Source organism: Daphnia carinata, chromosome 10 (genome assembly GCF_022539665.2).
Source record: "Daphnia carinata strain CSIRO-1 chromosome 10, CSIRO_AGI_Dcar_HiC_V3, whole genome shotgun sequence".
In the NCBI taxonomy this organism is placed as follows: Eukaryota; Metazoa; Arthropoda; class Branchiopoda; order Diplostraca; family Daphniidae; genus Daphnia; species Daphnia carinata.
The window spans coordinates 5626702-5695609 of NC_081340.1; the positions used below are offsets into that span (position 1 = coordinate 5626702).

The following is a 68908-nucleotide window of genomic DNA, read 5'->3' on the forward strand; positions in this document are numbered from 1 at the left end:
AGCATTTAATGGTTTTGAAAATCGTGGTTTGCACTCCCTAAGGAGACATTCCTAAATCCCACCTGTCAAAAGATTTGAATGCAACAATTTTTATTCTGAACTGATGCCTACCAAATTCTTTTTCCATAAAGTGAGGTGATATGAGGTTATAATGGAAATTGTTGTCAAGACTGCCGAGACCAGGTACATTTATTACTTTAACGTTTAGTGATGAAAACAACCAACTTTGGAACCTTTCTGTTTTTTATGGCACATGGAACGTCCAATCGGAAAGCTCATGGAAGATCTCTGTGGCCAACTCGAAGAATTCTTCCAAACTTTCGTATTCAAGATTTGGCCATGGTGATCATTTGCAACTGCATAGCCTTTTAGCGGCTCCTGCCAGGCATCTACAGGAATATGGCAGATGATGAATTTATGTACCATGTAAGCTATATCAACAAGAATGTTTTATGCTTATCTATGTCTTATTTTCCTAATTTAGATTAATAGCAATAGTGAACCTGCGAAGGTTTCTGGTTGGGATGTTATGACGAAAAGTTATAATAATTTGAAGTACGGAATTGAATTTCCCTCCATCAGTCGCCTGTGTATTCCCGCGTATTATGGTATTAATTATTTAAAAATTGAAGTGCATATCTGGGCTCCCTTCCTTTCCGTAGCCCCGTTTCCCCTTGACTCATAATAAGCCCGTAGGGGGTCATGCCCCTACTGTACGGTATATATAAAAATAACATATACCGAGGTATTTTACCGAAATATTTTTACCGAAATATTTTTTGCAAAATATTTGTGTGTTCACACATATAGAACTTTTTTTTTTTTTTTTAGCTTGCTCAGTTCACCTTTATTGTTTTCTCCACTTTTGTTGGTAAGCATTGTTTCATTGGTTTATCGTTTAACTGTATTTATTCAATTATTATTTATTACACTCTTTGAATTCTTCAACTTAAATTCAAGAAACAACGTGTTCGTGCCTGGATATTTTCTGATGTAATTTTGTATTTGTACTTTATTTTACTCGTATGGGAACCGATCCCCAGACATTCAGCGTGCAACGCCGATGCTCTATCATTGAGCCACGAGATATATCTAAATTTTCTTATTATCCCATATACTATGTTATCGTCTAGGCTGTTTGTGCAGTCTTGCACAACTATATGTTTACCTGTCTATTGGATTCTTAAGGTCCATAGCTCTGTGGTAGAGCGTTCAGGTGCGACACATGTTATCCTGGGTTCAAACCTCAGTTGATGTAGAAAATTAAAGCAGAATAATTGTACATAAGAATATTACATTTCAATTTCATTCTAAGTGTAAATGTAAGTCCGTAAGTGACATGAAAAAAGCCAACATATCATCATAAGATTCATAGCTCATTGTTAGAGCATCGGCGCGGTGTGCCAAACATCCAGTGTTCAATTCCCTAATGAGTCAAAATTGAAAGCTCAATCGAAACAAATAAGGCTCTCAGGTATGTATCAATTACCAAGGATAATACATACATTGTGGCTACATGTGTGAAAAAAAAGCAAGGCAAAAAAACCACATAGTAAGAATAAAGTTAAAAACACAAGTTTTGCTATTTTTGTTTTAAAAAAAATAAATTGTATTGACATTACTCTGCACATTACAATAATTTTTGCAACTTTAAAAAGGCACAATAGCCCTTTCAAAAGTTGCCGTCAAAAGCGGACCCCCACGTCCCCTTTCCGGCCAGAGCCCTCCAAACCTCGGTATATGTTGTTTTTAAATATACCGTACAGTAGGGGCATGACCCCCTACGGGCTTATTATGAGTCAAGGGGAAACGGGGCTACGGAAAGGAAGGGAGCCCAGATATACACTTCAATTTTTTAAATATCAAATACCGTCTGGGGAATCCGAACGAAGTATAGAAATGTCATGTCATCGAACCAATCATTACAATTTATTCAGTGTCTTGCCCCAACCAAGAATCTTTTCAGATCCAATGTTACTATTAACCTATATTGAGAAAAGAAAAACAACACCATTAAGCATATCAATTGTTGCTCATGTAACTTACATGACTCGTAGATTCAACTTCTGGTGGAAGCTTGAGAAAGGACATACAAATTGCAGATTAACATCATTGTATAAGGCTCTTGAATGATAAACTAGCACCCATAGAATGTTGCATTGTTGATAGTTGTGTTCCCAGTACTTGAAAACCCTTTCCTATTGGATAAATATTTTTTTTGTAGATTAGACATGGTTGGCAAAGAGGAGGAGAAATGCTTCGTCATCAATTCAAAATTATTTGAAGAAAATTCCTTTCATACCTAAAGAGTCCATGTATGATGTTCATCACTGCAATGGCAGCAAAGTGAAAACATCTTTAGGGCCATTTAAGTACCCAGTTACACCAACACTCTGAATGTAAAGGACAAGTTGTTCTATAGCCAGAGAAGCAGAATTATTTGAGGCTTCTAGCTGTGACAGAACTATATAAAGGATTGCTGTTGTACTGAATTCATTAACACAAGATGATACTTCTCATTAGACAATTTGCATTACTCTATTACTTTACCTCATACCTTAACGGTAATGCACTCTCAGTGTTTTTTCAACTACAGGCAGACTCTTCATCCTGTAACACTTCCAGACTTGACTTGAACCCCGCCAAAATTCTGTGAATGCAAAATAATAGCATTAAAAATACTTTTTCGATAGACAAAAAACCGAGAAGTACCTAATCCATGTTTGATGTTGAACTCATGCCATATCTGGGTTTTCGTACCACACCCATTTTCGGCAGTCTTTATGGTAATATTAATCAAAGCCAGATGTACCACTTTGAAAGGGATGTTGAAAAGCAAATAAAAACCTGTTGAGATGGATGTCAGGAGCATCAGAATAGATCTCAATCAACTTCAGTTATTCTTTTCCCTATAGTACTTAATGACTAGCATAATAGATATACCGGCCTCAATTCAGAACCATAGACCAACGGAAAAGAACACAGAAATGTAGCTGTGAAAGCAGATCACTTTAGAACACAGGATCAGGTAGAGATCATCTAAGAGTAGACCTAAAATGCAAAGACAAAAATATTGAGCATAATTGCAGTTTACCAAACATAGTAGCAAAATAAAATAATTGTCAAAGAAAGACATATGCACACCTGGGTTGGCGAATGGGTAAGTCTGCTGCAATGTATGGCAATCCATGGCAAACCCCCCCCCCCCCCCCCCCCCACCAAAAAAGGCCTTACTTTCTGTTTTACTGCTACCCACCGTTAGATGGCGATAGTAGTGAAATAGAAAAAAAAGGCCGATATTTTTTTTTTTTTGGGGGGGGGGGGGGGGGGGTAAAACGGATTGCCATAAACTTAAAGTTTTGCTTTTAAAAACAGAGTCTAGTTGAAATGCTAATATGGCAATCCGTTTTACCCAAAATAAAAATAAAAAATATTGGCCTTTTTCTGTTTTACTGCTATTGCCATCTACAGGTCACATTTCTAGTTAATTTAGTTAACGAAAAATCATCATACTCGTTTTGGAAGAAACTAAAGGAAAGGAGCAAGAAATTAAAGTGTGTTTCCCCAAGTATTACGCTTTTTTTCTTTTTTTAAAAGTTAAATCTTGATTTGGATGATTACTTTGAACTTGTTTAAAAAGCATTTAATTTGTGGCGGATAAAATTTCTCGTAATGACCTTTGCGTCCACAAGAGGCGCCTTAAACCGTGGCTCATCAGGCAGTTTTTTTTCAGGCATATTTGTAGATTGGCTTAGCGCGTGCAGTCTACCTTCCTCGCTCGATTTTGCTTCTTGACCTCGTGGCTTTGGCGATTTTTGGCGTTTAATTTACTCATTTTTCAACGCTTTTCAAGGTACGCTAATAGATAATAATTAATAACTGATACTAATGTTTGAATAATTTTGAGTTGGACAAATTTTGTTGTCTTCGAAAGATTAGGTGGTGGAAGTCGTACTTGCCATGAGGTAAGAAAAATAAAAATACTATTCCGGTTAGTACATTCTAGTCTGTCTAATCCATAGTTATTAAACAGTTTGGAAAAGGACATTTTTTCATGTAATGCCCACAAGGAGGAGGTGGGAGTCGAGCATGTAGGTGTCATAAGGTGAATATGAGACTCATATCTAGTTTTATTTTACTAAAGTTTAGTGTTCATTTCCAACCAAGAAGTGGGACATGTAGCAAGGGATTTTCCTAAGGATTGGTCATTGGTGGCAGCAAGTGTTACAAGGTAAACATCAATTGTATCTTCACAAAAAATATTTTATGTTCCAGTGTTCATTGTCTAACCCCTAGTGTCATGAAGTTGGCCACACCTCGAAAGGCTGTACGAATCTATTCGTGAATTGACGGAAAACGGAAAGCCGCATGAACAATATATTCCGGAAGCTGTGACATGCGATGAAAATGAACTGTTTAAGTGGGATCGTCTGTGGGGAAAGCTTTAACAATTTTGATAAAGTTGTTCTTCATCGAATCCAGGTAAGGCATTTTTCGAAACAGTATTTATAATTTGAAAATATCTATTGGGTTTGCTTTAGGTTACAGGAAAAGATGTACCTCAATACATCACATCACTCGAAGAACCCGGCCTGCGCCCACTACTACTTCAAAACATTAAGAATTCAGAAAAAAATTATGGTAGTTGGAACGATTACCGAAGCTCTTCGGATTCGTTTATTTCACGCGTTATGGTATTTAAAGAAAATAAACGGGTACCTGGGTCCCTTTGTATCTGTGACCCGATTTCCTCTTCACTAGTGATAATTCTGCAGCGGGTCATGCAGATACTGTGATCAGCAGAGAAGGTTAGAAGTGCGCTGCCCGGAAAGCAAATTTGGGGTAAAAGAAAAAAACTTATTAGAACTAGTAAGCCATTTCCAAATTCAACCAACATAAAGGTACACAGTGAGATTTGCTTAACAATTATGTTTCTTTAATTGATTTTAAAATTAGGAAAAGGTTGAAGGGAAAACTTCGTTCTCTAGTAGTTTTTTTAGTTAAAATCCTTTTTGTGCAAATTCATGTTTGAAATTGTTTACTTCATTTTCGAATGGTTCCGTTCACATTTGTTATTCATTTGAGATGTTGTATTTACCAGTTACTGCATTATATTTACCACTATTGCAAGATGTTTGTTTATGAAATACTACTGTTTTGTTTATCTGGAATGTTGTGTGGGAGTCCATCAGGAATTGCTGGTCTGCAGTAAATTTGTCAGGTATATGTTAACTCTTCATCAGCAAAATTTTCCGCACTAATTGTGTTTGGTTTTCTTGGTATAGGCTAGGTGATGAACATTAATGAATCAGAAAATGTTTTGCATGGGTGGTGAATGTTCTGACAGTTTTAACAGTTGTGATGTGGTGTATTTTACTTCCACGCATCATGGTATTCTTATCAGTTGAATTGTATGGTTAATTTTCTGTTCGTTAACCTCATTTCCTCTTGACTCATCTAGTAGAAGTTGGTGACCTGATACAATGAACATGGAAAAATCACCTGCGCCTACGTTGACGATGATACCTGTACCGAAGTGCTGGAAACTAAAATTAAATTTTCTTTACAATTTGGTTTCAGGCTATCTTCATAATTTTTTAATAGTTTTGCATTTATTGATGAATCCGCAAGCTCATAGCTGATTTCCTCCTTTAGAAACCGCCCGTCGACGATTTGGCAGCCTCACACAATTAAAGAACGTATGCCAAAAAGTAATTGATTCAATCTAATGTATGCAATGTATACTAATTACACTATTCAAAACAATATTCCAGGCCAAAGTGAGCTCTTCCGAGCAGTAAAGTGACGGCGTATCCATTTAATTGAAAATAGGCACAAGATAGCGCACAATTGGCGAGCTTGTCTCAATGGAGAAATTTTGCCGTGGAACTTATAACCGAAATACCATTGCAGCTGTTCAAATAAAGAAGTGTATTACCATACAGGTGTTGACTAGCTAACAATCCAGAGATACGTCAACTTGCGAAATTTCTAGATGTGTGTGAAGCGCAATCAGCATCCTTGTTGAACTGTGAACCCAAATCATGTATTTTCCTAGAAATATCTAGGTTTTTGGATAAATAAATAAAAGACAGTGAAAAAATCGGGCTCAAAAACATGTTAAATCGCTATATTTTTAAAATGCCGTTCGTGGTTTCGGTCGCTGTATTTGTTAAAATTGAAATGGTAGTAGCCAATATGGGGGTGGGTGGGGATTCACGCTCTAAAAGTATGTTAAAAGAGTTCACATCAGTGCAGTTCCCGTCTCAAAAAAGCAATATTTTCAATTTTGATGAATTTTTCGGTTGTTAATTGGAAAACAAGATGACGCTGCTGTGCCACTATTTACTTGCTGACTATATGGGAGCGGTGAAAGCTGTGTTCGAAAGTTTCTGTTAAATATGTCATATTCCAATGGAAAACTCAAGAAAATCTAATGGTGCTTCTGTTCGTTTTCATCCCTGAGTGTGTTTTGGAAGTGAAGCCCACAGAATGCTTGGTGTTTATGGTACATATCTTGTATGCCAGCTGTCAAACCAAAAAACTATTAGCAACCTACTACGTTGCATACATCAAACTATACCAGTGCTCATTGAGAGGTATAAGACTAGTGTTTTGTTATCAGAATCTCATTGACGGATTTGCTTTTAAGGTTTAGCTCATGAAACTTCATTTGTAAAGAATACTTCCAGTTGAGGAACGTCACCAAAGATGCAAATCCTATGGGTAGGAATACCATAATATCGTTCTTATACTCTTTAACCACTCATGGTCTTCTGTCAATCGTGATCTGAGTGGTGCACCATATTCATCTTCGTTGCAGTGTCAACTGTAATGACAGTCATTTTGGCAGTTGTAATCTCTACTTAGCCTACCAACGGACACATACATGTACCTCAACACAATTTCTACTGATATTTTAAATTTCTCTTGTGCCTCATATAGTTTGCTTTTTTATTTAAATTGAATATTCAACCATAGAATTGCCAACTCTTGGCCGTCTGCTGCCTATTTGCTGGCCCTACAGTCTTTCTAGCCATCGGACAGCAGAAGTAAGTCAAATTGCCTTCAACGTTTGGTTACAACAACAATCTTATATTTCCCACTAACTAGTTCTTTTTCTTTACTTTTACGATTTAGAACAAAGCCTTCTTCGTCTTCGCCACGCCCGTCGTCACCTCGCCCGTCATCTCGTCTTCGCCTCGCCCGTCATCCCGTCTTCGCCTCGCCCGTCGTCCCAACTTCGCCTCGCCCGTCGTCCCGACTTCGCCTCGCCCGTCGTCGCGCCTCGCCCGTCGTCCCAACTTCTTCGTCCCGACTTCGCCTCGTCGTCCCGTCTTCGCCTCGTGGCCATGCCGTCTTCGCCTCCGTTATCGCCTCTTCGTCACCTCATGGTCGCCTCGTCTTTGTGGTATGGTTGTGTTTTGTTTTATGTTGTATTATGTCTTGCAAGTTAACCCGTTGGCTGCCACCCACCCACTTTGATCCCCTTTTTTTGTAGCTTGACAGGGACGGGCCGCGCTGTTCTGCTCCATGGTCTATCTGCCATGGGGTGGAGCAGCGCCACTGCCCAAGATTGGCCGAATGGCCCCAAAGGCAATGCACCACAGGGAATCCCTTGATCGAGACGGCGATGTAGACCTGGGATGTGCATTTCCGTAAAGGTCTCATCGCCGTCTCAGCCCGGCCCACCCGGCCCCTTGGTCGCTATCCCTTTGATAGCGACAGTAGCTATTGTAGATAGGTGGCGTGGCAGCCAACGGGTTAGTTTTAAGTGTATTTGTGTATGTATTGTATGTTGTGTACTGTGTTATGAAATGTATGTAAAAGTGGTGGATATGTGGGTGGAAGGAGGGACAATAAAAACGATTTTACATTATATACGTTTGTATTTATTATTTAGCTATACATTAGCTTACATGGGCATTGAACCCTAGTATTCTAGCGTGACAACCACACGCTATACCATTATTCCAACCATGAACTTATAAACTACTAATGTGCAATCAATAATAAGCTAATGTGAATTGCATATCTATATAGGTATCACAATACTAAATGATATTAACAAGAGCAGATATGGCATGACAGTAGCATGCTGGATTGCGACGCAAGAAGTCTGTGGTTCAATCCCTGTGTCAGATAATGTATAGCTAAGTTATAATTACAAAAGTAAATAGTGTAAGATCGTTTTTATTGTCCCTCCTTCCAGAGACTTACATATACACTTGGAATGAAATTGAAATGCAATGCTGCAATAATCTTTTCTACATTTATTCTTCTCCACTTACATACATCTGCTGTGGTTTGAACCTAGCGTAACAGGTATCGCAGCTATAGGCTCTACCACAGAGCTATGGACCTTATGGAAACTATAGAAAGATAAACAAAGTTATGCAAGACTGCGCAAACAGCCTAGACGATAACATAGTATATGGGATAATACGAAAATTTATATATATATCGTGGCTCAATGTTAGAGCATCGGCGTTGCACGCTGAATGTCTGGGGATCGGTTCCCATACGAGTAAAATTAAATACAAATACAAAATTACTTCAGAAAATATCCAGGTGTTAGACGTTGTTCCTTGAATCTAAGTTGAAGAATTCAAAGAGTGCAATAAATAATAATTGAATACTTACAAATAAACGATAAACCAATGGAAACAATGCTAACCATCAAAGGTGGCAAAAACGTGGTTGCAAAGCTGAATTGAGCAAACTAAATAAAAAAAAAATTGATAAAAGTGAACACAGCGAAGACAGACAATGAAATAAACAAATTTTGCAAAAAATATTTTATAAAAAAAATTTTATTGACAATTCTCTGCACATCAGAATTATTTTTGCAACTTTAAAAAGACACAATAGCCCTTTCAAAAGTTGCCGTCAACCCAGGCAGGGGGAGACACTGCCTTGTTGACCCACCGGGGAGATTACCCGGTGATTGGCTAAGAGAAGCCGGAAGAAGAGCCGAAGATATGGAACATTTTTACAGGAGCGATTAACCTTTAGTTCGGATTTGCGGGTAGCCACGTCGCCCTCCGTGAACACATCATCGGACTAAGCGGACCCCCACGTCCCCTTTCCGGCCAGAGCCCTCCAAACCTCGGTATATGTTGTTTTTAAATATACCGTACAGTAGGGGCATGACCCCCTACGGGCTTATTACGAGTCAAGGGGAAACGGGGCTACGGAAAGGAAGGGAGCCCAGATATGCACTTCAATTTTTGAATTTTAAATACCGTTTGGGGAATATGAATTAAGTGTAGGAATTCCATGTTGTCCATCCAATCATCACAACTTATTCAACGTCTTGCCCCAAACCAAGAACATTTACAGAGCCAGCGTTACTTCTCACCTTTATTAAAAAAACAAAAACAACATTAACTATTGAACAGAAAATTATGTAGGTTAGATATAGTTAGCAAAAAAGCAGAAAATGCTTCTTGTTTACTTACAAGTCCCTTTCTACGAAGATGAGTTCAGGCTTTGAAAGGTTATTTCAAACTGCAACTTCAGGAAACCATCCGACTCTATTACCAAATAAATCCAAGTTTCCCTGTGCCCTAGAAAATTTCTCGTGTTTAATTAGGATGTTAATGCAATTCTAGACAAATCTCCTACCACATTGGAAATGACTTTTTCCCATCAAGCTGGTGCCAACATCAGTTCTTTAAATATAGCATATCAAACAAAATCTGTAAACAAAGCAGGAAGTAACCAGAACTTTTCAGTAAGCTATTAATGGCGTGGAATGCTGCACAACAAGTTTTCACCAACAACTTGTGCTTTTGCCTTTTAGAATTCAACTGCACATTGGTAACCATCCTAAGGAGAAAAAAGATTATGACAATATGGCACACTTGGCGATATCCTGGGATTCGGCAAAGCATTTCCAATTCGCGAGGCAACCATTATTATGGCAACCAAACTCGATATAGCCCCCTGACAACGAACAAATTGACAGTTCAGTAGAGTACTCAGTAACAAGCAATTCCTCCGTTAGATGTCTTCTAAATATAGGTACTTAAAAAAATTCACAATTTTTGGTTTCATAGTCACAAAAAATACTCGTTGCAAATATGTTCGTTTTTGTTTCTGCAAGTGTAAATGGAGTCAATGTCAAGTGTTCCATGGCTATAAGGATAGGAGGTATTCAAAGTCCTAAAATAAATGTTTTATAGCATTAACCTAGAGAAAAAAGTTCACAATAGAATGGGCAACATTACCAACCAATCACCAGAGAAGGAAAAAAATTCTTCCAAGCAACTACAAAGCTACATGGCTGCCAATATGTACTGCTCCTATTTGTGATAACAATGTATGAAAGGTAGTATCAGCAAATGGTTTTATTGTTGTTTTTTCTAACCTAACCTTAAAATGCAAATCTCCCTTTTTTTTTTTATTAGTGATGAAGATGGAATTATCTGTCCTACTTGTTTCTGTCATAGACTGTGGGGTCCACCGTTACAAAACTCTACATCAGCAACAATTGTTTCTCACTGCTCAGAAGCTGCAAATCTCGTGAATTAAAAAATTTTAATTAAAAAATTTAAAATAGTTGTAACACCAAGCATTATTAAACGACTTGCCTAACTAAGGAAACCGCTGGAACTACAATGTTTGTCTCCACAATCCTGAAATGATTGAAATGACAAGCTTTCTTTTATTTCATTAATTCTAATTTTTTTAAAAGTACAAAGCCTAACTGCATGGTTGAGCAGTTTGGCTTGATGAACACGTTATTCCTTGAATCTAAGTTGAAGAATTCAAAGAGTGAAAAAATAATAATTGAATACTTACAGATAAACACTAAACCAATGGAAACAATGCTTACCATCAAAGGTGGAAAAAAAATAAAGGTGAACTGAGCAAGCTAAATAAAAAAAAAAGTTGATAAATGTAATGTGTGAATACAGCGAAGACAGACAATGAAATAAACAAATTTTGCAAAAATATTTTATTAAAAAAAATTTTATTGACAATTCTCTGCACATTAGAAATATTTTTTGCAACTTTAAAAAGGCACAATAGCCCTTTCAAAAGTTGCTGTCAACCCAGGCAGAGGGAGACACTGCCTAGTTGACCCACCGGGGAGATTACCCGGTGATTGGCAAAGAGAAGCCGGAAGAAGAGCCGAAGATATGGAACATTTTTACAGGAGCGATTAACCTTTAGTTCGGATTTGCGGGTAGCCACGTCGCCCTCCGTGAACACATCATCGGACTAAGCGGACCCCCACGTCCCCTTTCCGGCCAGAGCCCTCCAAACCTCGGTATATGTTATTTTTATATATACCGTACAGTAGGGGCATGACCCCCTACGGGCTTATTATGAGTCAAGGGGTAACGGGGCTACGGAAAGGAAGGGAGCCCAGATATGCACTTCAATTTTTTAAAAGTTAAATACCGTAGCAGAACGTGAGCAAAGTTTAGATATTCCATGTCGTGCATCCAGTTATTATTATTTATTTGGTGTCTTGCTCAATAAGCATCCTTTTTCATATTCCGTATTACTAATAATCTATATTCAGAAAAAAACGTCGTTAAAAATAACATTCTTGTCAAGGTGACTTACATGACTCTTAGATTTATTCTTTGGCAGATTTATATCACGTTTGTGGTAGGAGCTTCTGAAAGGACAAATAAAAACGAAATAAATTTCAATATCATTTGAACAAAAATTCTTTCCATACCTCGAAACTCCAGATTATGTTCATACCATGATCATGATGATACCATGTCATCGAAGTGAGAAGTCTTAGGCGTCATTTGAGCACTCTACGGGATACAGTTATATTCGATCCGATTTGATCATGCTGATACTTTACTTCCCTTCACAGAATTCCACTAATTGACTAATGTTAATGACCTCGAAGTGTTTTTTTTTTTATGTAAACAGCAGTTGACCTTCCATTCTGTAACGCTCAAGTATCTTCCGAATTCATTTGATTTGATCCACCTTAAAAATCCTGTAAATGCCAAACAACAGCATTAAAAATATTGACAGCAAAAAGCAGCGCATTACTTAAATTTACGTTTAGCGTAAACGACAAAAAGGGATCCTCTACATAATTCCTGATTCTGTGAATTCCATAAATTCCTACTACGTTACTATACTATATAAAAAAAAACAAATAAGATAAATAAAACATAGATAAGGAATAACATTTTTGCTCATTTTACTTACTTGATACAGAAATTTATCATTTAGCATACACCTGCAATATTCTGGCAGGAGCTCCAGAAAGGCCAATCTAATTGAAAATGTAAACATTAGATAACGTTTCTGACAGAAAAAATAATCCTGTTATAACTTCCCTTTCTAATAGATGCATTCCCAGTATGATCATGATCCTTCCCTATTGAATAAAAATGTGTTACATAGATTAGACATGGTTAGAAGTCTTCACTTTAACAAGTCCATTTGTAAAAAGATGAATTTGGTTTTAAAAGGTTAATGCATAAACCTTGAGACAATCCTGAAATAGTGATAATTATTTTTGGCGCCATTGAGCTACACGATTCTCATTTCAACATTGAGTTATGGTAAACGACAATGCATCTGAGCTATAGCACCTAAATATTGCGTGCCATTACAAAGAAGCTTCAAAATTTTTTAAGAAAGCAATTTAGAAAAGGGGGAAAACCAAACCCCCCCCCCCCCCAAAAAAAAAACAAAAAAAAAAACATATATATACCAACAAGGATAGATTTTTATAACCAGTTGTTACATTGGTGGCTTAATCAGATGCGACTCCTGTACTAAGAACACAAAGTTTAATTCAAAATTCAACAGTTCCTCGTTTAACATAATACTGAGATTCCGTGATTATTAACTTCAGAGTTTATACCCTTGGTACGTGATATTCTGGTACATCAAAAATAAGTGACCTTGGTTTTGGCGGAATAGTATTCCCCGTTTTATGCAGTAACTTGAAAGCCCCTGTTCCAATCGACATTGGTATTCCCATAATAATGCACTCGCTTACGCCAGTGATTTCGTCCTCTTGGCCATAATAAGATGCATCGAATAAATGATCGGAAGTTCTCTCAAACTAGAGTAAAACCACGGTAAAAAAAATTAAAATCTGAACTCTGAAAAAGCGTATTGCAAGCTTTTACCGACGCCAGCATCAAAACGGACTCCTTCATTTTAGCCAAACCATTCCTGGTGATGCCCAAGATTTCACCACGACAACTCATTAGATCGGATAACAAGGCAACATGTCGGCGATCGACACTCATGCCATGACTTTCCATTGTATACTGAATTTCTTTGGCAATTGTTGCCCTAAGTTATTTTTTAAATAGTTAATAAACTTATGATTATTAAGGAAGAAAAACTGTCTTACTTGGCAGCTTCAATACCCAAGGTGCTGAAAACTTCCAAGATATTGTTAGAAGTAGTTGACGTTCCTTGGACGCCGTAGGTCGCCATCACTTCGCGCATATTGTCACCCTCTACAAGCAAATAATACCTGGGCGGTTTCCTTGTATCGTCGATATTGATGACAGCTCGGCTAACAGTTGGTAAACCCTGAAGCAGGGTGCAAGTTAAAAGGCAGTTTTGGTTACCAAAATTGTAACATACCTTTATAACGACCTTAGGCAATTGTTCCTTGAGGAACTGCATGACATGATACATTGACGATTTTACAGATGGAGCGGGCTTAACAATGACTATTGTTTCACTGATGACTTTGATGAAAGCTGGTTTTATTTTCAGTTTACAAGTACAGAGGCTGAAAATTGAAGAAAAAAAAAAAAAAAGAAAATAAATAAAAATTTTTTAAACCAAAATGAGTTCAAATTTTGTACATCGGAAAATTATTAATTTACCTCCACTGGATAGAATTTGCATCCACCTCAAGTTTCAGCAAGCGAATTCGATTCATGTCTAATTTAATCAACATGAAACAGTCATCAGGCAGATATACTTCTTCGAAATATTCCGTCACCTTAAAACGATAAAAGTGAAAAACTAACGGAAAAACATTTTTCTAAATTTACTTCTCCGAGCATGGTTTTTTCTATCCTTCCTTTTACTCGTCGCGCATATTCTGGGTCGTTATCAATTAGGAGTTGGGTGGAGATAACTGGTGTACTAATGGCCTTTGAGGCGTTAATGATTTCCTTAATCCTGAAGATTGCCGGGAAACAAAGAAAGTATCATTAATATGATATCTTAAAAAAAAAAAAAAAATCCTTTCTTACCTAGGAACTCCCTGTGTGATGTTCATGGATGCCACACCAGCGAAGTGAAAAGTCTTTAATGTCATTTGAGTACCCGGTTCGCCAATGCTCTGCGCGCAAAGGGCTCCGACAGCCGTGCCTATGTATGCCAAGAACAATTATTTGGGCATCTATTTACGACAGAACTCTAAACGTATGCTACTGTACCCGGTTCGATTTTTGCACCATGATACTTCTCTTTGCAAAATTCACAGAACTCTACTAGTTGACCAACGGTTATGCGCTCCAAGTGTTTTTCTACAGTTAATAGTGGCCGACCTTCCATCTTATAACGCTCCCGTACCTTACGGATACGTCTGACTTGATCCTCCACAAAAATTCTGGGAATATGAAATAATAGCATGAAAATGTTTTGTTGATTTGTAAACGCACTGGGTTACCTAAGTTCATGTTTGAAGTCGACCCCAAGTGATTTGAAGGCATCCGTCTCCATAATAGTATTAAAAGCTTGTTGTAATTCAATGTGATCTGACGGATCTTCATCGGCATAAGGGGACGCTGCTTTGATGTGAACAAGAGCTCTTTGAAAATCCACAGGGCGATCTTTGGCTTCCATGTAGGTGGGGTCCAAACCATCGCCTCCATAAACAAACTGAATGATCTCACCGGTAGAATTTCTTACGGTCGAATCGTATTGGCAACACAGATCTTCCAACGACTTAACAAGTCTTCGTTGCATGTACCTTTGAAGAAAAGTCATAAAGGTAACTGTTTTGGGCACTAAACGTTAATGTCAAAAGTTTACCCAGTCTCGGCAGTTTTTACGGCAGTATCTACTAGACCCTCACGTCCACCCATTGTGTGGAAAAAGAATTCTGTAGGCGTCAGCCCCGAATAGAAACTGTTTGAGACAAATCCTTTAGCAGCGGGAATCTTGGAATGCCGCTTAAAGTGTGGCAAACTACGATCTTCAAAACCATTAGGAACTCGTTTGCCATTCAACGCTTGCTGGCCGACACAGGCAATCATTTGGGATATATTAATGTACGATCCTTTGGACCCGCTTTTGGACATGACTAACGGGCTATTACTTGGATGCAACTCTTTTTTACAAACCTCTCCGGCCTGGTCACGAATTCCAGAAAGTTCTACTCAAGGATTGGCACTTTTAAGAGATGTCTTAATAGGAACGGATAATATAATAATACCTTTTAATATTTTCGATTCTAATGACTCTTCTTCATTGCAACCAGGAAGGCAAGGCAGTTGACCTATGGTGAGAAGACGAATGTATTCGTCGCACTTCGCGTAACCATTGTCCAAAAGTATTTGCTTCTCTTTCAGCAATGCTTTGCCTGACATGACAAATGAATGATTAAAATTAGAAAACAAAACAAACGTTATGAAAAACCATTACCAGGTGTAACATCTCCAATGCCGATGGAAAATCCTCGGTTCATCATGTAATAAGAAGCTACACGACAGAGTTTCCACATAGCCTGGATGGCGAAATCCACTCCGTAGTCACGTAGTAACACGTAAAATATGTTGATTTTTGAACCGGAGCCAATTGTAGATTTATCGACGCAACCGGCTAGCACCTCGGAATTCCGAACCAAAAGAAATCCGTCGTTGATGCAAAACTCCTCATTTTTTTTCGAGTACTCTTTTCCTTTGGTTCTCAAATTGACCTTAACGCGATTTCCGGGGTTGGGTCGAAGAATAAGACTAAAAATCTGTTTTCCTGACCAAAGAGCCAGGTTTTTGAATGCAAGGAGGAGGAAGCTTGATGACCATATTCACCTCATGAGCTGCAAGGAAAATATTAACGAAATCTACCAAATGTATAGGATTAAGTACAATAAGTACCCGTAAGCATTGATGCAACCATTTGACAGGTTTTGGCTCGATCAAAGAATGCATCCTTTAAAGTCAGTAGATACGCCCCGGTGATGAAATCCTATTAATATTTACATGAATGACATAGTACCACGTTCTGAATAAAATTGTGAAATCATTACCTGAATTGCTGCTATCAACAATTCGCCATTGCGTGGTGATACTAAATTGGACTTATTTCCCATAAGTATCAAAGCTTCAGCTCGGGCTTCTTCTGTTTGGGGAAGATGGAGATTCATTTCATCTCCATCAAAATCTGCATTGTAGGGCGTACAGACGCATTCATTAAAGCGGAAAGTACGATGAGGTAAAACCTTTGCCCTGTGGCACATAATAGATAGCTTGTGCAAAGATGGTTGGCGATTGAAAAGGACTATATCTTCATCCATCATATGCCTTTCAATCAAATCACCTAACTAAGAAAAAAAAAAAATAAATGGTTCATTTAAATTTATTTTAAAGTTTTCTTATACATTCGGCAAATTTTAGCATATGGTTTACCTTCAGATTGCGGGCTATACTATCGCGGTTTCCATATTTCAAGAACTTTTTGAAATCTGAGTCTTTCTCTTGAAGATAATTGGCGCCGGGATAGACGTCTGCTCCATTTTTGACTAACTTCCTCATGAGCTCAATGTTTGCTTCGTTCACACGAGTAGGGAAAGTCAAAATTTTGGCAACCAATTCTGGAACTCCCACTTGATCGATCCGCAAATTTGGATCGGGTGAAATGACCGTTCTACCCGAGAAATCGACACGCTTTCCTGAAAGATTTCCACGAAACCTTCCTTGTTTGCCTTTAAGACGTTGAACTAGACCACGGGAGGGTTTTTTAGGTTGCATGTTTAGGGGAATGCCAGATAGTTCACTATTGATGTATAGAGCACATTGTAACTGCAAAAAGTCCCAATCTTCCATAATCATCTGACTTTTAGCACCCATGAGACGGTGCTTAACTATCACGTCGTTCAAGAAAATAATTTCTGTAAGTTTCATAGTCAAGTCATCTTCATTTGTTCCTGCCTTTAAATCTGACACTACAGAAGGTCGGATGCAAACTGGCGGGACGGGCACGCGGGTCAGGATCATATCCTTGGGATGACCATGTTCCGGGTTCATCAAGAGAAATTGAATGTCTTCATCAGGAATTCGTTCAAACAAATGAAGAATGTCCAGTGGACTGAGCATGTTGATGAGACCACATGAAATCATTGGTTCTATTTCTTTGTTGAACTGTACAGCATTTTCATATGCTACCAGCTGTTCATTCAGAATGGCATTATCTTTCTTGACACTTCTAAATTTTTCATGTGAAATCTTCAACATGCCACACTTTTTTACCATACCATTGAGATCATTGCAGTGAGGGCAGCGAGTTACTTTTTTGCACCCTTCTTGAATTTGCTTCCTCAATGCTTTCTTAGTCAGATAAGGAATCTTTGTGTTCCTTAATTTTCCTCTATAAATTTTCCTCATCTTGTCATTAAGCAGAACAAATGAGCATGTCTTGCAAATTGTTTGCAGTACAGTTATTACTGCTTTGAAATAACCAACGTGAAAAACTGGAAGTTCCAAATCTATGTAACCAAAATGTCCTACACATTCTGTCAGGCCTTTACCACAGGTCTCACATTTGGCATCTTTAACACTCATCCCCTAGGAAAAAAAGTGATGTAAAATATGATACGTGATTTGAATTTATGGGGTATTAATGTACCATTCGCCTATCGAGCATTCCATATTGCACAGGTGTTCGGGAAGAATCACGATTGTACAAATTTTGTGCTACAACTTGCATATGGGCTTGCTGTTGTATTTGCTGAGGGCTCTCAATTCCAAAGCTTACTTTGGCTCTACAGTTGTAAGCACAAGTTAGATACATATTAAGTTTTTTCTGATCTCAGATACAACTTCTAGTTTAAAATTTTATGGAAACTAAAGGTGGTTGAAAATTTTTAACTTACATCTTCCTGATAACATCAGTTTCACGATACTGTTCTTTAACCATAATGTAGCTTTATTCCTTAATGATCGTTCCTATTCAAAATTTCTTTGGCTAGAAAAAGCACGTGGTCCATCAAAACGCATGAAACATAAGGTGAGTGCAGCTAACGAGCTGAAAAGTTTTCACTGATCTTCAGTGGTATCCGGCGTTGCCAGTAAATTACTTTAAACAAAAAATAAATAAATAAATAAATAAAAAATTAAACATGATTTGCTAATGGCTGTTAAAACATTCGAATATTTCACTCATAATTATTGTATTATTTTTTATTTCTTTTGCTATCGTGAATATATCTTGTTGAATAGAACTGCAAACTGCATCCTTTATGCATAGTAAATAGACGTGTATTTTCTCTTTTCATCACGACGGCATCAAAGGAAAAAAAACGATTGAACAATAACCAAACGGAGAAGATGTATTCATATAGCGAGCTGCACTTTCTTGTATAACCATCAAATAATATATATATACTATATATATATATATATATTTATTTATGTATATGCGTGGGGTGCACTGGCGGCGGCGAAGGGAAGTTTATCAAATGTATGGCAGCAGCCCACGGCAGCCGCAGAATTATATACGCAAAGGCACGTGATTATCATCGACATAAATCATCATACACATAAACCAAGGCACACGGTCATAATGCACATGCAATAAATTAAAGAAACATGAAGGACGACACGGTGTAATTATTTCAAAACAATAAACGTGTTGTTTTCGCTTTTCTTCGTTCTTCCTTCAGTCGGCCGTTATTTCCGTTTTTAGGTCGGAACTTGACAGTTCCAGTCGAACCATTGCTTAAAAAAAAAGAAAGACAACAGCAAAATAACCGAGAACACGTGATGCAGAAGAAACAATCAAATTTTCACTGGTGCGCTGCGGGAAGTGTGTTTGTTATAGAGATAAGAGCTGCCTGAATGATAATCAATCATTTGGCACGTTCGAAACAAGTGAAAGACACCCGAACTCGGTGTAGCACTCGCCAAAGGTATTTTTCAAAAAAAAAAATAAAAAAAAAAAAAAAAAAATACCGACTGCTCTATCCCCTCCCCCCCCCCCTCTCCAAGACGAAGTACAAAATGATACAATTCACTGTGTCACTATAACCGAGTGTTTACGCATTCACTTGTTGATCAATGTTTTCATTTTGGTGACGCATCGATCAACGAATTTGGCGGATCCGGTAGGTGTCGTAGCTTCTGGGGATTCATCGTCGGCCGTTGTCGATTGTGATCGTCGAGGAGTTTTTCGCGCTCCAGCCGCCTGGTTGATGGCCGCTACAATGGTCTGAGCCGCTTTGGACTTGGTTCTGACCACTTGTGCACGATCCCTGCGGCTGGGACGCTCAGTCGTCGGACTGGGTTGCTGGACAACGACTACGGGCGGAGATGGCGACTTCATAAACAACGTATTGGGTCGAACGGGTGGCTCGGTTCGTACGGGCGGCGATTCAATCACATCGTCGTGCTCTTCAGAGTCACTAGTATCAGGAATGACGACCTCGTTGATTTGCGGCGGATGATTGGGGCTGTGATCCAACTGGGCATCATGGCACAGACCAGTGTCCAGGCTGCGGGACCTCGGAACGCCCGCTGGTAGGGACCCAATGGGCGTCACCCATCCGTTGCGAGCGTGATTGAAGAAAGGCGCCGGCAAATGTTGTCCCGCCGAGATTCGACGCTGAACAAGTGGACTAATGGGAATGGGACGAGGAGAAATGGAACGAGATGGACTGGCCGCGCGCTCCCCGGCCGAGCCCCTCAATAATAGACGCTTCTGCCATTGACCAGGACCGTGTTGCTGTTGTTGTTGTTGAAGAGGTGATCGACTCGGACTGGGACTACGTTGAGCACAACTAGGAGAAACAGCTCGAAGATGGCTTCTGTGTAAGACAAAAACAAATGCACGAAACAAAACATTAAATAACACATTTCCACTCAAACTAGATTAATTGAATCCTCTCTAAGCCTAAAAAAATTCAATAATTAATGAATTAAATAAAAGCAAAAGATGTCCCCAGAAAAGTAAACAGAAATTGAATCGTCAGTTCAAACACAAGTACGCTGCGACAAAGAATGACAAGGACCCCAATAGAAATTGCGAGTGGATTAAAACCCGAAAGACGTGTGAACCGTAAGTGAACCAAACGAAAAACAGCGAGAAAAAAAAAAGGAGAAAAAAAAAACAAAAAAAAAAAACAAAAAAAAAAAAACAAAAAAAGACAAATAAAAAGGGGTGTCGTGTAAAAATACTGAAAAAGCCAGAAATAAAACAAAAGTCAAAAGAATGGACGAAGACCAGAGAAAGAGAAGCCGTGACGCACATGATAGATACCTGTGAAGAGCTACCGGGTTAGCTACCGAGATAGCTCCTCCTCCCCCTCCGCCACCGACCCCATTGCAGAATCCGTTACTTCCGATGCCGCCCATTTCTTTGTCGGACGAGTAGCTGCCTTTGCCGCTCTCGTTGCTTCCTTGCCTTTGGTAGGGCACCGGCTGACCGCCGTTCCCATTATTGCAGTTGCGACTCATTAAGCCGGCGCCCGGCTGCAGAATCGACGCCGATCCAGGTGTGTACGATGGTGTCAACATTCCATCTGGGAGTCGTCGGCCGTGGATGTGGTCTCCTCCTTTGCCGAAGGTATCTCCTCGCATGAATTTATCCAGTTTGTCCACGCAAGCATCCTATTTTTGCGCGTCAATCAAGACATGAAATCCATCGTCATTGAATCATTAAAATGCATAATTTTTTTTTTTTTTTTTTTTTTTTTTTTAACACACCTGATAGTCATGGACCCATCTGACGCCGTTAAAGTAACACACAGCCCGCATGTCTTCGGGGAGATCTTCAGGCAATGGCCATTGAAAGTTGTCAATAATTGGGATGATTTTGCAGTTGGATTCGAGGGCGGCAACAATCTCTCGATGGACCCAATCCTTGCGTTCGTCATCGCCCAGGCAACGATCAAGCGCGTTAGGTGTCAGTACCAACAAGAAGTACTTGGCTTGGCTGATGGACTGTAAGAGATTGTTGTCGAATTTGCCCGCTTCTAGGCGCTCGACATCGATGAAGACAGTAAAATTCCTCAACTGAAGGTGAACTGAAAATATACATTTTTTTTTTTTTTACAGACGTTAAATCAAAAAGTTCTGATTAAATTATTCACCAACAAGATGATACCTTTAAGTAAACTGGCCAATTGGGATCCGGTGGATCGCCGGTAACTGATGAAAGCGTCGAGCGGCTTATTGTCAAGGTAGTCGTAGATGCCGTTCTCACAGCGGATGGCGTCAAAGATGCGCTGTCGGTGGATCGAATTGATTATGCCACATTCCGTTAGCAACTGTTCTTCAGACAAGAGGCGCAGGCTCTTCTTGTCCACTCCGGCGTTGAGCATCGAGTAAGTATACGCACAAAATGCAGGATCAAGTGACTGCAGGAAATCGTTGAGACTCGATTTGTCGCAGCTGCTGTAATCCGCCTAAAAAATAGATCAACGATTTCAAATTGAAATAAAGCGGACAAATTGTTAAAAAAAACAAAAAAAAACAAAAAAATAACAATAGAAATGTGTATACCATCTTTTTGAGAATGGCCAACTCCCGCATGAAACGCTTCCGCAGTATGGCATTTCGCATTCCAATGTCGTCGCGGAGCATCTCTTCGTTGAGCTGGAGTAAAAGATCTCCGTCTACTTTACAGACGTCGGCGAAGCTTTCGCAGTGGTCAGGAAAGCCGATCTGGCGTACCCACTCGCGAACGTCCTCGGCGGACCAGAGAGGCACCTGTTGGCTCAGTTTGTGTGGCACCTCCTCGCCGATCAAGCGGAGCGTCTGAGCCGCGTACTTGGATGCGATGGCGTTAGGCGACGAGGCTACCGACTTGAGCGGTTCAATGGCACCGATTTCGCAGAAAATGTCCGTGCTGCCTTGGCTCTTTTGGATGATTCCAGCTTCCATGCAAAAGTGGAAGGCGGCCAGGTTTCGGGCTTCTTCTCTCTTCGAGTTCAAAACGGGCACCAATCGCCTGAGCCAGTTTTTGGACTGGCCAAGTCCACGACGGGCGTGATGTTGCCATGTAGCTGCCACCGTATTGGCGAACTCGTAGGGATTGTGGGTCGAGACGAATGGTTCGACCAAATTCAAAGTCACCGACTGGAGTACGGCAGCTTCGATTTCCTTGTTGGCTACTAGGACGGCAATGGCGAGACAGGCGTAGTACTTGATGTTGTCGTCCGTGTGGAAGGCCAGCGGGAAGAGCCACATGGGCACTTGCCGCTTAATCATGGCTTCCTGGTTCTCGGCCCCTCCGTACAGGGACAAATTGGCCAGGGCGCCGGCGCAGTGGCGCAGGATTTCCACGTCCGATCGGCGACATTCTCGCACGACGGCGTCTAAACCGCCCAGCTTCACCACTTCGCTGCACGTCACGTCGTTGTGCTGAAACAGGTGCTCCAGTAAGCCCGTGCCGACTCTCGATTGGTCCACCTGGGCCGACGACTCCGTACAGCCGCACGCCACCGACACTACCTGTTCACAAATTAACATAATGTAATTCGTCATTCTTTCAAGGTCTCCATCGCCCTCGAGAAAAACAAATAAACTAGAGGGAAAAAAAGAGAAGAGACCAAGGACTTCCGTCCAAAGGCCGTCGGACGACTATGTCCAAGATCAACAACAACAACAACAACAACAAATAGAAAAGAAAAACATGGCTAGGGATGTCAATACCTTATCGAGACCGCACTCGACGACGTACTCGCGGTTCTCTTGCGTCAGGCATTGTTCTAGAAGACGGGCGCTCGACAGTTGAATATTGCTGTCGTTGGACACGCAGTTGTTGATGAGAACATCCAGGCCGCCGTTGTCACGCAGGACGTCGCAGAGGGAAGAAGCCAGGGATTGTCCGTGTGGCGCCGGAACAGCCCAGGCCTTTCCGACCATTTGACTGACTCTGTCGAGATAGATGGGCATCATGTGGCTCTGTTTCTTCTGCAACGCCATCTCTTTGAGCCGCTCTACACAACTCGACATGGCGCCCGTGTATTTGGCTTTGGCTTGTTCCACATCAGCTGGGTCGGACGACGAGTCCAAGATGTCCAAGTCGTCTAGGGAAGGCAAGGATGACATCAGATCGGCATCCTCTAACGAGACCAGTGTTCCGTTCATCTAATGAAAAAATAAAAATAAAAAGGAAGACAATGAATGACGTCATTGATTACGTATCACTATTCTATCGAAGCGATAAGGAAAGCTAAACGCACCTGAGATGACGATACGACGGACAATTCTTTACGGACGGATTTGGCGTTAATGGTTAATTTAGATTGAGATGAAGCCGCAGCGTGGCGTTCTTGATTGAAGCGGCCGGATGATGTAACAGTTTGCTTCTGCTGCTGGGTGGCCATGGCAACCTTTAAAAATATATTTATTAACATGGCGATGAGAACAATTGCAACTAGACAAACAATAAATAATGGGTGAAAAGAAGAGAAAATAAAAATGCGAACCTTTTCGGCACTGAAATTGTCTGTTGTGAGTTTCATGCTGGCAGCTGCTGTCGTCCTACTTTCTTGTTGCGACACGTCGCCGGCCTTTAACGATCTCTGTTCCTGTTACAACCAGACAGCACAAAAAAAGAAAAAGATATGAGACTCCATGGAAAGGGACGAAAATCCGTTTTGACACAACGATTATCGTGTCAGTCGTGAACGTGTGCTTGATTTGTTCTAAGGGCAATTATGAATTTTGTGTACCGCCGGCCGGAAGAAGATGACCTTGCCCTCATATTCCAACAGACATAGAAATTTCAATGCTTTAGCTTTTGCTCGCCGTTCGTGACAGCGCGGGCATTGTCCATAGCTGGCCACCACCATGTTCTTTACTCACTAGGTGGACAGGCACAACACTTCAATCTCTTTTCTTTTCTTGATTTTCCCTTCGCGAAAGGAGATCCGGGTAAAAACCCAACCGGCATCCAAAATAATAATAACAATAGGTTTAAAGCAAAAAAAAAAAAAAAAAAAAAAGAAAAAAAACCAGACACAGATAGGCAAACGAGGGTCTTTCCCCTAGGCCACTAACACGGCAATAGGGGGGGGGGGGAGCAATTTCTTTTTTTCTTTTTACGACAGGTATATCGAACACAGCAAATTTCACGTTGCCGATGACTCACTACGCACGCAACGAAAAACAAGATTAGCCACAATCGAGTCATAGGCGACTGCAACGTCTGACTGCCGAGATTTGAATGAAGATTTTTTTCTATAGTAGAACCCGGTAGTAATGTAGTATACACACACACACACACACACTTTCACACGGATTTCCCCTGGGCCCCCCGACGGCACACACACACACACACGCACAACATATCGCGTCTAACTCTATACGAGTTTCGTCATGGCTACTACAACTGAATGACTATAGAAAACCGTGTCCGGACATGCGGCTACGAACGAGCGTTTAAAGCATTCGCGTCAAGGTGAAAGTGTTCCAAAAGTAAAACACATTTTTTCTTGTTTTCAATGTTCCATCCTTTTCTCTCTCTTTCTCTGCCTGCTACTCCCATTTTTTTTTTTTTTTTTTTTTTTTTTTACTATTAAGCCCTGCGGGTAGTTCGCTGTCTCTTTAACCGCCCACCATTTACTGAGAAAAAAAGAAAACAAAATGCGAGAGATGAGTGTCCGATCTTGAGAGGATTGTCCGGAATTAAGCGGATTTTTTTGTTGTTCTTCTTCAAGTAGATAAACATTCCGGGTAAATGAACTTTGACCGTCTGGATATCATTGATATCAGTTTAATTTTTTTTTCTTTCGATATTTGAACAACACGGGGGACGGGCAGAGAACGGAGGGGAGCGCGGAGTTGAACATCCAACGTTTCCAGCAATTCGACTGCGAGTGTGAATAAATGCAAATTTTTTTTTTTTTCCCCAACGGTGGCCCGTGACCTCGAGCGTGCTATTCTTTTTTATCTCTATCTTTATCTTTCTTTTCACTCTCTATCTTTTCCTTACAACTAGCAAAATGATTTCTATTTTTAAAATGCGAAACATCACGACGCCTCCTACCTTGCAAAAACGAAAAGCTATAAATATCCAACAAATATTCCAGAAAAAAACAAAAATGAGTACCCTTCCCCCTCCCTTTACATTCCCACCTAATCCACAGTCACGTATCTATTAGAAAGAATTTTTTTTTTTTTTTAAATGAAAACTCTACAGGTATATATTTTCTGTGCGATTACTTATGGGCGAATGAAGAGGTTTTTTGGTGCGCCTGTGTGTGTGTGTGTGTGTGTGTGTGTGTGTGTGCAGCGATTTGATGATCTTGGCCGTCCTTCAAGGGCTTTGGAAGCCGGGCGAAAGAGATGAAAAGAATCGGCCTAGACCTGATTGGCACCAAAACACACACACACACACCACACCGGTCTGCCACGCTCTCCTATATCTGAATGCGTAGCGAAGCTCGGCACAACAACAGCTGGAGCGTGGAATCCGTGTTAAACAGACCCTCCCCCCCTTCCCTCTCTTCCACCAAACTATATTGCCCCATCTATTTCTATCGTTGTTTGACCTCGGATAAGACAACAGCGATAACGGGTAGACACCGCCAATTATTCTCGACTCTTGCATTTCCCGCCCCCCCCCCCCTTTTTTTTCTTTTGATTTCCTGGAAATGATTTTTTAAGTGTAGGGTATCATAGATTAAGTCTAAATATAATATCCGGAATTCTTACGTAGCCTCATGGTATCTTTGGTAATAAAAAAAAAAAAAAAAAATTTTGATTCGATAACATGCTAGACGACCGTACGCGGTTAGAATATTTTTGAAAAATATGAAGCAAGCGAACCTGTTTAACTGCGGCGGCTTTCTCGGCTGTGACACCATCCATTTCGAGGCGCGCTTTCATAGCGGCCGCTTGGCCCGACTCTTCGTAATGAAGGCCGTCGGCTTGCAAGCGTCGGCTGTGCGAGGCGTTGGCCGTAGCTTCTTCGCTGCTGTAGCCGTCGCCGTGCGTGATCTTGGTCGACGTGGCCGACGCAACTCGCGTCTGTTCGAATTTCATTTCGGATGATTTGCCGCCATTGCCGGCGCAATTCGCACTGTTGATGTTGTTGTTGTTGAGGGTGGCCAAACAGCCGGCCGGATTGGCTACCACACCAAAGTCGTGATCCACATCGACGATGGCTAAATCTGTTCCATCGGCATTCACCATGTTCAATCCTTCCAGTGACCCTGGAAATACAAATTTTCGCATTTAGATTTCAGTAAAAGAGAGGGTCATATTAAAAAAAAACAAAATGAGGGATGTTCGTACCTTGAAGGAGTCCGGCCGATGGGAATTTAGCAGACGATTGAGCGGCGGCGTTGGCAGCGGCCACCAGGTGCGAGGACAGACTGGACTTCATTTCGGACATACTGGACTTGAGTTCAGATAAATTAGAAGTGAGCTCTTGTGTGCTCATCTTGCTGGACGTGCTGCTGTGCTTGTTGCTGGATGAAATCTCGCTCGAAGACATCGAATGATGCATCACCTGTTTGATCACAATCCAAATCAGACTCGGCCAAACAACCTGAGCACTATTTAACATGTCACGACGGTGGCCATGACTGGATAAATGGGTCCGTCACCAACCGGCTCAACCACCAGAGAAGGGCGGAAAAATAACAAATGCGCTCTCAACTCGATCTTTTGTTACACTAAACAACGACCACCAACTCGCACCACCTTTATAAACCTCTGGCTCGCTCGCTCGCTCGTCGTGGGCCTTCAGTGCGCGCGCCCGGCAACGGGCCAAGCGCATCAGATCAGCACATGCAAACACACAATGGTGGCAGAGAAGGTTGACGCATCCTGCGTGGGAAGTTTATTTCAGTCGACAATGAGCGTAGTCAGCCCATGGAAAACAAAAAAAAAAAAAAAAAAAAAAAAAAAAAAAAAAAAAAAAAAATGCTAACACAAGTGGTGCCCCCTCGAATGGCCCAGCCTCTTGATGGATGAAGCCAACTGGACGTCTTGTCGATTTGTCTTCGTTGAGAAACAAAACAAGAAAACGGCACCCCCACCCAGCCAGAAAAAACCAAAAGACGTCGGCTGATTCATTTCCGTGTCCAGGAAAAAGAATATAAAAGAAAATACAAATCCTGGAAACGATTGGTCCCTCCGTGGCGCAATCGGCCGTATTCATAATGCCCTTCTTTTACACAGAAAAACGAGCGAGCCAAAAGGGGAGAAGCAAAAAACCCTCCCCCCCAAAAAAAAATTATAACGGGCAAACTAATTCCGCTGGCTCGATGACAATATTTTATGGCAAAAAAAAACAAAACAAACAAACAAAAGGGCAAGATATTGCACAGTATGTGGCAATCGCTAAGTAAGAAATGAATGTCGCAATACTAACCTGAGAAGAGCGTTTGACACGTGAACTACTGGTGGATGACGATGTGGAGGACACGACTTGCTGTTGCGTCGGGTTCGTGTTGCCAATGAGGAGGGTCGTGCCCGGCGAGCCGGAGGTGACAACCATCGATGCGGTGGCACCCGTGCCGGGCACTGTAATGTTGCTGCTCTGGTGATGATTGATGCGGTTCAGCATCGACGCTGTGCTGTGGCTACTAGCGCCACTCTTCTTGTGCTGGAAATTCTCGATCATGGCCGCCACGTCGCCTTGCGGCGGCTGCTGCTGTGACGCGGCCGAACTGCGCCCACTGGCTGTCGTCGTGCTGCTTCCGCCCGAACTCATTCCGTTCACCAGCGCGCCGTCCGCTGTGGCCGTCATGTCGGAACCGATGCCGCTCATCGTTTGACTTTCACCCGGAAATTCGGACATCTTTTGTTTTTTTTGTTTTTTTTCCCAGGAACGGAAAGGTAAGAGAAAAAGAAATGCGAGGTTAAGATAAGATAAAAGCTGCATTTTTACGGCATGATACATTAACTGCATCATAAACAGACAAATAGATGCGTCGTGTTTATCGTATTTCTTTTTTTTTTTTTTATGATGGCCAATCGTCTTCCATCTTTTCCTCTCTGAATAATCCTAAAAAACACCGATGCAAAAGTCACGTGACACACGACTACGATTCACGTTTAACAACCAGCTTAATAGGAAAAACAGCATTTTTTGTGTTCTTCTTTTCTTTTCTTTTTTGCAAGCCGCGACTAGAGGATATCCTGACAACGGTCACATCACCAGGATGTCAATTTTTCCTATTTGAATTTCACACAGAGAGCAGCCCGCCTTTCCCACAAACACAAACGCATTATACGACTTGTTATGCTAATCTGCAAAAAAAAAAAACGTTTTGTTTGTCCAAGGAAAAAAAGAAAAGAAAAAAAAATACTGTGGCCCGTATAAATAAATGTTTCTGCGTTGTGCTGAATTTGTAATCGACATCCGCACAATCGAGTTCTTTCCTGAAAGGGGCGACAAACAAGGAAACAACGTTGGCTTATAAAAAAAACAATAGGCCAGTTTTGCCTTTTTTTCTGAAGAAATCATTGAATGCAGGTCGATTCCACCAGGCGGCTTAGAGGTTGTAGTGTACCAGTTTGTGGCACATATTTGATTACCCCACCTCGCCATTTCTCGGAACTACCGCGTGTGTCTTATTAGCATTTGAAATTTTCTTCTTTGAAAAACAAAAAACAAAAAACGAAACTTGGCAAAGGATTCGTCAAATAAAACAAAACGCAAAACGTTAGTTTCAACCGGCATAGTAACAAGTCTTTTGGCCAGAATACGAGACGTTAATCAAACAGGTGATTCGTTACGTGTGTGTATATATGCAAAACATACACGCTGTTGCAGCAAACATGTGCCAAGATATTCAAACGTGTTTCGTTTCTCTGTCTTGCATTAAAACAAATCTGACAGGAGTGCGGCAGAAAAAACCAACACATTCCCGTTCCACACAGTTTGATGGCGGTGCGCACGGCAAACACCAAACAGAACATTTATATTTTTTTGGCTGTTACTCGCTTCTGTATTTGTCCTGTGCAATGTCAATAATGAAAAGAAGAAAACGAAAGAAAAACAAAAAAAACAAAAAAAAAAAAACAAAACATGAATGATTAATCTACACTCTCGTATAGCAAAACTGACCCTGATACGGAATAAAGGTGAACCGGCCCGATCCATCATGTCCCACAGCATGATTTCGGCGCTATCATTTGATTGTGAAACCTCTCTACTTTTCCTTGACAAAGATAGGCCTTTTTTTTTTGTTTTTTTTTTATTTAATTTCTTTAACCTTTTTCGAGGTTGACACGACGCACAAATGCACACACTAATCAAGCCGAAATGTTTTTAAGGGAGAATCTCCTCGATTCGAATTGCCACGGCAGACGGAACTTTCTCGATTCAAAATGAGACACACACACGCAAGGCCAACTCTCTTCAATTCTAGTCACGAAAGAAAAGAAAAAACCGAACGCGCGCACACACACACACACACACACGGGGTGAAACACAAATTAGTAAGGAAAAAAAAAAAAATAAATAAAAGGGTTTGCGATGATTTTTTTTTTTTTCTCCTTTTAAAGCTTTACTGAAAACATATAGTCAATCGATTTTTAACGAGCCTTGTAATTTGGCTGTTAACCAATGTTTTTTGTTTTTTTTTCTCCTTGGCAGATAGGTTCGAAATAATAATTGCGAGGCAACAACGAAGGGGTCTGGAAATGGAACACGAAGCGCATTACGATCAAGCCGGTTCGAAAGCGGCTCGAAGACTGTGCCTTGGCACGACGGGACTTGACTTGTATATACTCGTGTTACTCGCTTCAAACGGAATAAAGTTTAGGAAAACACACTGCGTGCATACACCTAAATAAAAGAGAAGAAAAAAAAAAAAAAGTGGGCCGGGCTTGGGTATTTTTTTTTCCTTTCTTTTATGACGTGGCAAATGAGGAGAGAATGAAAGAATCATACCGAAAAGGGAGGGTCCCAAGTTTGAATAGAAAAACAAAAAGGAATTGAAACAGACAGAACGAGAAGTGATGACGTCACGTTACGTAGGTGGACACGTCATTGCGGGCATCTGCCCCAAACTCTGAAAATTCCTCCCGTTTTCTTTTCTTTTTATTTCACGTTTCAAAAACACCTTATGATAACTGTTTGCATTTCCGATTGGACTCTAGCTAATCAACATCTAAAAAAGGACGTGATCAAATGTAAATATTTTGACGATTTCATCACTCGAAAAAAAAAAAAAAAGGAAATAAGAACAGTCGGACAATACCGGATTTGGTCAATAGATAATCAAGGTAATCAAGACGACATTCTCTCACGGAACAAAACGAAATCGGACGTTGAGGGGGCTACATTCTTCTAGCGATGATGAATGACGTCATTAGCAAGCCTCAAAAAAAAAAAAGAAAAAATCGTTTGTGGTTTGTTGATTTTATTTGGCTACACCCATAATGTGTGGTCGACTTTTGCCGGGCGGAAACTATGAGTCTGTCGTTTGCGGTTTGACGTGAATGACGTCACGGCAGCTGTGGCCTATGTCTCAGTGAATTCCAGGTAAGGAATGAACGTTTTTAGAAATCCCCACATCATCATAAAAATAAAAAAGAAGATGAAATAATAAAAAAAAAAAAAAAAAAAAGGGAATCAGATATTCCAAAACGTCATCAACAGGTTACGAGGTGAAAGAAAAAAAAAATTCATTCCCTTTTACGATCATTCATTGCAATTCTCAGGCGGAAGGAGGAGGCGCAAGTATTGCTCCCCCCCCCATACCGGTGCGTGGTTAGCACACGTGTGGCGGCTCCTCTTTTCAATTAATTAATCACGACGTACGGTTACTTCCGGCGACGGGGATCAGCACGCAAGCGCCAATCAATCATTCACATTTTATTTTATTTTTTACCTCCACGCATTTTTTTCAAAATGGAATTATCTACACCTGACTCAACCTATCAAATTGTTTATTGGTGTTAAGAAAGCAAAAAAGAAAAAAAAAGGATGTTCCAGGGGCTCTAAAACAACATTTGGCGTTGGCCTTTTTTTTAAAATATCAGGACTAAGACAAGGCTACGAGACACACAGATACCCACCCGAAGTTCACGCCAGATTTTTATGATTCAGATAAGACGAGAAACACAAGCGTACGAGCGTGGGATTGCAACGCAAGGGCGGGATGTGTATGTCCATAACGGCGTGCGTTCTAAATAGTTTCTAATTTTCGAAACCCCCTTTTGGAAAACACACGGGGCATAAATATACAAATGAATAAAGGCAATTCTTTTCTTATTATTATTATTATTATTATTTGACTGTTTAGAGATCGGCCGTCAAATCAAAATTCCCGCGTGAGAATGGCAAACGAACACCAGCCGTGATTTTGCCATTATTTTTCACGTTTTGAAAGGAATTGATTCGACATCCCGTCGTGCTTACGCTGCTGATCTAAGTCGATATTCAAAAAAAAAAAAAAAAAAAAAAAAAAAAAAAAAGAACAATCCCCCATCCATTCGAGAGGAACATCGCAACAATAAAAAACCAAATACTTTAAGGCATCGAACAATGAAAAGAAAGGTGCTTTACCTTACGACTTCGAAACATTTTCCAATGGAAGAAAGAAACGACGGAAACAAAAAAATCACGACGAGATTGTCATCAAATGTCAAGGCTTTCAATCTCTGCACGATTTTTTTTTTTATGTCAATTTAAATAGCACGACACAATGGCGTTGTAAATCCCCTCTCTCAAAAAAAAAAAGGAACGTTGGAAGAGAGAGAAGATAATAACTGTGTCTGACTATGAACGACACGAAGAGAGAACTGACGGTGCGTGATGTTTTTCGGACTTCTTGGACTGGAATTCACAAGACGGTCAGGCCAACAAGTTTGCCCGGCTTGACTGAGGCAACATCAGCGTTCACAATTGGTTGCAAGCGAAAACGTGTGTTTTTTCCCTCCTTTTTTTTTTTTTTTTTTCTTTTGACTTCTTTTGAGTTTTTTCTTTTATCTGTTGGATCACCTTTATCAATTCGGGTTGCGAGATAAACAAAACAAATGACTTGACGTCCCGCCCTATTCGCTCATTCCAAATTGGTTTCGATAAAAGGAAAATTTGCTTTATAGCCGCAGAAACAAATATTTGGGATTCCCCATCGAATGAATACACAAAACGGATGACACGAATAGTCATCGCTTTTCTTTTCTTTTTTTTTTTGGAAAAAAAAAAAGTCCTTTCTCCAATGAACTTTGTCTAGTCTAACAATGTGCGATGTAACGTGAGTGGCGCGCAAGGCGGTACCGGGCGGCGGGATTAAAAAAAAAATCAAATTCCAAACCCGGATGTGTCTAGTCCAGAACGTTCATACACAAAGGGCGTATTTTCTTTATACTACTACGTGTATATTTTTTTTTTGTTATTTTTATTTTTTTTTTTTTTTTTTTGTTTCATCCTGTTTTATCCCTCCCAATATCTCGAATGGAATGCCCAGCGTTTTATTTTTTTTTTAACACGCGAAAAAAAGACTAACACAATTGCGTTTACCGCTAGATGGCGTTGACGACCAAGCGGAGCCCTCCCGATCCGCATGCATTATAACTGACCACCTACTACTATTCTATGTCTGGCACGGTGATGAGTCCCTCCCACTTCGTGACATCAAAACAACAGGCGGAGGAAGGTCGTTCAGTTAGCGTCCACATTTTTTTGTACGAGGTGGCGACAACAGGTGAGTCAATGCCACGTATCACAGAGTTGATGACGTAACATTATCGAATTTTCTATTGGCATTCCAACGCTCTATCGTCCACCCTTGCCCAACGTAAAGAAATTCCCCCTTTTTTTTTTGTTGATTTTCTCTGCGTCCAGGCAGAAAAAAAAAGGAATGAGCTAAACAACAGTAAAAACAGAAGCCAGTTTCCCTGGAATCGCTGGCTAAAAATGGAATAGACGTTTAAATCTAAACACGTTCCATTCGGTGACGGACAATTGATGGACATTCAAAGAATGCAACTTTCGCAACTGATAAATTAGTTGAAAACATCAATTTTTGTTACGAGTCGTGCACAAAGGAAGCAATCGAAAAAAAAAAAAAAAAATTCTTTAAGCACAATCGTCAAAAATTCATACTGTTTTTATTACATTTCAAACAAAGTGGAAATGATCCATCATTTTCTTTTTCCCTACATGATTCCATCTTGATTGATCGTCTTCAATTCCACCATCGTTTCTAATGATCGTTTGCAGCCATTTAAAAATCATTCGTCTTCAACCATTTGTTTGCAACACAATCCTCAGACTGTTCTTCGGGATTTCCCCTCTCCTGAATCAACACCCTACCCCCTCCCAAAAAAAAAAAAAAAAATTCAGTGCAATACTCTTAACTGTACCTCTCGTGCTATTCGTTTTTGCGTACACACGTACGAAAATAGACGTGTGGTTTCACTCGCACTATTATGATGCAGGCACATGATGATGCACTTGCACTTCGGATGTGGTTTTCTTTTTTTTTTTTTTCTTCTTTACGGATTTTTGTTTCTGGCCCAGTGACTCAAACATTAGGGTACAGCGGTTGATTCTTCGGTCTATTTCGGACTGTACGGCAAACGGCCATTCGGGATGGCAGGGGGACTCGGGCAAACAAACCTACACGCAGAGAGGTATATAACACACACGTACACACATAGTGTAACTGTTTTTACAGGGGCATCGACTCTGCGTCAGTTGGAAGGCCTTCTTTTATTTTCAAGAAACTAAACTTAAAAAAAAAAAAAAAAAAAAAATGGCGATAGAAGTTTGGCAAAGGCTGACAGAAGCCAAATCGTTCTCTAAAGTCAACAAACACGATCTTGGCAACAAAACAAAAATGTTCAGATTTTTTTGTTTAAATTCTCTACTCGTGGATGCGTACGACTCATCAATTTGTCGTAACTTGACACACGCCATGTCATGCGCATGATTGCATAGAAAAAAAAAATCAAAATCAAATGTGTCCAAGCATTCAAATAGTGTCCATTGTTGCATATTTGGCGCTATCTGGTGTCTGACCACTGCGTCAAATTTTGCGCTTCAACAACATGTCGTTCCGATAAGCTCGAGGAAAAAAAAAAAAAAAAAAAAAAAAAAAAAAAGCTTAATCAAAATGACCGAAAATGGGGTAGCGAGTTCAAAGGGAACATCTCTCGATTGCAATAGACCGTTCTCTTTTGCTTCCTCAAAATTTTAATAAAAATAAAAAAAAAAAAAAAAAAAGAAAAAAAGAAAAGAGCCGCCGAAAAAGGAGAAGCCACTACTCGGCAACAGCTGTGCAACACGCCATATATATAAAGAAGTAATCCATTAAATGTGTCTGCGTGAGCACAACCTTGAAGCTTGTCTCGGAATCGACCGTTGTACGCCAACCAAGTGGGAAACAAAAGCGAAACAAACGTCCAGCACAGAAACCAATAAAACTCGAATTTGCATTCAAAAGTTGACTGCAAACCCATTTTTGCAACGAAGAAAAAGCCGTTGACTAAAATTTTCTTTTTCCTTTCTGAAGTTTTGAAAGGGAAAACCCAACAGCCGCAATGCGAACTAAGTGATGTAATTTGATGACATAGCCACCAGTTTAACACAGTTGAATAATTAAAAAAATGGCCAAACATTTCCGAATAATTAAACGCGAATCACGTTTCGTGTACCCGCAAAACGTTTCAAAACACACAAACGGTACGTGCCTTTTTTTTTTTATTCCTTTCAACATGTTCAAACTGAAAAGTGTCAACCTACACCTACTCCAACGGTCTCAAAAATCTTTTCCTCAAACCATATCTCTTATTTTTTTTTTTTAAGGACAAGTCTATTTATGCTAATGGGGTAAAAAGGAAAAAAAAAATAATATAGTCGCGGATGTCTCATAGCACGTTCCACAATGGCATCACGTTCAACACGTCGTGGCGTAACAATATTCAACGTCCTTGTAAGGCCGGTCATCCGGCCCGAATAGACCCGAACAAACCCAGGCAAGTAAAAAAAAAAAAGAAAAAAAGAAAAGGAGACCGGAGCGTCTGGACGACGCCGGGTATTGCGCAATCACGACGCCAAAATTCGTGAAAATGAAACAACAACAAAAAAATATACATGTAGTGGGTTCATTTCGATAAGAGAGGGCGCGACAGACCCCCATGTATAAATCTACATATTTGGACTTCTTTTTTTTTTTTAAACAAATGTGTATGAAAATTGCGGTGGGAAAAAGAACGACGCCAAGATTTTCCGACATGAGTAAGACGGGCGGTGTGTGTGTGTGTGTGTGTTTGAGGTTATGCGACCTCTCCCGTCTGGAAAAGTCGACTGATGTGCTGTTGGCGTTTAGATGTTTCCCTAGCAAACACGGCGCCTCGGGTAAATTGGTGGCCGACGCCCTTTTAGTTCTCTTTTCTCCACTCAGTCAAAATTTTGTTCTTTTTCACTGCACACACACACACACAAAATGAGAAACACATTTCCCTATTTTTTTTTTTATTATTATTATTATTCTCGCTCTCGTGTTAGTGTTTGGTAGCAAGCGGAACGAGGGGGGAGGGGAATGGACAGACACGCAATGCAATTTTTCAAGCGCGAGAATAACGATTCATTTACACTTTGGTCGATGAATCAACAAAAAATTAAATTATAAAAAACAAAAAAATCGGGATTTTCTTCATTTTTCAAATATGCAAATTTCGTTTTTAATAAATCAAGGAGGGAAAAAAAATTGAGAGGCGTTGTCGTTTTCTTGGTTGCTATAATATTTCTTATTTTGGCTTTCTTTTTCATGCGCATAAATTTTGTTGGTAGATTTTTTTTTTTTTTCACATCAGCTGATTGAATGACAGATGAATTTCTTTTTAAGTTTTAACGACTCATATTTTTTTAGGACATTCCTAGTGGATACCATAAGGTGGCGACAGCAGATTTGTGACTAATAGCAAATAGATGGGACAACCCATTTCCCTGCCCGACGACCGTCTGGAATGCCTTATTTGTTTTATTCATATCTCAGGTAAATAACCTTAAAACAAAATGACAACTCATCGAGGAAAGTGGCAAAAAATGTCGAAAAAAGTGTCCCAATTTTATTTTTTATTTTTTTTTTTGTGGAATTTCCCCTTTTATTATTCGCAATAAAAGACACGGCCGAGGCGAATGTAAGTAGCGACCTTCAACACGTGAGTTATGTTGCCGTGTCTTTGGAATATGCAAGAATAGCCGAACGTTGTGTTTCAACTTCCACGAAATCCAATCATCGCATTTATTTATTTGCATTTTTTTTTTCTTTTTTTTCTTTCTAATTTTATATTCTTTGTGGGGAAACATTTCTACATTCGTGTACACGGAATGGATCGATTACGTCGGCACATATGATGTCTCGCGTAAAAGGATTGAGGACTTTATCAACTTGTTTGAATTGATATTCAAAGTACGAGAAGAAGAAAAAAAAAACACTCCTAACAGTTGCAACTTGCAAATGATGAGCCACTGTTTAGATTTGCCTCTTTTTTGCTTCATTTTCAATTTTATAGCGCACTTTATTGCTTTCTCTTATCTCGAATGATGGATACTAGTCTATTACAAACTAATCCTTTCTTTTTATTTATTTCAATTTTGAGTGCCCGATAAAAATGAAATAAAATCTTTTTTTAAGGCGGCCCATTCAAGGCGGCCAAACATTCATCATCACTACTTTCCCATCCGCTATTGTGATATTGAATATAAAAAAAAAAAAGGAATAAAACGCAATTTTTTTTTTTTACGGGAGGAGGAATTCATTTGAACTTTCTGGAGAAGAAACACGTTGCGGGACACCTGTCAACACAAAGCTGTTGACTGGTGCGGCAAGGCATCATTATTTAACCATTCACGTTATCTTTATTTATTCCTCTTTATTGGTGAACAGGCAAAAATCAACAAAGGCTATTTGAAATTTCCAATTCAAATTGATTCATCGCAACACAATCAAATAATTAAGAGGAATAATTTAAAAAAAAAAGAAAAAGAAAAAGGAAAAGAAATAAAAACGGATCCAGTCGGCATCTAGCGTGCGATTAAAACTAACGCCCTGGTTGCCGTTTGATTTATTCAAGAGTAAAAAAAACAAACAAAAAAACAACAAATATTGCTATCACACAGCAATAGCAAAATCTCAAGCAAAAAAAAAACGAACTTTGTCGTTACACGAGTTGCCCTTATATTCGTGTCTACGTGTTGATTGAATCCCAAACGAAAGAAGTGGCGCATTTCCTTCTTTCAAAAAAGGCTATCTGACATCCATTTTTCTTCCACCCGTCTGTTTTGTGGTATTAATGAAACGTGTATACAGTCATAATCGAAAGCGATCAAGAAAATCGGGAGTTGGTTGACATTTTCGAATAAAGTCCCTCCCGTCTTGTGACAGTTTTTCTCGTTTCTTTTTTTTAAAGACAGCCGAAGAAATAGGAGCTTGATAAGTACGAAAGTCCCCCTTTAGCTGTCTGCCCGTGATAATAATGTTACCAAGTCAAACAGTTTCAATCGTCTTCTGTTGCGATGAGATATGACAAGAAACGTAAAAACAACAAAAAAAAAGAGCCAAAACAAAAATACGCCCTGTTTTTTTCTCTTGATTTTTCGTGTTGACAATTTTCAGGCTGTCCCTAAAAAAGTAGCCAACACCCATTTAACATGTCAAACAAGTCCCTTCATTTCCAAAGAGTTCCCTGGCTATAAAAACGAAAAGAAACCAGACATTCGATGCCATCGTTTGTTATGGCCGAAAAAAAAAAAGAAAAAAAAAAAGAAAAAAAACGTGTCTGAAAGAGAAAGACCAAATAAAAACAGCTCACCCTTCGCCGGAATGCGCCACGACGTTCGGATCTGACTGGTACGGGCGGCCCGGGCCATTCGGGCTGATGGAGGGACTGATGCGATGGTGGTCCCGTATCGGATGCGCTGTTCCGATCCACGACCGATTGACTCCGCTGATAGAATTTCGGGACTATATTACCAGCCCTATTCGTGACTGAATGCTGCTGGAATTGATCCATCTTTTGATTTCGGTCTGAACGGGACGCAAAACGAACGCGAAAAAGAACAAAACAAAAGGAAACAAAGGAAAAAAGAAAAAAAAACCGTTGAACGCAAAAGTGTTTTGGGGGCCCTTACCAAGGGCGAAACATTCCTCTTTGTCCTTGAGAGTTGACTTTGAATTCTCTTTCTCTCTTCTCTCTACCACTTTGGGAAGCAAAAAAAAAAAAAAAAAAACACGTACGACGCAACTGTGTGCACTAACGGCCAAATCTCCGAATGGGTGTCCGGCCAAAAACGAACGAACTCGAGCACGGGTACACAAACAACACAACCGCAAACTGTTAACCCGAAAGAGAATTTTCTTCAAAACAACAACAACAAAAAAAAAACGTCCTAGTGCGACATCTGTCTCCCTAAAGAAGAAGAACCCATCGTCACCTACACTCAGCGAACGAACGCAGAAAAAAAAAAAAAAAAAAAAACTGTTTCGACACCCAACAAGTTTATATTTGGCGGGGGGAGGAGGAGGAGGAGAAAGAAAAGACGTAATAACAAGAACCCCCCCCCCTCACAAAAAAAATTTTTACGTTAACTTTTTTTTTTCTTTGGCTAAGAATCAAAAATACGCGCAGAATTCACTGGGAATTTGTTTGAAAAGATTCTCCTTTATGCTGATTTATTCGACGACATTTTTCAATGAGGCGGGAGAAGAACGGTCTAACTAATAGCTTCCCATTCTGCTTCCCCGTTCAAATACGAACGTTTTGTTTGTTCTCACTTTCCATGACACACGAAAAGAAAAAGAAAAATCCCTTTTTGATTTTTCTTTCTTCTTCTTTTTCCTTTTTTTTTTTTCAAGGTTCCAAAAGAAGACAACGATGGCCCGCTAACTGGTTACTTTGAAATTCAAGAAGACAGACACACACACGCACACACACACACACACACACACATAGAAAAGAAGGGGATATCTCAAGTGAGTGAATGAGAGAACTCGACAACGTCGTGACTGACCGGTCGGCACCACCTGAGTCAACTGAGAGAACCATTCACGCTGCTGCTGCTGCTGTCTACACACACACACACCACTGTGTGGAAGGAACCGGGCAGAAAAGGGAGGAATGGGAATGTGTCTAGAAAAGCTGCCAGATGGGTCCAGACTCCACACACACACACACACACACACACACACCACTCGAACTTGCAACGAAAACTTGAAAGAAAAAGAAAACTGAAAAATCTCTCACATTTATATATATATACACTAGCGCTGTTTTGGCTCAATGCCAAACTTTTTTAGCAGTTTAGCGGTTGTTGTGGAAACGGGGACGGACGCCACGTCAATCGAGTTAGGGGGAAAAAAAAAAATGGGGGGATCTTTAGATACCTAAAATCTGCTTTAACTGATAAAAAAACAAATTCCCTCGTCATCATTCATGTGTTTCGAAAATGTTTTATGACGGCCATGGTCAGTCGCTTCCTTTCTGTCCGTTTTGATTTTTTTCTTTTTATTGAACATCGAAGAAGAAACTGAGGGCGGATGGCCATCCAAATGTGGGCCTGTCTATGTGCAGCACGTCTATCTGCATACATTGGCAATGGGATAGGATTGGAAACGGAGATAATTTACGACACTAAACGGGGATAGAAAAAGAAAAAGGGGGGCACTTTTCTTTAGATCCTTTATATATTTTTTTTGTTCGGTTTTATGTGAGCAAAAAGGAACACAACGAGGCGCTGAAAATCGTAGTCGAAAAACAACCCGGCAGAAGGCGTTGTCCTTATAACGCCCGCGATTACACATTCAAATAAGGAGACGAAAAAAAAAAAAAAAAAATTTTAGAAAAGAAGAAGAAAAAAAAAACCGTCTAAAATTTTCTTCTTCTTCAAAAAACAAAAAAAAAAAAAAAAAAAAAAATCAGAAAAAGGAGGAAAAAAAAAAAACGGACATGTGGCACACGCACGAATGCAAGGCCTTCTTATATATTGGGTGGAGTGCACACGCCGACAGAGGACGAAAAGAAAATGGCTCCCAACAAGTTTTGATTTGAAATTTGTTGAACAAAAAAGAAGAAGAAGAAAAGTCAATTCTTTTCCTTTCCATTCGGGATTCCTTTATTGTTATGCCGATGAATCACCTAAGGGCTTTTCTGTATTACTCTTCTTCAAAATGATCCAGGAAAACCCTGAATCTACCGAATCCCGAAAACAGAAAAAAAAAAAAAGAAAAACAGAAAACCTATTCCTTTGAGAGAGGTCACGACGCTCGGGCAACTGGTCGTCTGGAACTTTCTGTACAGTTCTCGACCCTTTGAGTCGTGAATTCTCACATGTTCCCATCATTTACAACGTGTAATCTGACTGAACATTACCAAAAAAACCAACATAAACAGTTGAAGAGTTATAAAATTGTACTTTGAACTTTTCGGTTTTCTTTGTAAGATAAAAAGAAAAAGAGTGATTAATTCTACTGATGTTATTGGTTTTTATTTCATTTTTATCGGACATTTTGAATGCTGATTCGCCACTTTATTTTTTCCCTTTTTTTTTTTTAATGATCTGCAGAGAGAACCGAAAAGCATATTTCAGATTATCAAAAGGTTCCGGTTCGCTTTGATACCGTGTTTCGGACGATAACGCTCTTCGTCCACGATATCTAGTAACTAATGACTAAGAGAAAACACACACACACACACACGCATGGTACAGGGTTGTACTTTTCAAAAAAAAAATATTTATATATAAATAAATAAAATAAAGAACTTTAAATGCCTGAGGCCTCGAAACATCCCACGATTTATTAAGTATACCTATATTCGCCTTCCAAACAAAAGAAATCGTGATCAACGGGCGATGAGAATGGACCGCACCTTTCGGCACTTCCGACGATGATTCATGCCAACCGTCATTAACTCAACAATGTGATTGTACAACAACAACAAGCGAACGGAAAGCTGATTATTCTCGCAAACCATAACTTCAAAAAGGAAAATTAAGAAGAGTAGAGAGAGAAAAAAAAAAACAAAAAAACAGGAAGATGATAAATGCGGGAATACTCAAACCGACAAAAAAAATCCTTTCATTTTGTTGGACGAATTAAAATGCGGTTGACTACCCGCACGTCCGTGAATGATCGTCTTAAATTATTGAATTAATGTAGCTCGATTTCTCAATTTAATATTTTTTTGTGTGTGTTAGTCTGTGATTCGTTGCAATGACTACAAAATGTCGATCCCAAACAAACGGAGATTTATCACAATTATCGCAAAGTACAAAAAAAAACCTTGGGCTAACTTCCAGTTCAAAAACGAAGAGGAAACTTTTTCTTTCTTGTTTTTTTCTTTGAGTTTTTAAAAACGATGAAAGGAAAATACATTGGCAATTCATCACAATCAAATGTTCCCAATTGTGTTTGCCGCTTGTCAAGAAAATGAATGTACCGCCTATAGTTTCGTGTTAGACCTCTCACACCCTGCTGTCTAGCAAAAGGGCCATTTTTTTTTCGAAAACAAAAAATAAATAAATAAATTCTTGTACTTTAAATCTATTCTGAACCCCCCTGCGAACTGTGCCACCCACCCTTTCAGGCCAAATCATCGGAGAAAAACGCATTTCTTTCCTTCTTTGTCAAGGTCTTCATTTGAATTTTCATTTCGTTTTGTATTATTTAATAATGGGTATTACCAACAGTAGGTTACGTGAGGAATTTGGATTCTTCTACCTTGACTTGTTGCTTTCCAATGTCGGGGCTATCGCTGGGTTGCGATGATGGACGGTTCGTCGGTCGGGGTAAAGGAGCGCAGCAAACAGTTCCCATATCGACTGCTAGATGGCGTTGTGGTCAATAACAACAAACGAATACCCAAGATGTTCCGTGCCCCCCTTTTTTTTTTGCCCGTTCGCCCAAAAACGGTGAAAAATCACAAAGCAACCCGTTGAACTCTCCAGTCTTGTTTTTCTTTTTCTTCTTTCCGTTGTGGGAGTTGCAGTTTTTATGCAACTGAATGTTCTTAGCATGGTATTATCAAAAGGGAAAAGGCACACACACACACACACACACGCGTGACATGCACCTTTTACGGGACACCGAGGCCAAGGACGGAGAGACACACTCGGCACGCAACACAGGACGGCAACAGTCGAAACGAGCCAATAACCGAAATGAAAATCCCCCCCCTTCTTTTTTCTCCTTTTTTTCCTTGCCTGCGCTAAATAAAAAAAAAAAAATTCTCGAATACAACAGCTGATCGACCTCTTCCCTCGCACGCCCAAAGAGTTTTCCACGAAAACAATTTCTAGTACAATTCAATTGATTTTTTTTTAAGAGCACTAGCGTCTAATCACAACGCTACTTGTTCGTCCAGTTGATGTAGAACAGAACATTTGCATACGTTCAATTTTCAAGGAAAACACAGAAAAAAAAAGTAGCGTTTTGTGATTGTTCTCAAAATTCTATTGGCACTTGCACACACAGATCACTGAAAAAGCAAATTTAAAAAAGGGGGGAGGGGGATAACACTAGGCAAGAAAGAGTCGATTGTGTTTGTTATTGTTTTGCCTCTTTCTCTCTCACTGCCTTTCTTGCATTGTCCACTTTTGTGTCTATCGTCACGTGCACAACTGCCGGACGACTAAACAAGCTGCAAAGAAACGGCTCTCCTTTTTGCTTGTTTTCAACGAACGCTGAACGAGAGAGCGGCGACGGGCTGCGTCGCCGCTCACAACACGCGGCCAGAAGAGAAAAAAAAAAAACGGATTTTCTTCTCGGTTTTTTTTTTTGTGTGTTATTCATTTTATTTCCCTTTTGGCTTGTCCTTTTCTTCTTGTCTTTTTTCTCTCTTTCGCACCAAAGCACGACCCACGCAAAAAAAAACAAAGATGGGTTCAGCTCTTCACTATAAACTGCTAAAGGGCCAAGCCTTTAAAACGGACGGGCCGACTTATGTTGAGGCGAAATTTACTGTGTACCATCGCGTACCACGATAGGCGCATTCTTCTTGGGATTCCAATCGTCGGGAGGGATTTTCAAAAAATATATGAAAATAAATTTGAATAAGCTTTTTTTTTTTAAAGAGAAAAAGGCCCTGCTGGACAGTGTTTTTTTTTTTTTTTTTAAAGGCCGAGTTATCTGCACACGTCGGTCAATGCCGAATAGATTTGGCCCTGTGAATAGCGTTGATGTTTTACTACCCCGCACGCTCAAAAGCAGACATGAGACACACAACAAAAGGGCAGAAAGAAGAATTTTTTGTTTCGTTTTGTTTTCGTTTAATGCGTTTGACACACTTTCGAAAACAAAACTTTGCTTTCCTCAAAAACGATATTCACGAATTTTTTTCCTAGTTTCAATCGCTTCATTATCTGCCGAGTCAAAAACGTTTTGTACATCAGGCAATACCGAGAAGAATAATGGCCGCATTTATTCTCTTCGGTTCTGCCCCCAATTGTCGTGAGCGCAATGGGAAAGTAAGGCCGATAAAATAATGAAAAAAAAAAGAAAAAAAAAAAAAAGAAAGGAGAATGAAAAAAATAATAATAAAGGCCGTGTCCGGTTTAACATGGACCACCTGTTGCACCAGCATCGTTTTGGCGGCCAGATCAGTGTGTACACACGCAGCGTGCAAGGCACAAGTTAAACGATAAAAAGAAATATTTTTTAAAAAAAGAGCCAAAGAACGCCGTGAAGCAGATCATTATGTAAATGAGCCACGACAAAGGAGAGGGAGCACAACAAGAAAAAAAAAAATGAAAAATGGGAAAATCAAATGGAGAATTCTTTAAAAGCTCGACCGTGGGTCACGTCTCTTTTTTTGGACGTCGTCGTCGTGCCCTGATGGCAAAAGATAAAAAAGAAAACAAAAATAGAAAACAAGTTTCCGGTTCCGGGTCATCATCTTTGTTCCATTCACCTTTCATGATTTACGCAATCCGATGCGAGGAAAAAAAAAAGAGGTTGACAACGAAAACGAGGAAATGGAAATCTATTCAAATGGTCGATGGGGGGAAAAAAAGTGGATGGATGGGCGAAGTTGATTGAACGGAAAAATAAGGTGCGGCAACCATTTGAACTTTGATCTGCCTCCCAAGTTGACGATCCGTAAAAAAAAGAAACGGGCGGGAAGAATAAAAAAAAAAAAAAGAGGTAAATAGTTTTATGGACTCACGATTTTGTTGCTGGCCTGGTGGCGGACGGGAGTGGCTGCAGTGCGGTTGATTGGTGGGCAGTGACCTCCTCTTCCTTTGTGATGGCGCATGACGTGCTTGATGTAGCCATTGACGTGCTCTGCCGATGCTCCGAGGACGATGTTATTGCCCGTCAATTGCCCGCCGTTCCGCTGCAGGTGCCGCTTACTACACTCGCACATCTCTTTCTCCCGTTTTTCTCTCATTTGCCCCCTCTCCAAATCAAAGAGAGAGAGAAAGAGAGCTTCCAGGCACTATCAGCTCATATCAAATGCCCTATATCTCCCATTGTCTTCTTTTTTTGTTTTTGTTTTGTTTTGCCAAAAATTCTTTTTTGTCCTGTTGGCAACCCAGCCCCCACTTCCGGCGAGTCAAGTGGCACAGTATCTTCTTTCTCCCTTTTCCTACACAACAAAACGTAATTAAAATTTAGAAGTTTCAAACACGTTTTTGAGGCAACGTTTCAAAACGTTGTCGTAGCTCGCAAAATGATGGGAAACTTGACAATACAATAGTGTTTTTCGTCTTTTTAAAAAGATAAGGATAAGACGTTTCTTTTTTTTTTTTTTTTTTCAAGGTTAACGATAACCAATCAACACGAGGTCGTGCGAAAAACAAAAAAAAAACATTTCTCTTTACATTCGCGTCCGGCTCAAATGTCCATATTTTTACTCCATTTAGACAATTCCAAGTGTTTCCCGCCCATTTTCTCTTACACCGCGCCATAATTGTCCGCCATTTTGATGTGCAACTATTGTTAAGTATGAGGTTTCAAGCAGAGTAATGTATCCAAGACATCCAACAGGACTTGCCTCCCCATTATATGACAGTAAAACCCATTTTATGAGCTATTCTCGTCTTTCATTCTTTTTGTCGTAGAGAAAAATTTTAAAACAAATTAGACTTTTCTTGCATGACTTTGCAGTTTAAGATCTGGATAGTTACCCTTTGCTTTCCTACTTTTTTTTGTGTTTTGGTTACAATTTCGATTCAATGATTTTAAAAGTAGTTGACTCTAAAGCAAATAGGGAGGGAAAAAATGAAATTCATTCTCCTATAGCAAACAAAAGTTCAACGAGCATCGAACATTCCAGAAATATAGGGAATTTACACACGTGTTTCTATACAGTGAAAGAATTAGACTAAGCCAAACGTGATACATCTGGACCATCAAGACACACGGAAGCTCGAAAAAGAAAAGGGCATGAAACAATTAGAAACTTAAAATGACTACTTACTGGACTACGAGAATCATTTCCCGAATGGCCACTATGCAGTTAAAGCACTAAAACAGTTTCCCCGCACACGAAAAAGGTGTAAAAGGTAACTAATTGCTCTCTGATTTTACACAAGTGTTTAGTTTTCTTTTAACGACCTAAAAGAAAAAAAGGAAACGGGAGAAGAAAACTAGTAACCGCATGCTTCACTTGAAATCACTTTCTACTCGAGCCTTTTTCAGGGGCCAACGTTGTCGTGCAACGTTGCAATCCTTTTTAATTATTTTGTACATTTTGTAAATACCCAAAAATATTTGTCTAACAATTTTGCATTTTTCCTATTGAGATCAATGTTAGATAAAAAAAAAATTATGGCATACCATGGGCAAAAAACTTTCCTGACGAAAAAAAAGGATTTGTGGTATCAACAAAATCTGACAAGCTCAGTCAACCTTACAAACAAAGTCGTAAAAAAAAATAATCTTCACGAAATAACTTTAGAGATTAACGAATGTTGACCAAAAAATAGTAATTTTACTATGTGGGATAATTTCGTGACGACTTGGCATCGAACCGGATGCCGAGGAATGCACGTGCGTCAAATTATGACATTTGAATCTGCTGCGTACAGTTCGCATATTGTAGGAAACGAGCTGCAGATATGTGTAATAACTCTTGTGGAATATTGTACCCTTCAGTCGTGACATGAACGTAACAACGTACGGAGCCTTTACATTAAAAATTTTAATTTTTGAATAACGAAAACGACCACCAACAAGGTCGATTGTATTTCATACACAACTGACAGAGGAAATACCCTCCCCCTTCACTAAAAAGAAGAAAACGTGTACAATGGAAAACTATAGACAGGAGCAAAAAGCACGAATCACTTTGACCTGATGCATTAAAATAAAAAAGAGCAAGAATCTCCATAACCAACATGTTTGTTCACTAGGTAAAACCATCACGTTTCATTTTTGCCAGTATGAGTTTATGCTATTTTTTCTTGTTCTTTTGTCGGCCATTTTTCTTCTTCGTTTAGATGGATAACCAACAAGAAAAAATTGAAAGAATTTCGCCTGCTGTGGCTAGGCAATCAAGAGTTGGCACGCCAACAGTGCTGCCAGATTCACGAACGCTCTATCATCCCACATAATGACTCGCGACCTTGGTATTTCTCTTCTCATCATTTCGTTATTCGACATTCTCGATGCTGTGTTCGCTCTACTATCACGGAAGAGGAAAAAAAGAAATAGGAGAATGAACTTTTGAAAACTGCACACATTTTTTTTTTTTACGACCGGAGCTATGCCCAAACGTGAGTCTGGAACGGGAGAGCCGTAAGGCATTGAAATGAAACAATTTATCGGTAAGTTAGCCCAGTTTGTAATGATGTTGTAACTATTGCAGCCTGCGGCATTCAATCGACGTGACATTCTCTTTAACGAATGCCGTATTAATTCGTTTGAACACGGACTAAATCATTCGCTTGATAAGAGTTTGGAAACTATCAGCGATTTATTTGGCGGTATGAAAATCGTATCATGTGATACACGTGACCTTTTAAACCGTACGTATGCGTTGATAACACTTCATCCCCCCTCTATCGTAGAAAACACCAGATACATAACAAACACTTTATTTGCGTTCCTTTGTAGCATAAATAATTACGTGTGTGGCAGCTGCATTACCTTATGAAAGGCTGGATTTCTGAAGCTTTCGGGTTCCTTCTTCTTGTTGTTTTGATTACCAAGAAGAGGATATGATGATAAACTGAATGCGCACGTGCTGCTCGCTACTGATTGGCCGCCGACACGCACCGAAGAAAAAAAAAACAACAAGACACTTTAATATATCCTTTAGGAATGAGAGAGGCACGATCACTGGCTTCCTCTCTAGACCGAGTCAGCTTGGCAACTGAATAAAACAGCCCGCCCTCTTTAAGAATAAGAAAAAAGAAGGAAAGCGAGAAAGAGAGAATTGCCCGTTTGCCCAAACGAGCAATAATCCTTTCGCAGCTAAAGCGTAGCTTTGCGAACGGACCACAAAAAAAAAAACCTATGCGTTGTGTTTTGTTATTGTATGTGCCATTCTTTCCTATGTATACTATTATACAACTATCTTACTATACATTCTGGTGGCGCCGGACAAACAATACATAAAAACTGGTTGCCTTCAACTTTTTTCTTTCTCCGAGAGGGACATGGACAAAAATCTATAAAACTACTATACACACACAGACACTATAACGCTATAATAAAAGAAAGAAAATATCAGTCAAAGAGTTACATATACTGCCATTTTTTTTTTCATTTATACGACCTTCGACCATAACATTTTACCTTGACTGATTTTTTCTTTTCTGTTTTTTTTTAATGAACAAAAATACCAAAGTCTGGAATACGTGCGTGTTCCTCTGGAATTTTCTTTCGAAAACTTATTAAATATGTGCTCACAATCGCCCGTCGCATTGTTTTGAAACCCGTGCTAAAACGAGAATTTTTTTTTCACGAAATTCCGTCCCGCGGGCAGCTGGAGGGAAGAGGATCATCACATTACATATCAGAACCCTCTCAAAAAGAAGAGAAAAAAAAATGCATATCTGACTAATAACAAAGATAAATGAAAAAAAAAAGTGGAAGAAGAGCCCTCAAGAACGATAACCAATAGACAGACGAAACACATACACTCGGGAAAAAAAACGCCCGAGGCAGAAACAATCACGAATATTTTCCGCGCGCGTTCTCCCGACCTCCAAAAACAGCTGTAGATGATCACAGACAAGCAGGACGTTCCACCATTCGATTTCTCTTGACGATCGTAAAATTTTTTAAAAACAAGAAAGCGAAAGAATAAACAAAGCTGAAAGGAATCTCCGTATTATAATTTTAGATTCTGTTAGTGCGTGGCACCATTACACAACTTTTATACATTACAAATATATTTATAATATCTGATAACAAAGTTAAGGAAACCTTTTTGTCAATCGATAACATGTCGGCCGGAATATACACATACTTGAGAGAATGAATAAACCATGTTTATGAAAATCGATCAAATCCATTATGACATTCCGTTTACAAAAGGGATGAAGAATATTAGAAAATTCTTGCCCTTCCTCATGACGCTGAAGCGAAAGGATATGATGGATTGGGCGACTTTGTAAATCAGGTAGAATAATAATAAAACACAGATGTTTTCTTAGAAACAAAAAGCAAAAAGATTTGAAAGAAAAATAGGATTATCCTGAGAAGAATTAAAATGGCTCCAGGAAACCCTGTCAAATGATTGCGGAAAGGAAATACTGGAGCTGGACGCGTCGACAGGACGATTGGCATCGAGTTTCATGCACCGGATGCCAACCTTCGGCAGGTAATGCTTAAGGTATTAATTTAGCTAAATGCTTTTACTTACATTATTGTTATGTTCAAATCAGAGATGAGCAACGTCGACAGTGCAATAGCTAGGCGAAGCAGGAGGACTTTCCAACGTCAGATCGTGCGTCGCTTCGCAGATTGTGCGCAATGGCGAAATAGGTGTCATGGGAGTGGAACGGATTTCAGGCGAGACACCTTCCGTCGGTGTCGTCGATTCAGACGAACTGGAACTTCGACCTACGAAATATAAAAATTCCCGATAAAATATATTTCTATTCGCAAGAAAAGTTCACTGAGAAAGGAAATACCAGCGTATGTGTAAATGTCAACACGAAGATCCTGTGGAATGGCCGCACCTTCGGCTAAATGGAGTGCTAGACTTTCAAGCCAGTCCTCAATGACTTCGCAGGGAGGCCGCTTGTCTGGATTGAGATCGCAACAGAGGAATGCAATTCGATAAAATGGTTCCGGGCAATTGTGACAAAACTTTTCACGAAACGCAGTCTGGTTGAGACCAAAGTCGCCCGATCGCGGCAAGTAATCCGGATCTGCTTCAACTCGTCCAATAATCTATAAGAGCCGGAAAGTTAATTTCGTAAGAAAATCCCGTTCACAACATTCCCTACCTCGCAAAGAACAATGCCAAAACTAAAGATGTCCACTTTTTCATCGTACTTTTTGCCCGTCAACATTTCCGGAGCCATCCAATAAGGATTTCCTACTACGGTGTATCTTTTCTTTCGTTCATATTTCTTTGGTCTTCGTGTAGATGGTGAAGGGGTTGTGCTATTACGACATCCCATCAATCCACGCCCGTTGGGTGCAATGGTCCGTGACGGGCTATCGGCTCGCATGATTCTGGCCAACCCAAAATCTGCAACCACCACTGAACGATCTTCTCTCACTAGGCAATTATTGGAATTAAGATCACGATGGATGATGCTTTTAGAATGGAGGTAAGCCATTCCAGCTGCTATGTCTTTTGCGAACGAGACTCGTTGTTCCCATGGCAGTGGCTCGTTTGAATCGTGTAATAATCCTTTTAGTGTTCCACCAGCGATAAATTCCGTCACTAGATTAAGACGTTTATCTTTATACAGGATGCCAATGAAACGTAGGACATTATTATGACTAAGCGTCCGCATCACCGCCACCTTTTTTCAATAAGAAAAGAATAATTAAATTGCATGTAAAAGAGAATAATGGCTAATTTATACCCAAACCTCTTTGAGAAAATTATTTTGAGCTTCTTCATCAACTCGGTAGAGTTCTTTTAAGACATAGACTTGATTCGTTTCTCGGTGTGTCACTCTGAATACGCGTCCAAAGAAACCCGAACCGATGAGTTCACCTAGGACAAGGTCTGATGCCCGGAATATTTTCTGTGTGTGAATATTCTTTCGGCTGTGAGGGTTAACGCGAAACGATTGAGTCCGTGATAATTCGCATTCTTCATCTCGATAGTCACGATCGCCTGGACTTTTGAGCCGGTTATAGTTGAAATGGTTCACATTCACCGACACATCTGGATCTAATGAAGAACTGTCCAACAGCCTAGGCATGGAGGAAGATCGTTCACGGGTACCCCGTGGATTGCGCAATCGTTGCCGTGTGCGGCCAACAGCGGCTAATTTAAACATACGTTCAGCTCTTTCCTTATCCCGTGATATCTTGTCACGTGGGAAAGTTGCTGCAAGCTTTTGCGACAAGATATCGGCGCAACCCCGTAAAACATTAAGTGGTGGAGCGCTCTGTCGTCTTGACCGTGAAACTGTTGTTTCTGGTTCATGTTCTATTGTCAACTGTAATTTTAAGAGGAAATGAAACGAATTAGAGACAAATCACCATTGAGACTGTCTTTTTATGAAGCAAAATTAAATCTCAATTACCTGCAACGTAGATTCAGGCGAACGAAGTAAACTTTCGATTTTCTCTAAGGGCTGGTTTTTAACTGGCATTCCATTCACTTCAAGCAACCGGTCGCCAATGTGAAGAGACATAAGATCGCTACTGGTGTCAAGCCTTCGCATTGAGGTTATCATTATTTCAAGTGATTATTACTCCATACCCTTTTTTGTTCAGAAACAATTATAAAATCATGCCGGATGCGGTTTGGCAGACGTCTCCACTTACTCAGATATCCGCAACCCTCGGTAAACATCAGATAAAGTGGGGATTTTGCTCATTGCGTCATCTTGAACGGCTAATTTGATATGATGACGCTGTCCTTCTGGTACCGGACCCAGAGCCAAAAGTTGGATCGAGTGTGGTTTCCTGATGACGCCGGGTCCACCTGTTACCTTTTGACTTAGAGGTTGCATTTGTCTCTTGTAGCAGGACCCACTGATAAATATAAAACTTTAATCGGACTTTAAAAGAAAAATATTTGTTTTTGCAACCATACCAATAAAGTTTCGATCGTTCAACAAGAGCATACGAGTCCCCATCTCCTATAAAGCAGCGACACGAACTACACTGAAAACACTCCGGGTGAAATTTGTGGTCTCCTGCTACCATGACAGGGCCCCCAGTTATCAACTTTTTAATGACAAAGATAAGGTTATTGGCCTCAATGTATGTTACATTGACAAGCAGTGTCACCTGGGAACATTGCTGGCAGGACTGTCCATATTTTGCCCAATAGTGCATCTGGCAAAATAAAATGTCACCCTTTTCAAAGTACCAATCTGAGAGGGTTTCGTCACACACAGAACACCTGGGAATGAGTTTTATCAATAAAGTTAGACATAAAATATAACAATTGATAAGAAATAATCTAAGAGATTTAGAAATTTTCCTATATAGGTTTACCTGAAGCAGTCACTGTGCCATTCTTTATTCAGTGCTTCAATATATTCATTGTCATGGATGTGATTAAGGCAGGCTGCGCAAACATTTGGTTTAGCCACATCATCTAATAGAACAAAAACATAAATTTATTCTCAATTTTCAATAAAACTTTTTAAGTTAAACCAAACTGAAAGGGACTAACTAACCAACTAACTAACCAATCACACCATGTGGTAAAATCATAATTATGACATGTCATTTTAACATTTGATTAAACTTTAAACCCAACGCTTAACGAGCAACAAATATAATTAATGTTTGAACGAATGAAAAGACGCATGTTCATAATCACTATCTCAAATTTTTCAACGCCCACCCCACTCCTTATCAACAATATTTGACAGTTCAATTTCACACTTGTTTTAGTCTTAAACTTCAAATAATGTTGGAAATCTGCTTAATTTTGTCATTATGGGTTTAAAAAGTCCAAATAAGAACTTTAGATTATCTTAATAATGTCAAATAATTCAAAATAAAAAACAGATTGATAATAAACATACTTGTGGTTTCCATTGCGTTTTGCACAACAATGTCAGGAATGAATTCTGTTCGGTTACTTCGTAGGTATCGATAGTAGAAAAACTGCGATTTTCATTTCGTCTGTTTTACACGTGGTTTTATTAAACCGTCATTAAAATGTTGCATCGCCCAGTGACACAACAATCCAAATGGTTTCACTTGAATTCGTCTTTAATAAAAGTCTTAAGTTTGAGATACCTTTCTGAAGATTTCAATTCTCCAAAGTTTCGTCCACCACGACAACGTATTCCGTCAACGCCAACCATACAAAGTGAACTGGTTAGAACTCCTTCGGAATATATTAAAGGTTCTCGCGTGATACAAGTTGCGATTCTCGGCGTACCGAACGCTGGGAAAAGTACTTTGGTTAATCAGCTTTCTGGATGGAACACATGCTCTGTTTCAAAAAAGGTCCATACTACTAGAAAGACATCGAAAACTGTCTTAATCAAAGATGAAACTCAAATTGTTTTCCTTGACACTCCAGGACTGGTTGAACCCAGCGAAGCCAAACAGTAAGAGTTTTTATGTTGTTAATAATTAAAATACTACTAAAAGCTACAAATTCGTTTAATTCCAGACATAATCTTGAAACATCGTTTTTGATTGATCCTGAAAGAGCCTTAGCCCAAGCAAATCTACTTCTAGTATTGCATGATGTCAGTAATAAGTGGACACGAAAAAGTTTGAGCCCCAAAATTCTCAGACTTTTGCATCTCTATCCTGACAAGGAGTCTATTCTAGTTCTAAACAAAATAGATCTTTTGAAGGAAAAGCGCCTCCTCCTTGCCCTAACCAACAAATTGTCAGAGGGAATAATTGGGGGTAAATCAATTGCACCAAATGTGAATCCTATGCCGGAGAGGGTGAGCAAACAAACCATAGATAATTCTGCCAGAACTCAAAGCAGTTCAGAATTAGAAGAAAAAGAGCTTGTCCAATTTCAACATATTTCGGAGAAAGAAGTGGCCAAGAAAATAGAGGGGAAAATTGGCTGGCCACAGTTCTCCAACGTATTTATGATATCTGCTATAGACGGCGACGGAGTATTGGATATTGCAGTTAGTACAAATTTACACTTGTATTTTGGCACTTTTTAACTGAATTTTCTTTGACCAACAGGAACACTTGTATCAGGCTGCTCAACCTGGTCGTTGGATCTACAATTCTGCCGTCGTTACTGATCAAACCCCCCACGAAATGGCAATAGGTTGTTTAAGAGGGAAGCTGTTAGATATGCTAGAAAAAGAGTTACCCTATTCTGTGAAAATCTCAATTCGATTTTGGGAAGTCGATGTTTCAGGTAGCCTAAAAACAAAAATCATATTGTTAGATTCATTTGATGAAGTAGCTTAACTTTAATGTTAGGTACCTTGAACATCGTATTAGCGTTGGATTGTCGAAAACGATTTACAGCTCGAGTGGTCGTCGGCACCGGTGGCCGTAATGTAATCCAGCTGGCTAGAGAAACAGAACAAGATTTGCGAAACATGTTCCGTCAAGAAGTTAAACTTAGACTAGTCGTCGAACCTGATGTATAAAAAATGTAATATAGTGTTTTTGGTCGTGTACAATTGACGTGTATTCAAAATTGAAGATTTTGTGTTCTTCTCACTTTTCATATTGTCTTAACAAAACTAAAGCAGAAGTCATGTCTCCCCAAAGGAGAAGGGCAAAATCTCAAAAAGATATCTCTTAATAACCCTTTTCTCAGGATTTTTCTTAATTTTAAATAATCTGTTGAGGTGGTGGTTGTGGTTGGAAAAAGGGTTCGTCAAATAGAGCTCGGTACTTAGGCCGCAATCGACATTCCGGGCAATAATAAGTGCCTTCCGGCGCTTCTGAAATGCCAACACACTCAAAGTGGAACCATTCATATGGACAGTCGCTGGCGTCGCAGCCAATCATTTGAGAAACTTCATCATAAGGACAACGACAGTAGCAATATAGCCTGTCTGGATCCTCAAACGAAGGTACTGGATGCGTAGGCGTTTTGATAACTTTTACCGGCGAGAGCGGAGGTGCAACTGCGTCGTAATTATGCGTAAATTTTAATTTCGCCGTTGTACGGCCTGGCTTTTTCGAGATGGCCTTTATCTTTTTTGCTGATGCGGTGGGATTGATTTTTTCATCGAGACTGTCACCTTCGTACCAGTAGAGATCGTCATTTCGTCTACGTCGACCTCGCCCACGTTTGGAGTCGGATCTCTGTTCCTCGACATTCACTATCGTAGCTGGAGGTGGCAACGAGACTTCCTTTGCAGGTAGTCGAGGAAGTGGCATGATATTTAACACTGGAACCGGCTCTTTGCTCCTCTTTGAGAACCGCTTGTGAAGTCCGCTAGCCACGGCATTGATAATGTCGTCGACTGTATTGCCAGTTGAAGGCATCTGCTGACCTAAAAAAATCACGATACGAAATGAACCCACTGTCTCAAATTATAATTAATATGCAGAAATACCTTCTAAATCAAAGTTCAGTGATGATTCCTTAAAGTTACGTCTCTTCTTCTTCTTCTTCTTTCGCTTCTTTTGTGAATCACTGCGAGCTTTTGGCGATGCAAACCTTGAAAGTTTTTTGTTCTCTGAATCCGAATCACTTGTTTCAAGATCTGATTCATGTACACTGATATCGGCATCCGATTCAACGCCATTTTCTGAATCTGAAGAAGATTCCAACGAACTTGGAGGTTCACTGTTGTTTTCAATGTCAACATCCGCATCGTCTCCTTCGGGAGCCTGAACGACAGGTGGAGCAAGTTTTTCTTCCACTTCTACATCAGAGGAACTACTGCTGCTGGAACTGTCGCTATCGCTGTCACTACTGCTGCTACCACTACTCGAGCTGCTTGAACTACTGCTGCTCGAACTGCTGCAGCTACAATCCGTTGGGCAGCAACTGGATTCGCTGTCACTGAGCCGCGCCAAAACCTTTCCAAACTTGTTGACACTCTTTGGCACCTTGCCGTTAACAGGCTTACCATCTTCGTCTTCATCAGAACTGCTACTGCTACTCAAGTCCAGCACGTAACGAGGTTCTTTCTTGCCCCGGTGTTTCTTATGGTGTCGAGCCTTTTTGGCCATTTTCTTGAGCTTTTTAGGGTCCTCCGGTGGAGGATCTCCAAGCTTGCAATAATCATGGTCCAATAGGGCAGGGATGACGGGCTCTGGAGGAGCCACGGGAATTTCGGCTTGTTTAGACGTAGCAGCTGAAGCAAGCAAATCGAGAAGATTGACGTCAGAGGGATTCGTTTCTCCTTCTATAGTTTTAACAGTTTCTGTTGCTCCATTCGGCTCATTCGTATCCACAGGTTCTTTCTTTTCCTTATCAGGTATAGGAGGCTGTGGTAGATCTTTTTCGTCCGTTTCCATTTTGATGTCCTCTGCTTCATTTAAATTGCTTTCATTTCCTCCTTTATCGTCATTCGGAGAGACATCTTTATTTTCAATCGCTTCCTGATTTTCAACATGATTGGCTTCAGACGCTGCAATCGCTGGAGGATCAGGTTGTTCTGCAGTTTCTTTAGATGTCTCTTCCTCGTCCTCTTCAATATCAAAAATTGAACTGCCGATACGATTAAGGGCAGCCACAGATGGAACCGATGCAGTGCCATTTCCTCCATCTGCCGATTTGGGAGGCACATCTGCAGCAGTTGGTGGAACAGGCATATCGTCTTCATCGTCAGATGATAGAGAACACTTGAATCGGACATTTTCACTAATAGGTTCAGGTGGCGCACCAGTACTTCCGCCATTTATCAAATCAGGTTTGGGCTTGTCGGGTGTTTCCGGGCTCTCCTCGGTGCTCACTCTTCTTGACGATGCCGCCGATCGCTTGGCAGCGTTCTGTTGGCCAATTAATTTAAGAAGCTCCTGTTGTACTTTTCTAGGCTTTAGGCCACTTTTCTCTAAAGCTGATTTGATTTCGTTGGCTGCTGCTTGAGCAACAGCCGCTTGATTGACAGCCGCCTCACTATGCTTCATGAGAGCATGTTTTGCTAGGAGTTTTTTAGAGATGAAACTCTTTTTGCAATTGTGGCACTTGTGCGGCCGCTCGCCGGTATGCAGGCGAGTATGAACCTTGAGCATGGACGCCTTGCTGAATTCAAGTCGGCAGACGGTGCAGACGCACGGGTTGTCCACCACTTCAGCCAGGCTAGCTGGCGCCCCAGGGCAAAAATGGTACGTGCATAGCCACGTCTTCTCTTGGCACGTTGGACAAGGTTTGCTTTCGGTTCCGTGTTTCCAGAGCAGATGCATCTCGAGGGATTCGTAGTTCTTATAAGACACCTGGCACACGGTGCAAGCATATGGACTGTCCTGCTGATGATTGAACATGTGCTTTCTTAAGGCTGTTTGGCTCTCAAAGCAAGTGTGGCATATGTCGCAGAGGGAATGGGTCCGAAGATGTGATTGTAGCATGTAAAGACTGACCATTCCGACAATACCGCACAGACGACACCCATAAATGGATTCCTTACATCCAGTAGAAACCAAGTGGGAGATGAAATAGCCATAGGTCTTGAACTGTTGACCACACTCGAGACAGGGGTACATCCGAAAGCCATGAGCGCCTCGCAGATGTTGTACCATTTCTTTGACGGACAATTCGTTAACGTTGCAAAGGTCACACGAGTAGGTCTTATCCAGAGGTTCCACACAGAATTTATGTAGCACCTTGCGGCCTGCGCTGCCATCGACGTATTCATCCGCCTCTTCGTTGGACACGTCTTCCATATAGATGCTCCGCACCTCAGCAAATAACCTGTTTTGCGTATCTTCACCGAGCCCACGAAGTAAATGGTTGTTATGAGCTGCCTTTAGGTGCTCACAAATATCCTCCAAATTAGATTCCTGGGTTTCATAACGAAGGCAAACTGGGCAATGGAGTTGCTGGATCTTCCGTAGCGCCTTCTTTACTCGAAGCAACAACTTGTGGAGCAAAGGTTCAAGAAGCTCCTTCCAGTCCGTCTTGTCTCGGGGCGGCAGCTGCGGTGCGGGAGAGGGTTCTCTGGTCTGTTCAGACTCTTCCGGTGTCTGTTCCGGGGCGGCCTGTAAGTTCTGTTCTTCTTGTTCTTCAGAACTGTCCGGCAACCCCTCGACCTCCTCTTCCGCACCGCTTTGCAAGTTTTTTGGATATGTGTTGTCGGGACTCAATGGCGAGAGTGTTGGTCGTCCTAAGCCAGGCGGAAGCATTCTTTTAGGAGGTGTTGGAGGTGGACCTTTATTCCCTGATTATTTATTAGAGAAAAAAGAAAATTGTTAGCACGAAAATAAAATGTATACAAAGATAAAATTTTACCTGGCAAAAGAGTTCGGAGACCCCTTGGAGAATCAAGGTTAGGAATCATGACCTTGACTTTTTTTCTAACGGGTTCCTCTCCAGGTGATCGGAATTCAGTTCCATCCGTTGGCTCCACCTTTATAGGGGCAGAGGGTTCGAAAGCTTGTGCAGGTGATTTCATTTTGCTATCATCGACATCGGAATTAGTTTCTAGTTTAGGCTGTGATTCCTCAATTTCAGGCGGTTCCGCCTTTATCTGACGCCGGTATTTCCTCTTCTGCCTGGATATATTTGGCGTAGTCTTCTCCGCATCAACAGCAACTGGCGCTGCCAAAGTCGGTGAAGGGTAGGTAATGGCAAGAGGTTGCTGCTGACCGTCGGAATGATAGCCTACTTGACTGGGCAATGGAAACCTCGGAGTTGCTCTACAATTGACACTATGCGCTTCAGCATCAAGAACGTGAATGGCAGCGCCACATTCTGTGCAAATTAAAATCGATGCACGGCCAAGGATCTCGCCTAAACGAGTGACTTCGGTAGGGCCACGATACCTTTAATAAGAGGTCATGTTTAATATACATCAAATCATAAAAATCAAATATTATCTCAACCCACCTATCCTCCTTGCCGTGGACGGCCTGCAGATGTTTCACAAGTGCAGACACTTTGGCGTGCATCGACCCACACACGAGACAGGCGTGCCGTTGGTGATGGAGATGGGCATGTAGATATCTCGACAGGCCATCGCTAAGGCCACGAGCTCCGCAAAGTCCACAAGCGTCCGGCCCGTAAGTTGACTGAACAGAACGGATCGAACTCGCTCTCGTCCCGTAGCCTTTCGACGGAGATACTGACGGCGGCAATGAAAGCGGAGGAGGAGATCCAAGCGGCGTCGATGGCGATATGCTTTCAGCCAGAGATGGAACTGTAATTGGAGTTGCGTAATACGTTAGTTGTTTATATGATAATTTCGAGACGGTTGACGGTAACTGAGTACCGATATCGTTTTCTTCGGCTGCTGCTGGGATGTTACTGCCACACACTGAGAGGTGCTCTCTGGCAGATAAAACGCTGACAATCGCAAAGCACTTTACACATTCTACTAAATCCCTATCTTCTGTAGGGAAACCTAGCGGTTTCACTCCGGCAACAGAAGTCCGATTTTGAGTTTCACTTGTTTTAATCGGTTTACGATAAACCGTTTTCGAATTAACTACCACTTTCTTCTTAACTTGTTTGTTTCTCAACAAATTTGGACCGTTCACTGTTCTTTTTTTTGGGCACAGGGAGAGGCACAGGCATCGTCGCGGGTTCTTCAACATGTAATGGTGTTTCAGATGGCTCTACTTCATGATTTGGTGACACTGGCACAGACGGCGGGGTCGTTTCGCCGTTCGTATGTTTTTTAATTGTGTTTGGTGACAGTTTGAGAAGCTTGACCACTGGGCCCTCACTTTTAGGAATAGATCTTCTGATGTATGGTCGCTTCTTCTTCACTGTTGGTGGGCTACTAGACGCAGGGGATCCATTTGTCACCACACTAGGCACCTCATCCTCATTTGCACTGCTTGGGTCCACTTGTTCTGTATCGGCATTTTCAGATATAGTTTCAGGCACTCCCAAGGGTGCCAAACTATCCAAATAGGCTGGTGATGAGCCGTCTTCAATGTCATCTGCTGCTTCAATATTAAAATCCACACCTACTATATCAAACAATAACATTTTTTTTTTTTTTTTCACTTTTAAAAATTAAAACATACCAAGAAGATCTACATCCAGAGGTAGTTCCTCTGAAGGAGTGTCCTTGACTTCAAAGGCAGAATTCATACCGCCAAACCCCTCACTGATATCAAAGTGAAAAACAGTTATTAACAATTTTGCTTCTTATCAAACCAAGCTAACTCTAGTAACACTTCCAAATTTCAAAGCTGGCCTTTTCAGTACTACAGATGCTGTGCAAGCTACGAATTTAACAGGATATCCTTGAATTTGCTCAGAAGACACAGAAATGCTATGCTTGTTACACCAATCTTTCTCAAAGCGCGGGTAAAGCCACTTGCCGCACAACTTTAGGTGTTCAACGGCAAAATATGAACCAATAATGGAACTCACCGAAACTTTTTCAATTAAAGAATTTTTTGTAGTTGACATAGATCGAAACCAATCAACTTTGAAAAATCCAAAATAAAAACCGTTCAGAAAAGCGTTCCTCACGACGCGACGGACAACGCGGCCATTTATCGACGAGTCGACGAAAGTGGTGAAGCTCCACCTAGTGTCAGAAAAATGTAGAAGCATCGATTCGTTCTTGTTAAGATCGATTGTTTATTAAGGCAACGACGACGTTTTTTTAATTTTCCCCATGTTATTAATACGGCTCAAAAAATAAATGAATGATATTTAAGGATAAATTTTGATTTTTAATTCACTAAATTGCTAAATAAGACGAAAATAATGGAAGTAGACACTGTGACACATCGAGACATCTAGCGATTGTTACATTAAAAATATTATATTGCAACCGCGTGTTTACCAAGTTGGCGGGAAGAAGTCGCCTGCCCGTTTTTGTTTTCCCAACAACGTTAACACATGTATATATTTGTCTGAAACGTTGCGCAATGTTCAAGTTTGAATTGAATGAAGGTATCAGTTAATTGTCATGTTTAAGTCACTTAAGTCTAAGATTCTAGGGGAAGAAATTTAATTAGTCTGATTTTGTATAGAATCAATCAAAACGTCGGAAAAACGTCGATAGGTAAGAAAATATTTCTATTTAGCATAATTGTACCTTGATAATAGTGACTAAACAAGTGAAAAGCAAAACTCTTTGTTTTCATTTGTTCTTCATCACATGTCATTCAAGAGGAAAACCATTTCAATATTAAGAAGAATTTTTTCTGAAGCTATCAGTAACATGAACTGTCAAAAGGTGTGAGACCTGTGTACTGTGTTGCAAACCAGCATTTTATTTTCTTAGGTTTGTCATGTCCTACTGAACAACACGTTTGTGGTTCACACCTTTATATCTTGACAGGCATTTCCTCCTGTGATCGTGTCATGATTGATCTCTTTGTTTTAGTTATCTTTGTTCTAAAGTTCAGGTTTCAAACCAAAAGATGAACAAATTTTACAAACATTTAAAATATGTATTTCTTTATATACCTTTTTTGGATCGTCCTGTAAAATTCAGGTTACCTTCACCTTTTCACAATGGTTTTTATTTTGCCAAAAATTTGGTTTACCATTTCTTTTTCATAGGTATTATGTATTTTGGCTATTTACGACTTCTAGGTTTAATTAAGCAAATTAACGGACAATTAAGTTTCATTGCTGGAGATTTCAAGGCCAATTTCTCGAGCATTATAGCCCCCCGATAAAAAAATATATAATTTGATGTTGTTATAAACTCAGTTCCGTCAAAGAACGTGACGTGATACAAAAATTTTTATCACGCTAGAGTGCGAGATGGATTGTAGATTCAGCTTGTATCACACTTGTTATAAGTATTACTAACCTATGTGGCACGTATGGCAAGCCGCCATGCAGTCCGCCTATTCACATTGCTATCCCGCTTACTCGAATCTCTTCCACAATAATACGAATGCCACATTGCTTATTCAAGACTAAACAACGTTGAGTTTAGTCTTTGACGTTCATGATGTATCTGTTTGTTTTTTAGTTTTAAAGGAACCTTTACAGATAAATTTTTTTGTTAGAAGAAAACTGCAATGCGTTAAAACTCATAGAAGCGCTCGTGGAAATTTATTATATCTGCGTTTTCGGAAAGTACCTTGTTTGTCAGGAGCGTCGTTAAAAATTAGTCCTCCATTCTAATCGAAAATTCATAAATATGTGTTTTAAATGTTGTATACCTAGTCGTTATTGCGCTTATGACCACATTTTGGGTCTTTTTTTTTTTACCGATTTGTAATTTTTGAGGTATGTATTCGGTGGGTGCTGACTGTTCATAGCTTGATCTTTCTCGACATCATCAGATAAGCTTATCAGTGCAGAAATTCTCGTGCATGTTGATAGTGAGTGTAAAGAAAATTAATTTTCCCTTCCATTGTTTTTTTTTTCCTTATTAACAGTGTTCTGTCGAATAAAATTTCGAATAGAATAACGCAAAAAATCGAATATTTTATTCTGAAGGTGGCTTAATGCCATTTTTATTCGATATTTGATTCGAAAATTTATTCGTTATTCGAAAATTATTCGTTATTCGTATTCGTTTACAAACGAATAAAGTTTTTTCTTATTCGACAGTACACTAAGACGTAATTCAATTAACTGAAATGATTTTTTTTTTTGCAAAAAGGTAAGCAAAAAACGTGCCACCTAGTAGACAACTATGAAAATAGTTGAACCAAAACGTGGCGCCAGGTGGGGCTGAAAGCCATGAGTACAGTAAGAAGTAGAAGAGACCAGTGAGAGGACGAAAGTTGACGTGAAAAAAATGGCGACGAACCTCGACGAGGAACAGAGCCTCCGCGAATGCGAGGCCTATGTGGCCCGCCACAACATTCAGCAAATCTTAAAAGACTGTATTGTCCAGTTGTGTGTCGTCCGGCCTGACAATCCTACATCTTTTCTGCGAGAGTATTTCCAAAAACTGGAACGGGTGAGTCCATTCTATTGCCCAGATGGCCGTGCTTTTCTTGGCTGCTTCCAGTGAGATTCTTTACCCATTTTTTTCTTGGCCCATCGATCGTTGAAACCATGCCATGTACTGGTCTATCTCTTCTTTTTAAAGTCGATATCATTTTAAAAAACTTGAGTTGCAGCTTTCGTGTAGTCCACACCCACATCGGATTTTTAGCCTCCCCCCTCAAATTTTTACGATAACCTCTTACTCCTCCTCAAATTTTTATTGTAGAACGTTATCTATTTTCGATGGATATTTTTTTTTACTATAGTGATACATTTTTTGCCATTTCATTGAACGTAAAGAAAATATAAGGAAAATTTGTCTACGAAAGTAAGTAACAAATGGGGAAATGCGACATCTGTGACGTTTGAACGAGTGAGTTTGTCGGGGAATTTTCTTACTTTTCCCTAGCTGTCCCCCTCCGAAATAGCTCACTTTCCCCCCTTAACTCCCCCTCCCCCCTTTCAGGTTTTGTCCTTTTATTTTTTCACCAGCGAGTCTCAAAAAAAAAAAGAAAAACGAACGAAGGAAAACGCATGCGCCAGACTTTCTGACGTCATGTGGCGACCCGATTGGTTGGCTACCAATTGACGATAAACGTCTTGTTCTCTCTGCCCGCCTTTGGTGCTACTGTGCCATTTATTTTCCTTCCCATCCTTGATTTCCTAATACCTCCATACAGGCTGGATAACTGGGCCAAGAAAATCTCTCCTTTCAGTATTCACCGGCCTTTCCACTAGGTTCATTGTGCAGCTCTGCCCGTCTACTCTGAGAATCTCGTGCGTCAGTCTGTGCGTTAGAGGGGACCCACCTTATTGAATCATTTATAAGGAACCCAAAAGCTGATCGTAATGGGTCAAAGTTCATCCAAAAAGGACTTCAAAGTGAATAGTTCGAACGAGGTGTTAAGACATGGCGAAAAAATTAAAAAAAAGACGGCCGGATCCAGCCCGACCGCCAGCGGAATGTCCAATTTGGGTTCACGGACGTCGGCGGGATTACAAAAACAACCGGTCTCGGTAGTAATCGACGATAACGCCGTTGCCATGACGACCAATCAAGCCCAAAGCAACAGCGAGGTTTCCTACCGTTTTCGCCTACTGTTTCTTCCCATCCCCGTCCGTCATCCATATCTGTTTCATTCCTGTGTGTGTGTGTTTTATTTCGTCCGACAGGCTTTACCAGTTTTGACGGTCTCTTTAAAGCTTGTGGCGACTTATCGTGCATGACACATGTACACGAAATAGTTTCAACCGGTAAAGTAGCTCCTACACAACATATCTGATGCGGGGATATGTCAGATGATTATGAAATAGAAGAGAATTGTTTGCCGGAGTCTATTTACGACTTAAGTAGACCCCCGCTTTCATTTTATCTTTTCCTTCGTGAGACGAAGATTAGCAACGTCAAGCGAATCGAGTCGATAAATAGTAGTCACCATTTTTCTTGGCATGGACGCAATTAATGGAACGGATCGTTGAAAGAAAACAAATGGACGGGAACGGAAAAGAAGACGGGTGGAAAATATTTGGCGAAGCCACTCACGCACACATAAAGTTCCTTCCCTCCCCACACACGAAGCAAACGATGGTCGGTCCCGGCCTTTTTCTCATTCCGACAAATCGTGGAATAATTTTTTCATTCGAAAGAGAAATGATGGGAGAGGCGAGTTGTACCGAGTTTTTTCTCGTTTTTATTCGTTCTTGGCACACCACAGATGCACCCAGTCATGCTGAATAAGTAATGTGCAAAATGCTGCTGTTGTATTAAACGAAACGGCCGCGAGAGGAAATGTGTCGCCGGATGTTGCACAGAATCGAAAGTACATAGATGGTGGGGTGTAGGTAAACAAAATCACGAGCTGCTTCGTTTTTTCACGTTGGAATAAACTGGGATCGGTTTGATTGCATATCGTATGTTGTGGGGTGGGTTGCGTTCCGTCCAATGCAGAGAGGTGCGCCATTGCTGCTGAGACGTCATTCTCTCAGGTGGTGCCCTCCCGCAGAGTTTCCATCATCAAATTGCTAGTCCGAGAGAGTCTATCGAAGATTTTATTTTTCACCCGACAGGCCTGTTATGGTCCCTCCCTCTAGGCGGGCGTTGGCGCACCTCTAGTAACTAGTTGTGGTATATGCGTTCTCGATATCCTTTCGGCGTTCTTACACACGAGTAATGTGTTGTATGTATGTAAACCCACACCCGTGAGCTTATCGATTGAAATAACAAGAGGAACGAAGAAAAGAAAAAAGAGATTTTTTAATTCTTTTTTACTCCGTGCTCTCGACACCCATCACCACTCCCCTGCCGTGATGATTATACGTACGTTTCTTTTGTTGCTGGCCTTGTTGAAAACCAACACCAAGAGAGAGAAAGGGGCATCTCTTCTCTCCTAAATGAGAAAGATACATTTGCATGAGCGACTCTCTCCTCTCCGCCAGTCTCGCTTGAGTTTTTGTACCACTCGGTCGTTCTTTCCCGAATTTTTTTCTACCCTTTTGTCGTTCAAGTTTGCAGCATTGCGGAACGATGCAGCGACGTGACATGTTCCACAGATTTTGTCGATTAATGGAGTGGGTTCTTGATTCTTTTGTTGCCTTGTTTGTGTGTCGACAACAGGAGGCAGCTAAAGATGCCAAACAGAAGGCCGCCCTTTCGCCCGAAGACAGTGAAGAATCACCTAATGCTGCTCAGGTTGGTTACATCATCATAAAAGGCAAGATGGTCTTGACCCTAACGACATTTTTTTGTGTGTTTTAACGATTATACAGAGCGGGATTATGGGAGTGCGGCCGAGACGAGGCGGCATTTCGAGCGAAACGATGACGGAGGAAGATGCTACCAACTACGTCAAGAAAGTAGTACCAAAAGATTTCAAGACTATGGATGCACTAGCCAAAGCCATCGCCAAGAACGTGCTCTTTTCACATCTGGATGAAAACGAACGTCCCGATATCCTTGACGCCATGTTCCCGGTCAGTGCGCACTCTGGAGAAGTCATCATCCAGCAAGGCGACGAAGGAGACAACTTTTATGTCATCGATCAGGGCGAAGTCGAGGTGACACTTTTATTTTAAATCTCCTCTCCGTACACACAACTTTATTTTCTAACGATCGTTGTGGCATTTAATATCGTCCGGTGTTACAGTGTATCCGTTGGGCGTCGTATTTAACCCGGTTATTTGCCGCTTTTTTTTTTGCGCGTTACGCAGGTCTTTGTAGATGGTAATATGGTCACCGTGATTGGAGAAGGAGGCAGTTTCGGTGAGCTTGCCCTGATTTACGGCACGCCACGAGCCGCCACAGTCAAAGGTGATAATCGGTTTAGACGAGAGTAAAAAGACGTTTTGTTTAATTGCCCTTTTTATTTCTTTATACAGCAAAAACGGACGTTAAACTGTGGGGTCTCGATCGCGATTCGTACCGACGTATCCTTATGGGATCTACCATCAGAAAACGCAAGATGTACGAAGAATTCCTTTCCAAAGTCTCCATTTTGGGTAAAAGAAGAACACAAAAATTTATATTCATTTGCTAGAAATGTCGGCTATATTTTGTTTTGGTTTGAACAGAATCTCTGGAGAAATGGGAGCGGTACACGGTAGCCGACGCATTGGAACCTTGCAGTTTCGAAGATGGCGAGACGATCGTCAAGCAAGGCGAACCGGGTGACGATTTCTACATCATCGTTGAAGGGAGGGCCGTCGTAATGCAGCAACGAAGCGGCGGTGCAGCTGAAGCCGAGCCCGCCGTCGAAGTGGGTCATTTGGGTCCCTCCGATTACTTTGGTAATTCTTTCTTATCTAAACATTTTTTTGTAGTTTGATCACATTCAGCATCTCCTTTTTCCTCATCCGTACATCAATTGACTAACATTTGATTGTAGGTGAAATTGCCCTGTTGCTGGATCGGCCGCGAGCTGCCACCGTCATTGCCAAAGGACCGCTCAAATGTGTCAAACTCGACCGGGCAAGGTGACCCCATTTGCCTTTTTCTTTGTTGACCTGGCGCTTTTCGGCGTTTTTCTAATGGCACTTCTTCCCTCATTGTTAGATTTGAGCGCGTGCTGGGTCTCTGCGCAGACATTCTCAAGCGCAACATCCAGCTGTATCACAGCTTCGTCTCCTTGTCTGTTTAGAAAGATGCGTGACAGAGAGAGAGAAAGAGAGAGAGTAATGTTTACAACATAAAGAAAGGAGGAGGAGGAGGAAAACACGTTTGCTGTTGTTGTTGTATTTTGATAGCAGCACACACGTACTCCCACTCCCGAGAAAAATGCGCCAGATAGACATGTGTGTGGCAAAAAGGTTTAAAAAGAAAGAAACAGCGAATAGCGTTAGAAAAAAGAAAGAATTCGTATTTTTTCTTCCCCATTTCTCCTAAAAGTTGATTAATATAAAACACGCGTTTAAACAAAAAAAATAATTGCAGCTCCTAACCAAATAGTTGCCGTTTCGTGCTTCTTCTAAAGGGGCGGGAGCGCTTCAGTATTTGAAAAAAGAAAGGCTATTTAAAAAAAGAATTAGGATTTTCCCTTTTTTTCGTCTTTTAAAAACAAATGAGTACCGCATTTAACACCTAATTTCACGATTCGCTAATGATTTCCCAACTTAAAGTTAATCGGCCGCTGTTTCTTTTGTTAATTCTCCTCTTATGATTTATTATTATTATTTTTTTTTTTTTAGAAGTGAAATTTGGAAAAAGAAGAACCTAATTTTGGATTGTGAACTATTTTTAAAGGGGAAATTGGTTAATTATTTTTTGTTTTTCAATTAATTTCTATTTTGTCCCATATTTTCCAAGGGAACAGCTACAAAATGGTTTGCGAATAGAAACTCTTTTCCTGATGTCTTTATATTGAAAACAAAAAATTGCTTTCTATCTGGCCCAGGTGGCCAGTTTGGCATCCATTAAATCAGCAGTTAAAGCAACGCCATGGACAACCAAGTTCTTTTTTTCTTTGATTTTTTTTTTTTTTTGAGAAAGTTTCTGCTGGTCGGAAATCTTTTCAAAAAAAAAAAAAAAAAGAGAAAATAGGAGGGGCTTGTTTGTCTGCGGGTATCCTTTTAGTTTTCTTATTCGGCGTTCCGTGACATTGAAATATTCATAAAAACATTTTTTTTTTTTCAGTTACAAAAATTTAAATCATTTCGCTAGGGCAAACATTAATGGGCGGGGGGTTTAGATGTCAAAAGTGTTATGACGCAATAGCGTCATTCGGCTGAATTCTTGAGAAGAAAAAAAAAATTACATGGAGAGGAGAAATTAACTGAAATTAACTTTATGCCAATCGAGGAATTGATAATTGAAAGTTGTGAACTATGCAGTTGGGAAGCCGCCATCTTTTGTTCTTAGATTATTCGTTCGACCTCTCGTTACTGCACCTATGCCATCTGAAAAAAAAAATGTGTTTTTTTTTTCATCAAAAAATTACAAATTGAACTTATACACACAACATAAATTTTTATCCGAAGCTCGATCCCGCCCCCACCGCTCTTTCGTGTCATACAGAAATGTATATTCATTCTTAGCTTTTCCTTTGTTCATGGCCTCCCAGTGCACACCAAACGCTATTCACATCACGAACGATGCTCCCTCCTCTGGTTCTCTATCCGTTCTTTATTTTTTTGTTGGTTTTTTACACAACATTTATTTACTATTCTCTTGTTTCTGTTTTGTTTTTCTTCACCTCTCTCTATTTCTCTCTCGCAGATTATATATAACTGTAATGTGTACCATTAATTCTTTTTTTTTCTGTCCAAGTCTTTTTTTTTTTTTTGTGTATTTGTGTCATCGTTCAATTTCGGTTCAAATTCAAAACATCCGAAATCTTTTGTGTTCGTCTCTCTTCGTACGTGTTGGAACAAACTCTCTTCCTCTTTTTATGCCCTTCGGATAAAACTAACAGAAATTTTTCTTGAATATTCGTTTTCTGCCTTTCGAATTTTTTGGAATTTCATTTGTGCAATTTTTCATTTAATTATTATTAACTAAAGCTATTAATAAGATTTAAACGAGATAAAACATTAAAGATAAGTAAAAAAAGATAAACGAATTGAAACCATAAAAAAAATTACAATTAATTTTACGTTTCGTCTGTTTGGATGGACTCGTGTAACGTGACCCGTGTAAATGCCGCCTCTTTACTTCCCAGTTTTGCGTAGCTGTCATCCTTTCTCTTTGGATTGGCTTTTTGTTATTAATACTTTCATTCTATCCCTTCTGTCTTAGCATAACCCTCTAACAAAAATACCTGGGTAGGAATTTTTACCTTTTTGTAGGAAGAATGAGGAATTCAAATCCCCTTCATGTTCCTTTGGGATAAAAAAAAAACATTGTGTCTGTGAAACATTAAAAGGAAGAATAACTAAAAAATGAAATACATCGCGGTTGTATGTAATACGATCTATTGTTACGCTGTTGCAAAAGGACATTTTTGTTAGATTGTTAAGTGGGGAGAAAGCTTTTGGTCGTTTGATGTGGTTGTTTATGGAATTAGACACAGTTAGAGTTGGAACACGGGCAGTAGAAAATTTGTAAAGATTAAGGGATTTGTCAGTCTGCTTGATTGGGGATCCCGTTAAGTAGGAAACGATTTCTTAACATAAGATGTTGAGAGAACGTTTCACAACTGTGGCATGTCTTCCATGGACTTGGCTCCCTTGCGCTTTTTATTGGCAGATGCGCGTGGCAATTTGTCGACGTCAACGTCTTCGTCTAGAGTTGAAAT

At 40.3% G+C, this 68908-nt stretch overlaps 6 protein-coding genes and 5 long non-coding RNA genes across 14 annotated transcripts in view; 7 read left to right on the plus strand and 4 right to left on the minus strand.

Annotated features, from left to right (window-relative positions):
• Window positions 1–3776: 3776 nt before the first annotated feature.
• On the plus strand, window positions 3777–4105 carry LOC132088416 (uncharacterized). Its single transcript, XR_009421974.1, has 3 exons — window positions 3777–3853; window positions 3940–3965; window positions 4034–4105. It is a non-coding gene; the product is annotated as an uncharacterized LOC132088416 (long non-coding RNA).
• Window positions 4106–4177: 72 nt separating this feature from the next.
• Window positions 4178–4904, plus strand: LOC130696490 (uncharacterized). Its single transcript, XR_009002655.2, has 4 exons — window positions 4178–4231; window positions 4297–4482; window positions 4542–4694; window positions 4762–4904. It is a non-coding gene; the product is annotated as an uncharacterized LOC130696490 (long non-coding RNA).
• Window positions 4905–5040: 136 nt separating this feature from the next.
• LOC130696491 (uncharacterized) lies at window positions 5041–5698 on the plus strand. Its single transcript, XR_009002657.2, has 3 exons — window positions 5041–5221; window positions 5286–5391; window positions 5462–5698. It is a non-coding gene; the product is annotated as an uncharacterized LOC130696491 (long non-coding RNA).
• A 4349-nt stretch (window positions 5699–10047) lies between these two features.
• On the plus strand, window positions 10048–10589 carry LOC130696489 (uncharacterized). Its single transcript, XR_009002654.2, has 3 exons — window positions 10048–10155; window positions 10208–10333; window positions 10413–10589. It is a non-coding gene; the product is annotated as an uncharacterized LOC130696489 (long non-coding RNA).
• Window positions 10590–12683: 2094 nt separating this feature from the next.
• LOC130696481 (uncharacterized) lies at window positions 12684–47430 on the minus strand. The gene is given in 30 exon segments (XM_059497346.1): window positions 12684–13060; window positions 13128–13296; window positions 13358–13542; window positions 13597–13747; window positions 13845–13963; window positions 14016–14145; window positions 14220–14337; window positions 14406–14578; window positions 14639–14941; window positions 15004–15346; window positions 15407–15553; window positions 15616–15956; window positions 15958–16009; window positions 16068–16158; window positions 16220–16513; window positions 16599–17753; window positions 17815–17950; window positions 19235–19990; window positions 20443–20792; window positions 20889–21208; window positions 21289–21589; window positions 21687–22637; window positions 22839–23276; window positions 23372–23521; window positions 23618–23719; window positions 25962–26347; window positions 26430–26646; window positions 27514–27942; window positions 44268–44690; window positions 47195–47430. Coding segments are annotated over 29 exon segments (8742 nt in total). The 5' UTR covers window positions 44493–44690; window positions 47195–47430; the 3' UTR covers window positions 12684–12850.
• Window positions 46150–47293, plus strand: LOC130698251 (uncharacterized). Of its 2 annotated transcripts, XR_009003221.2 has the most exons (4): window positions 46150–46458; window positions 46546–46821; window positions 46914–47073; window positions 47162–47293. It is a non-coding gene; the product is annotated as an uncharacterized LOC130698251 (long non-coding RNA). The 2 variants fall into 2 exon arrangements; XR_009003220.2 differs by having other exon boundaries at window positions 46546–47073.
• A 936-nt stretch (window positions 47431–48366) lies between the features above and the next one.
• LOC130698234 (LIM domain kinase 1-like) lies at window positions 48367–52287 on the minus strand. The gene is made up of 10 exons (XM_057520981.2): window positions 52231–52287; window positions 51692–51794; window positions 51482–51596; window positions 51285–51418; window positions 51014–51223; window positions 50770–50902; window positions 50104–50682; window positions 49507–50034; window positions 49189–49450; window positions 48367–49117 (listed from the first exon to the last, which is right to left on the minus strand). Exons 1-10 carry the CDS (start codon window positions 52241–52243, stop codon window positions 48936–48938), a joined length of 2259 nt encoding a protein of 752 aa, XP_057376964.1. The 5' UTR covers window positions 52244–52287; the 3' UTR covers window positions 48367–48935.
• A 27-nt stretch (window positions 52288–52314) lies between these two features.
• Window positions 52315–53823, plus strand: LOC130698238 (GTPase Era, mitochondrial-like). Its single transcript, XM_057520988.2, has 4 exons — window positions 52315–52764; window positions 52830–53310; window positions 53372–53552; window positions 53618–53823. Exons 1-4 carry the CDS (start codon window positions 52367–52369, stop codon window positions 53788–53790), a joined length of 1233 nt encoding a protein of 410 aa, XP_057376971.1. The 5' UTR covers window positions 52315–52366; the 3' UTR covers window positions 53791–53823.
• Window positions 53807–59793, minus strand: LOC130698230 (uncharacterized). The gene is given in 8 exon segments (XM_057520978.2): window positions 53807–54648; window positions 54712–57480; window positions 57552–58084; window positions 58149–58458; window positions 58531–58813; window positions 58815–59233; window positions 59294–59376; window positions 59646–59793. Coding segments are annotated over 7 exon segments (5052 nt in total). The 5' UTR covers window positions 59361–59376; window positions 59646–59793; the 3' UTR covers window positions 53807–53977.
• A 2126-nt stretch (window positions 59794–61919) lies between these two features.
• On the plus strand, window positions 61920–68580 carry LOC130698239 (cAMP-dependent protein kinase type I regulatory subunit-like). Of its 2 annotated transcripts, none has more exons than XM_057520990.2 (8): window positions 61920–62154; window positions 64798–64872; window positions 64950–65237; window positions 65391–65490; window positions 65559–65678; window positions 65751–65966; window positions 66065–66152; window positions 66232–68580. In XM_057520990.2, exons 1-8 carry the CDS (start codon window positions 61990–61992, stop codon window positions 66314–66316), a joined length of 1137 nt encoding a protein of 378 aa, XP_057376973.1. In that variant the 5' UTR covers window positions 61920–61989; the 3' UTR covers window positions 66317–68580. The 2 variants fall into 2 exon arrangements, with proteins under 2 accessions (XP_057376973.1, XP_057376972.1); XM_057520989.2 differs by lacking the exon at window positions 61920–62154 and adding an exon at window positions 62929–63260.
• LOC130698244 (uncharacterized) overlaps window positions 67794–68908 on the minus strand; it is a 2508-nt gene continuing 1393 nt past the window's right edge. For both annotated transcript variants that reach the window (XM_057520995.2, XM_057520997.2), the window contains exon 5: window positions 67794–68908. This exon is cut by the window's right edge and continues 74 nt beyond it. In XM_057520995.2, the coding sequence (XP_057376978.1) occupies window positions 68804–68908 (105 nt within the window). In that variant the 3' untranslated portion in view covers window positions 67794–68803.

Excerpts from the sequence above, each read along its gene's own strand:
- LOC130698234 (XM_057520981.2), bottom strand. Across the intron at positions 51,597-51,691 it reads TGGCACAGTGACTGCTTCAG|GTGTTCTGTGTGTGACGAAA; the intron begins GTAAACCTATAT and ends ACTCATTCCCAG. Across the intron at positions 51,419-51,481 it reads CCTGCCAGCAATGTTCCCAG|TTGATAACTGGGGGCCCTGT; the intron begins GTGACACTGCTT and ends GTCATTAAAAAG.
- LOC130698238 (XM_057520988.2), top strand. The coding sequence starts at position 52,367 with ATGTTGCATCGCCCAGTGACACAACAATCCAAATGGTTTCACTTGAAT. Across the intron at positions 52,765-52,829 it reads GAACCCAGCGAAGCCAAACA|ACATAATCTTGAAACATCGT; the intron begins GTAAGAGTTTTT and ends GTTTAATTCCAG. Across the intron at positions 53,553-53,617 it reads TTGGGAAGTCGATGTTTCAG|GTACCTTGAACATCGTATTA; the intron begins GTAGCCTAAAAA and ends CTTTAATGTTAG.
- LOC130698239 (XM_057520989.2), top strand. The coding sequence starts at position 63,033 with ATGGGTCAAAGTTCATCCAAAAAGGACTTCAAAGTGAATAGTTCGAAC. Across the intron at positions 65,238-65,390 it reads TCGATCAGGGCGAAGTCGAG|GTCTTTGTAGATGGTAATAT; the intron begins GTGACACTTTTA and ends CGCGTTACGCAG. Across the intron at positions 65,491-65,558 it reads ACGAGCCGCCACAGTCAAAG|CAAAAACGGACGTTAAACTG; the intron begins GTGATAATCGGT and ends TTCTTTATACAG.